At 53.0% G+C, this 68,370-nt stretch overlaps 2 protein-coding genes across 4 annotated transcripts in view; one reads left to right on the forward strand and one right to left on the reverse strand.

The window, feature by feature from the left end:
- Positions 1-788: 788 nt before the first annotated feature.
- EPHA10 (EPH receptor A10) lies at positions 789-42,711 on the forward strand. Of its 2 annotated transcripts, XM_066982517.1 has the most exons (17): positions 789-899; positions 2,098-2,162; positions 3,342-4,011; positions 19,415-19,570; positions 20,653-20,991; positions 26,002-26,126; positions 28,425-28,587; positions 29,843-29,951; positions 30,196-30,251; positions 30,877-31,002; positions 32,557-32,742; positions 34,916-34,977; positions 35,081-35,284; positions 36,623-36,772; positions 36,922-37,100; positions 37,181-37,345; positions 37,914-42,711. In XM_066982517.1, exons 1-17 carry the CDS (start codon positions 809-811, stop codon positions 38,026-38,028), a joined length of 2,961 nt encoding a protein of 986 aa, XP_066838618.1. In that variant the 5' UTR covers positions 789-808; the 3' UTR covers positions 38,029-42,711. The 2 variants fall into 2 exon arrangements, with proteins under 2 accessions (XP_066838618.1, XP_066838619.1); XM_066982518.1 differs by lacking the exon at positions 19,415-19,570.
- A 20,371-nt stretch (positions 42,712-63,082) lies between these two features.
- Positions 63,083-68,370, reverse strand: part of CDCA8 (cell division cycle associated 8) — a 5,789-nt gene continuing 501 nt past the window's right edge. The window contains exons 2-10 of one of the 2 annotated variants that reach the window (XM_048073264.2): positions 67,783-67,911; positions 67,482-67,522; positions 66,946-67,021; positions 66,477-66,613; positions 66,025-66,104; positions 65,580-65,678; positions 65,269-65,395; positions 64,747-64,833; positions 63,083-64,397 (exon numbers count right to left, since the gene is read on the reverse strand). In XM_048073264.2, the coding sequence (XP_047929221.2) occupies positions 64,353-64,397; positions 64,747-64,833; positions 65,269-65,395; positions 65,580-65,678; positions 66,025-66,104; positions 66,477-66,613; positions 66,946-67,021; positions 67,482-67,522; positions 67,783-67,911 (821 nt within the window). In that variant the 3' untranslated portion in view covers positions 63,083-64,352. Of the gene's footprint in view, positions 64,398-64,746; positions 64,834-65,268; positions 65,396-65,579; positions 65,679-66,024; positions 66,105-66,476; positions 66,617-66,945; positions 67,022-67,481; positions 67,523-67,782; positions 67,912-68,370 lie in introns of both variants that reach the window. The other variant, XM_048073263.2, reaches the window with a different exon arrangement.

A 68,370-nucleotide genomic window follows, 5' to 3' on the forward strand; every position in this document is an offset into this window, starting at 1 on the left:
CACTCCCAGGTGCAGGTGAAGGCAGTAGTGAGACCCGTGAGTGTTGGTGCAGAGCCCTGACCTTGTCAGGTGCATTTAGAAAGAGCGTAGACAGGGGTGGTGGGGCCAGGGCAGGAGCAGAGATCAGCACAGAGGGACCTGCTGGACACATTTAACTGCAGGTTGCAGCGGACAGAGGCTGAGAACCCACCGCAGCATGGTGGGGGCAGCACAGGGCCCCTGTTTGTGCCTGGAGTCTGCCCCGCTGCAGGCAGATGCGTTCATGCCAGCTGAGCCTCTCTGCCTTCTCCTGTCCCTGTGGTCATGCAGTGGCCATTGCATGGGGTCGAGCAGGGCAGACCCCCCCCCCCCTCCCGAAATGGGAACAAGGTGTTAATGGCAGCAGGAGGCAAACCTCATCCAGCGGGGGTGCCTGTAGCCCAGTTAATTAGGGCTGTGACCACGAGACCACCGCATCTCAGCTCCAGCAAGGGCTGCGCGTGCCCCAGCAGCCCTTTGGCTCCCGTGGGGGGGCCAACCCCAACCCGTGGCAGGGGGACAGGCACCCCAAAGCCCCGCTGGGGCACCTCCGGGCCCCCCAGCCCCCCTGGAGCAGCCGCCTTGCCGTCAGTAGGCTTCAGAGTGAACATCGCCTCCCCCCCCCCCCCCCCCGCCCGCTCTCGCCCCGCCCTTCTTTCCCATTGGCCGGGAGCTCCTCGAGGCCCCTCCCCCTCGTCGGTTGGCGACGGGGATTGGCGGAGAGGGCCCGGGGCGGAGCGCGGCGGCCGGAGCGCGGCGGCGGCGCGGGGCGCACGGAGTCGGCGGCGCCATGGCCAGGGCGCACGGCGGCGGCGGCTTCCCCCGGGCGCTGCCGCTGCTGCTGCTGCTGCCGGTGCTGCCCCGCGCCGCCGCCGAGCAGGGTGAGCCGGGCGGGGGGCGGGCGCGACCCCCGGTACCCCCCCGGTGTCCCCCCGGTCGCGTCCCCGTGCCCCGTACCCCGGTGGCTTGCAGCGCCCGGTGCCGCCGCGGCTCGGTGCCGGGTGTCGGTGGCGCTCCGTGCGTTTCGCTTTGGTGCCGGTGCAGCCCCCGGTGATGAGCGGGGACCCCTCGGGAGCCCTCCGGAGGAACGGGGCTGGGGGGGGGCGCGGGGCACCGCGGGGAGGGTGGAGAGCCGGGTTGGGGTGCGGGAGGCAGCGACCGGAGCGCGGAGAAACGAGGGGTTGGGGAGGCGCTGCAGGGCGCCCGGGGCCGGTGCGCATCTCCCCGGGGCTCGGGACGCATCTCCCCGGGGCTCGGGACGCATCTCCCCGGGGCCGGTGCGCATCTCCCCAGGGCTCGGGGCACATCTCCCCGGAGCCGGTGCGCATCTCCCGGAGTCGGTGCGCATCTCCCGGAGTCGGTGCGCATCTCCCCGGGGCCGGTGCGCATCTCCCCGGGGCTCGGGACGCATCTCCCAGAGCCAGTGCACATCTCCCCTAGGGCTCGGGGCGCATCTCCCGGAGCCGGTGCGCATCTCCCCGGGGCTCGGGGCGCATCTCCCCAGTGCGCATTGCCTGGGGTCGGTGCGCAGCCGGGCTGTGGTGGTCCCCGCTCTCACGGAGCTCTTGCAGGGGACTGGGGGATGCCACCGAAATCCCCCGAAGCGCAGCCCCTCGCCGCTGGCAGTGCGGGTACCGGGTGGCCCCGCTGGCGGAATGACTGTCGGAGGACACGGGTGGCACCCAGCGTGGTGGAGCTGGGGCAGGGCACAACTTGCCAGGCAGGGACTGATTCTGCTCGCTGCCTGTGGGAAGCTCCCGGGACTCTGACTTCAGGGGAAATGCATCTTCATGTCACGCAAAGGATTGGCTGTTCCGTGGAAGAAGACTTATTGAGAAGCTAGGGTGCAGGCTTTCAAGGAAATTTGGGTCTCAAAAGTGCCATCGGTACCTGCTGGGACTGGGCTCCGGGATGACCCTGCTCCAAGCTGGTTGCACATCCCCCAGCCCCGGCTCTGCCCCAGCCCCGCAGCGCCGGTACTGGGCAGCACCTTGTGGCAGGAGCTGCCCACGGGGTGGGATTTTTGCAGGGCGTCACGCGTGGGTGAGCTGGCTTGTTAACGTGTTGTCCTCCCCGCAGTTGTCCTGCTGGACTCGAAGGAATCGCAAGCAGAGCTGGGCTGGACCTCGCACCCATCCAACGGGGTAAGAGCGTGGGGCTGGCGTGGTGGGGCTGGAGAGGGGCTGCCCGTGGCTGCTTGGCAGCGGTCGGTGCTTTTTGGGTGAGCACCGGCTTGTGGAGGGGTCCGAGAGCCAGAGGCCAGGTATTGGTTGTGTTAATGGTGCAACGCCTCCCCGGAATGCATCTTAAGCTCTTGAGATAAGCGAATAAACACCAGCCAGTGAAGTCTGTGTGTTGTGGTTTGTGCCCCAGCTTGATTTCTTGGGATCTCGCTGTGTTTGGAAGCACTGGGACAGGGATGGGATCGTCGGGATCCTGCATCGCACCAGGGCTGTGTGATCTGCTCCCTTCTGTGCTGCCAGGGATGGTCCCTGGCTGCTTTTGGCAGGGAATGGCAGGAAAGCCAGAGTTGTGTTCCTCGCTGCTTCAGGTTTATTTTCCAGAAAGGAAGCAAAGCTTTTAGGGTGGATGGCAATACATCCTGGAGTCATCTGCGTTCCCCAGCTGTTAGTCTGCAGAAGAAACTCTGTTTTGGGTGCGTTTGGCAATCTGGCATAAATCTACCCCCAGAAAGAATTGCTTTGGGAAGTTGCCAGGTCATCCTTGAGGCTGTGAGGTTTGAATCATCGTTTTGCTAATCAGAATCTCTGCTGGTAACTTTGGGGAAAACCGTTGCGCTTGGCAGGCAGAGGATTTGTCCTGTTCCAGCTAAAACTTCGCGTGACAGAAGCTGCTGCTGGTGAAGGTACTTGTCCTTGGGCTGTGGCACGACTGGCCTTGCATGTCCTGGGCCATCGTTGCCTTCTCTGGGTGGCTCAACACCCAGATGAGCTGCTGCTGCATCGTGCTGAGCTGATGTGCGTCCCTGGGGACGGAAAATCTCAGGCACGTGTGGGAGATGCTGGCCTCCTGTGGGCTGTTCAGCAGCTGATGTGTCTGCTCTCGTGCTGGCCCTGGGTTCAGAAGGGCTGAGGCTGCTGCGCTCTCCCTGTCTGTGTTGGGTGGTCCCGCAGCACAGCTCCGTGCCCACAGCTCGTGCTGTTGGTGGATCGGGGACTTCAAGTGTCTGTGCTATCATGGCCGGGTAGGTGGAGAGGCTTTTGGTGGTGGTATTTATAGCGATGGCTGTGTTTCTGCTTGGGCGGCTGGTTCTCGCTGACGGCAGCCCCTGGGCTCTCACAGCCTTTGTGCTCTTTCCACAGTGGGAAGAAATCAGCGGGGTGGATGAGAACTACAAGCCGATCCGCACCTACCAGGTCTGCAACGTCATGGAGCCCAACCAGAACAACTGGCTGCAGACGGGCTGGATCGCCAGGCGCGACGGCCAGAGGATCTTCATCGAGCTGAAGTTCACCCTGAGGGACTGCAACAGCATCCCGGGCGTGATGGGCACCTGCAAGGAGACCTTCAATCTGTATTACGTCGAGTCCGACTCCGACCTGGGCCGTAGCATCCACGAGAGCAAGCACACGAAGATCGACACCATCGCTGCGGACGAGAGCTTCACGCAGGGGGACCTGGGTGAGCGTAAGATGAAGCTGAACACGGAGCTGCGGGAGATCGGCCACCTGAGCAAGCAAGGCTTCCACCTGGGCTTCCAGGACGTGGGCGCCTGCGTGGCGCTCGTCTCCGTGCGGGTCTATTACAAGAAGTGCCTCACCACCCTGCAGAACCTGGCGCTCTTCCCGGACACGGTGGCAGAGACGGCCTTCGCCACGCTGGTGGAAGTTAAGGGCGCTTGCGTGGAGCACGCCCAGGTGGACGTGGATAACCCCCCGCGGATGCACTGCAGCGCCGAGGGAGAGTGGCTGGTCCCCATCGGGAAGTGCGTGTGCGGCCCCGGCTTCGAGGAGAGGGACGGGAGGTGCAGAGGTAACGTGGCCATTCGCATCCTTTTGCAGCCGGTGGCTGTGCTGCGCTCCTCTGCCGGGTGCTGAGCACGGCTTGGAGCGGTGGCTGTGCCCTTGGTCAGTGACGTTGTTCATTTAGCTAATTGGGAGTCTGCCGCTAACAGCCAGAGCTTTGTCTGAAGGTGGCAGCTGGGGACGTGGGGTGTGTTGCTGGTGGCTGGAGCGTGGTGTTGGCCGGGCAGACGTGCCGGCACTCTGAATGCCGTCAGGCATTTCCCCGAGCTTTATTGGTAGCCGTAAAATTACTCGAGCCCGTTAATACCCCCACAGCAGTGCTTTAGACGCAGCGTAATCATTTGGTGGCTTTACAGCTCGCGAGGTCGCCTTTAATGACAGCTGTAAAACCAGATCTAACCCCGGCCTTCACGGGGGTCTCTGTAGTGGACCCGGTGCTGTGAGGGATCGGTCTGGCTTTCCAAGGCAGGCAGGAGCTGGGCGTGATTCTGGCTGTGCGCCCGTGGGATGCGGGGTGTGCGCCCGTGGGGGCGGGGGGTGCGTGCGGGGTGAGGCCTCCTCCTGCTGATGTCCTTCTAAGGAACGCGTGGGGCCTGTACGGAGGGACTGGTGAGACTGGAGCCACTTTGACTGTACTGGTGTGAATATGTTTTGGGTGGAGAAGCCCCCTTTGGTGTCTTGGGTCTGTTGGCTGGGTCTGCGGCCTCTGGAGAGGCGGCTCAGAGCCTGAAGCCTCTAAGCTCTATGGCTGGAGGTAGGTGGAAAGTAGGTAAATATGGCCCAGACAGGTACAGGGTGCTCCGGGTCTGTGGTAGGGGAGCGAGCTTTGCTGGAGGAATCCAGCTTTTACGGAGCTGGGTGAGGCTGTGGATGTGTCAGCGGTGCCGGCTGTGCCCCTTCCCCCTGACCCCGACAAGGCTTTCGCCTGCCCCACTAGTGGCTTTTCACTCAGTGCCCTCCTTTAAAAGACCTTATTAAAACTATCGAATTGAAATCTCGGCATTGTTCATTGCTTCAGTGGCTGCATGGCAGCTCGCCATGCTTTCCCCATCTGTTTGGAGTGGGAATTTACATAGTGAGTCCCAGAAGGCTTTTGCTAATGTTTCAGGTTTCTCTGTGTTGAGTTTAAATAATTCATATTCTCTAAGGAAAAATATTTGAAGTAATTTAATGGACATAATTAAGTTTTTCCCCCCTCTCACAGAAAGCAGGTCATTAGTCACTCTCTGCGGAGCAGCGTCTGATGTCTGGTCAAATATCAGAAAATAGTTTTTAAGAGTTGAAAGTTTTTATGCGTGTGTGTATGTGTCTTTATTTTTTTTTTTTAAGCTCTGCATCAGCACGGCACTAAGTGAGTAACTTGAAAAGATTCCTGATGAAAGCATCCCGGGCTGCAGAAATTCCCCAACAAGGACAGAAGCCCTTGAGCTGGAGGTGGATAAATGCAGTGGGTGTTGGAGGATGCTCGAGCAATCGGGCGACGCGCAGCAGGGCTGGCTCTTCCGCCGCGGTCCGTAAGAGGGCTGTGCTGGGAGTGAGCCCGATGCATCCTCTTGTGGTCTCTGCTGTGATTCTTGCAGCCCAAGAGCATGGTGCAGCTCACCGGGTCTGAATTCAAAGGAAATGGGATGGCAGGAGTGAATGAGGAGTCACCTCCAGGGCAGGTGCCTCTGCTCCAGGAGCACGGGTGTGCACTGATGATCTCCGTAAGGACAGGGTGATGCCACGAGGCTGTGCAGGTCGTGTTAACGGGGTAAATTCCACTCTGGGGGCCTTTGGCCAGTTTGAATCCCCGCCAAACTGGTCAATGCGGCTGAGGCATGCTGCTACAGGAGCCGTTGGTGTAACGAGGGTGATGGGGATGAACGCTGGTGAGAGGAAGGGTCACAGGCAGGGCTGGGCTGGGTTTGAGCTTTGTGGCAGAAGCAGAGCATAAAGAGGAGGCCGGGGAAGTGCAGGGCTTCTGTGTGAGGAAGCATTAGCTTTATTTCCTGCTGAACTCGGGAATCCGCATTTGAATGAAATCCCAAAGCTCCTTGTACTGGTGATTTAGGTGCTGAAATCATCCTGCTGCCGAGAGAACATTTGTATTCTCACACTGAAATTAGGGGAGATGAAAAAAGACTAATAGGATTTATGGCAGTGCTAATTACTGCTGCAATAAAGCCAAGCCTTTTTACTGTCCATCTTCCTATATAACACCATTTCTCTGAAGAAATCCCGGAGTACCTGACAGGCTTTCCTGGGTTTGCACATTTCTGATGAATCATTTCGGTGATCATTGAAATGCAGCCGTCTCTAGGGTGGAAGCGAGCAGCTTTAGCATCTGTTTAACATCTACGCTCAAATAAGAGGAGAGGTTCTGTCACTGTAAATACATTTAAACTGCTTTTCTTGTCTAATATATATCTATAGCCAGCTGCTGGCCTGTGCTCACTCTGATCTTAAACCCTATTTCCAGCAGATGCGTGGTGGGCAGGTGGAAAGTCTCGTTGCACTGTGGATGATCATCTGTCCATCCTTATTTCGTTTGCAGTTGGCTTCTCGGCGTTGATGTCTTTTACCCTTAATTTTGCCAGGCATGATCCGTGGCCCCTTCATGCCATTTGCGTTGCAGGGTATTGCAATAGCTTCTGTAAATGAAACCGTGATGCGGAGGATCTGCCTGGTGTTTGCTGTGAAGTTGTCTTTTGTGCTTCATCTCTTCCACCCGATCCCTTGTAATATCTGCAAGGAGAATTTCAACAAAGCCCAAGGTTAATATTTACCAGCCAGTTTTGTTGCAAATGAGACAACCTCAACCAGACGTTGAATTAATATGATGGAGACCGGTTTCCAAAAATAGCTGTCAGCCACTCTTCTTTGACAGAGATGTAAATTTGGGCTGTAGTTAGGTCTCCTCAATTTATTTCCCTCCGCTTTTGACGGGAGCGGTGGGAGCTGGCGCTGTGCTGCCAGGGCAGCCTGTGCCGGTGTCTCAGCCCGTAGCGGGCTGCATCCCTTCTGTGCAGGGATGATCTTACTGAAGCCAATTTTAGGGAGAAAATAGTTGCTAGTGCTTTGCTGGGATTTTTAAAATGTGGTTTCAAGTGATTTTGGTGTGGGTAGGAGGGGCAGGTTTGGTGCCTCCGGCGCAGCTTGCGATGCTTCCCCAGCATTCCGGGACCATCCTTGGTTTGTTCATCCCTGGTACGAGTGTGTGAAGGATTTTGGGGCTTTGTGAGGTGAGCAGCTGGCACTTCTGGTCTTGAAACAGACGGATGAGGTGGAAGGCACAGGGGGGCAGTTAGAAGAAAGCAGCCTTTGCTTGTGGTGATAGGAAATGTAACGCACGCTGGATGCTGCGTGGCAGGCACTGAGCAGCTGCGGTGAGCTTGGGGCGATTCATTAGAAACTGCCCGAAAAGATCCCAGGGAGCATCGCCGGGCAGAGCAGTGCCTCTGCCCCACGGCCAGATCCGTCCTCCTCGAAATTGGCTAGGGCAGGACGTTTTTCTGCAAAACCCAAGATTACAGTAAAAGTCCTTGATTTGTGTTTTCCAAAGGGATGCACTAAAATAGGGCAAGTGTTTCCTTTTTTAAAAGAGCAGTCTTTCCGCTTGGGTCCCCTTGGACCTCCCCTTCGACTCCTTGCCTTTGCGCTGCTGAGCATCACAGGCTGAAGGTGGAGAGAGCGATGGCTCTGAGGTGGGAGCCGTTTGCTTTACAGAGGTCTCCTGAGACGTCCATGAAGAGCCTTTGATACCCGGCTGCTTGTGCTGGACGGAGGCACTTGTCTCGCCCTTCTTTGGGAGCGGGGAATGAAATTGTGCAGTCCTTGTGTCCGCTGTGAGGTGGGGATGCAGAAGGAGGCAGCACCGAAGGCAGGAGCTGGGGCTGTGTCAGCAGAGGAGCTGTGCCTGCAGCTCCAGGACTGTGCCATGGCTCTGGGAGCTGCTGTGCCTTGGGGGCTGCTCCTGCTTGGGGAGCAGCCCTGCCTCGGCTGCCACCCTGCTGCTGGGCTCACTTGGTGCCTCCCAGACACATGTGTTCCTTATACTGATGAAATGCAGACATCAATTTAAAATAAAAAAAAAAAGAAAACACCGATGACCCGGCCCTGAGAGCTACAGCTACCATCTTTCTCGTGATGACAGTGCTGCGAGCAAGGCTGGTGTCCTTGCAGGTCTCGGGGACTGTGTGCTCACCTTGCACGTTGCCCCGCATGTCAGCAGCCCTGCTGCGTGGGGCTGGCGGTCAGCGATGCGACGCTCCTGCTGCAGGTGCCTGGGGAGAGCCTCGGGCTGGAATTGCAGAGCGTTGAGTGCATTAAACCAACTGCGAGTCCTTCGTGTTACTCCAGAAATCGGCCATGTGAATTTGTCTGGTGGCAGAGGATGATGACGGAAATCATCTGAAGATGTATGAGCTGGAGACTTTCTGAGCAGGGGTTGTCTGCTTCGGGAAGTTGTTTTTGGAAAGCGAGAGCTCTGCTGATAAATAAATGCTAGCTGAAAGTACTACAGGCATTCAAATGCCAAATAGGAACCAAAAATGACCCCTCCAGTGGTAGGAACAGAAGCAGCACACATGTAGGCTGTTGGGATGAAGGGAGACTATGCTGGCTACAGCTGGGGGGAACCTCTTTGTCTTCCCTCATGTACTCTTTCCCCCAAAGTATTGCCTTGCTGGGGAAGTTGGGGTGTCAGTGCCTCCTTCTTCCTGGCTGAACATGCGGACGTTTGGTGTTCTGCGTCCCCAGACGAGGTGCAGGGCTCACAGGTCCCTATGAGCCGTGAGTCCTTCAGGGCATGTGATCGATGATGCGGCCCTACTCTCGCATCTTTTTATGCACTTACTGGTGTAAAAAGGCATCCAGGCTCTGGCACAGCACAGCACGTAACGTGCGTCTGTCTTCCTCCGTTGTGTGTGTCCCATCAAAACGTTGTGTCTCTACAGTGTCTTCAGTTGGGAAATAAATAGTTTGATTGAGAATTAAAGAGATTTAGGATAAAAAATTGCAATATTCTGCCATTTAGTACAAAGATACCTCCTGAAGCCTGAGGTCTGCTTTTCCATTTAAGTACAAAAAAAAGATGGATCCAAATGCACAGCGCTTGGGGCTCTTGATTTGTTTCATCTTTTATACATTAGCTTACAAACCTGCATGTGCTCCTGGAGTTTATTTTATCCTCTGACTGATGCCAGGGTATTATGCATAATAAATTTCTTTTTTCTCCCGGGACTCCGCACCGAGCACTAGGCTTTGCTTCCATCCTGCACAGCCATGGTCTGCTCGCGGGACGGAGCTGAAGCTCAGATTTAGCGGTGCTCATCGGGGCTGAAGCTGGGTGCACCGTGGCCGTGCTGGTGGAAATGGATGTGAAACGAGGGCAGCGCATCAAGAGGGGGCTGAGGGAGTAAATCTGCTGCTGAAGGAGGAGTTAGGGAGGAAATTTATACTTCGGTTTCCTCCCTGAATTATGGTTTGGCTTTCACCTTCTGGGTCTTGGGTTGTAGCAGAGCACGGTTGGAGCGAAGTGACCATTTGTAAGGTGTGGAGAGCGTGGTGCTGAATGAGTTTGGAATATCCGCCTCCCTGCAGCCATTAGCAGCCTCCGGGGAAGCTGTGATGCCTTATGGTAGACGCCGCTTTCCATCAGTTGTGCAGATGAAACGCCCATGTAAAATATGCTTTCTCTTTTTGGAGTAATGATCAAGCTTGGAGATATTTATTATTCTGGATTGCATGTTATATTGCTGTATTATAGTGTGTCTGAAATAATTATGGCTATGGAAATTGTGGCAGAGCCAGACACAAATTACTCTATGACACTTAATTTTAGAGCAAACTACTCAGAAAATTACAAGCATCACAATTCGTTTGCGGAATTCTTGTCAGGCTTAAGGTTATAGATACCTGGCTGCTGGACGGACACCCACTATTCGGTTGAAATACAGAGGGAAACCCGTCTTGCCCACGGCGAAGGGAGCTGTGCATGGACTAAAGCCCTTGGCAGGAGCGGGGTGTGTTGGGCACGCGGGTCGGCCAGCCCTCGGCACGGGAGTAATTTGGGAGGTGCATTAGGGAACTGGGAAAGACAACAGTAAATTGCACTTGGCTCAGTGGATGTGCCTGCCTTAGCGTGTCCTTGAGGAAAATTCCTGCATAAATAGCAATGAGTTTCTCTTCAGTGCTGCTGTGGCACTGAATTCAAGCGAGTGTATTCTTGGTGCTGAATGAATTTTGATATTTCAGGCCTGCCTTGCTAAATATACTCGGGTATTTAATTTTCCTCTAGACTAAATCACTGAATTTAATTTCAGCTATTAAGAGCTCATTGTTGGAGACGCACAAAGATCTAGCCTCTGGACGTAGGTTTTCATTTCAGTACTTCTCAAATTATTTAACAAGAGCTAAAATTATAGAGTAGTGTTGTCCTAAAGGTTTCAGGGATGCTGGAAATGCGTTGGACTGAAGGCTGCTGAGCAGTATTATTGAAAAACGGTTATTAGAGAAAAAATCAGCACAAAAACTGCCTTTGAATTCTCTTTAGGCTGGCACAGCCTGGAATACCCATCCTGGTAGGTAAGGCACCAAGATGAGAGGAGCGGGGACCTGATCCGGTGCTCGTATCGATCTCTCCCTCCCGCTGACTTTGTCCCTCCTGCACAGGCACGGAGATTGGACAAGATTTCTTTCCCTTCCTCACAGTGGGGCTCTGTAACCGTATCGCTCGCCGCCTGCACAGTATTGATTACAGTTTTTGCAATAAGACGAGGCAGGATTGCAAACCCAGCATGTACGGGGAAGGCGGGAGCCTCTCTATTACCCGAGGCCGTGTGTTGACAAGGCTTTCAGCAGCTCAATATACCGCTGGAACTTCACCCCGGCGCTGTGTTTTGCACAAGGTGCCCTGTCTGCTTTGCGGCGACTTGTCCTTGTCTGCGTGCGCTCCTTGACAGGCGTCCTTCCAGGGCATCAGCACGGAGGCTGAGCTTTTTGTTGAAGGGGGGGGGGGAAAAAAAGCAATTGTGAAGCAATCGGAGAACGATGCTCGCTGCAGCGCTCAGGGAAACAAGGTCTCTGAGATGGGAAAGGCTCCGAAGTCTGTGTCTGGGGTTTAATTTAATTACATGCTGTATGAAGGGAATGTTTGTTTGTTTGTTTGTTTGAAGCCTGCTGCTTGATAATTGCATTAGCTGCACCCTCATCCTTGTGTTTTGCGAAACGCTGAATAACAGCACTCTCTTCTCCACGCTGTTAGTGATTTTATGGAGTTCAGCGCTGCATCGTCTTGGTTATCTCATCCAAGCTGAGCCACCCTGCTCTGCTAGGGCCCAGCTCCCATCTTTTGGCTTTTAGGGTCCCTTGGGTTGAGCAGATTTGCTGCCAGAGCTTACGGCAGCCGCCGTCTCCCTAGGGTGACGGTGGGCAGGGTGCAGGCTGGCATCATCTCGCATCTTGTGCCCGCCCTGGCTGCACACCCAGCTGCCGGATCACCTCATAAAGAAAGCGCGAGAAATGATGTGCTCACCTGAGCAGAAAAAACAGCTCAGCGGAGGCTGAGCGCTCGGGCTGCTGCCTGACTTTCCTTCGCCCTCCTGGAGAAGGTTCCCGGTGTCAATTCCTTGGTACTGAGAGCCCGAGGGGTGTTTCGTGGCTGCTTCCTTCCCTGCCAAAAGTTTGCAAAAGCAGTGTGGAGACCCAAAAGTCAGCCCTAGGGACGGGAACTGCTGTTGAGGCTGCTGAGATGTGGACAACTGCCTGCATGGCCAAATCCTGCTGCTGGTGGGGTGGGACGGGTGGGCACGGACCACGTGGGTGCTGCTGGGGGTTGTTGGGGCAGCTCGGTCAGCAGAGAGGGTCTGGTGGGTGCATGGGGGCACCCAGCCCCTCTGCTCCAGCCCCAGGAGGGACAAGCAGGTGCTGTGGACCCCTGTGCAGAAGCTTTTGGGTCTCCAGGAGCCCACCTCATCCCCAGCTTGCGAGCTCGCTGGCAGCAGAAGCACCCAGAGGTTCCCCCTGGGTGCTGAGCCCCAGGGTGCTTGGAGGACGCGGGCATCTTCGCACAAAGCCTCTCCCTGTCGCTCCTGCTGTGCTGACATGAAGCGCATCTCCGCCGATGCGTCGATGAAATGTTTGGAACATAACAACCAGTGACTTGCTCGGCTTGATAATGGAATTAAGACGGATGGGGGCTGGATGTGCCAGCCTGGTCCGGGGGGGGTCAGCCTGGCAATAGCTCCTGTGAGAGAAGGCAGTGAGGACAGCTTCATATTTTATATGACTGGTGATAACAGAAAGTGAGTCTGTAGAGGCAGGAGGGATTGATACGGATGCAGGCTCAGCGTGTGCCGTTTGCTGGCAGCCTGCGTCAGGAGCAGAGGGTGCTCCTTGGTGCTCGGGAAAGGCTCGTGCGTACCTTAATGTGTGTTATTCACAGGGACGGGCACATTTCTTCTTGGTCCTCCTGGAAATAATGTCTGTGTGCACCATCTGCACAGAGCTCTGCGTTTCCACACCAAGAGGAGTGGATTTTTTTAGCTTTTGCCCTCACTGCGGTGCAGAGCCGCTCTGCTGGGGTGTCCTCGTGTTTCAGCCCTGCTCGAGCTGGGGAAGCGATTCTGGGTGTGCTGTTAATGTTTCTCGTGGGACAGGGTTTGTAAAACCTCAACACAGTGTTGTAAGGAAAACCTCGGGGAAAAGCAAGCCCTGAGGGCTGAAAAGATTGTGGTGAAGGTATGAGGGGAGGTGAGAACACAGAGGGGCTGGGAGGAGATCCTCCAGAGCCTGTCTCCTTGTGATCTTTGCAAGGACTGCCAGGGTTGGAAAGGAAATCCTAGAAAAAGCAGTGACAGAGCTGTGCTGGCAGGAGGACTGGAGACCCTTATAAGTATCACACAGACTTTTGTATTATATTTTTTTCCCTTCCTATTTTGATGGTTGCAATCGGAGGTTTAACCGCTGCCAGATGCAAACCAAACGGCTCAGGAAGGGAAGGTCTTCTGAGCCGGTTGCTCCCTGGGGGGAACCCTTGGATTTTTTGGGGTGCCTCGACCTCTCCACGTCATGCAGCCCTCGGGATGTGCTGCACCCCTGTGTTGAGGCCAACCACACTGCTGTGGGATGGAGGAGCCCTGGGAGGTGCATGCCAGTGCTGCAGAGCAGCAAATATATGATGGGGATGCAGCTGTCCTTCCCCTGGGAGCCACTGGTGTTTCCGTGCAAGACCCAAAAAGCCTCAGAAGATGCTGAGCAGGTGTTGGAGGGTGCTGGGGATGTGGGGTCCTGATGCTGCGCTCCTCAGCCCCAGCTGCTCCCTTACCTGGCTGCTGCCCTTCCTCATCCGCTGCCTCCTGGATGCGTATTCCAGCAGAGGAAATTAACACGCATTAAAAGTGGATGAACTTTGTCAAATACAATTTCTTGACAAAAAAAAAAATGGAAAGGAATTGATTTTGGAAGACAACCGAGTTGTAGTGTTAATTATAAATGACTGTATAGGCGTTTTTGGGTGAAACTGCAGGCGTTATTGATTCCTGCTGGCAAGCACGCGGCTCTTCCGCTATCTGCAGGAATTCAGCAACACGAGAAAGTTCAATAGTGCTAACTCGGGCAGTGCCCTCCCTGTTTTTCCTTTGTTCTCAGATATCTGCAAGGTTTGTGGGTCAACAAGCTGGCTCGAGACAGCCTGGGTAGAAAAGCAAAGAGGCAGAGCTCATCAGAAGCATTCAGATTGAATGCTGAGAGGGCAAAACCAAGCTGCCAAAGTCTGACGTGAGGAGATGGTGTCAAGCAGCACGTGGCCATGAGCGTGGCCATGAGGGTGAGCTCCTCCTGCTGCCAAGGCGCTTCGTGCAGGGCAGCAGGAAACCATCCTGCAGGGCTGGGAGCATGTCCCGGAGCTGCTGTGTTAATGCGGTTAGGAGAAAAGCAATCGTCCTCTGGCTGCTGGTAAAGCCTCCTTCTGGACTTGGTGCATCCAAAGCTTTCCAAGAGCAAAAGAGGGGAGGAGAGGGGAGACAAACCCGGCGAGCGTTTCGTTGTGCTCCCAAGTTCCATTACAGTGTTTGTGGTTGAAGCTCTCGGAGCTGAGATGAAGCGTACTACTGAGCAGCTTTCCGCTCGGCAGAAAATGCAGTAGGTGCTTTTAACTTTGGGTAGAAACTAAAGCTTGCGATTCAAAGGGAAGCTTTCATATGATCTGGCATAGCACAGCGTGGCTGGGAAGGCGAAGACGTAAACACACGCCTGCACACACATGCACACACATTTTTCCAGCGATGGAGGCAGGCGGGAAGTGTTTGATAGGTTTTGTCTGATTTTTGTATTGACATTAACACAAAGTTGTCTGGGTTAAGTAGCTTTATTCCTAAATCCATGATACGATGCAATTTCCACCTAGTATTTAATCTTCCATCTATGCTCATTCTCTCAATATTTTATGCTAAGCTTCAGTATTTGCTTAAGTCTTGGCCCCTTCCTCTCTGCAAAATGATGAACGCTTTTTAATTAGAAGCCTGATAAGCTGCAGGAAATAGATTTTTGGTTTCTCTGGGCCCTGCTGACTTGTCTGGGGCGGTGTCAGTGACTGTCTCCTTACTGGCATTTGTCCGTTAAAGCCCGCTGCCTAGCTCACAAAACATTTTGCAGCCGATGCTGCTCCATTACGCGGAGCGGCCAGACACTCGTGCGAGCCTGGGGAAGGACGGACGGATGAACAGAAGTGACAGACGGACGTGACGGACGTCTGCAGCGAAGTCGTGTCAGAGGAGACGTGGGGGATGAGTGTGCCAGGACCGAGCTGGGGAGCGTCGGCTCTGCCTTCCTCTGGGGAGGCTCACCCAGGTCTCTGCTTGTTCAGAGGATTCCTTTTCCTAGAGGTCACTTGCTGCCAACTCAGTCAAGGCAGAGGCGTGCTGCTCGCTGCTGCTCTCCATCAGGTTGCACAGGGCAGCCGTGGCGCTTCGGGATGCTCTCTGACAGCAGCTTTGCCTTGAGCTTATCTGCTCCACAGGGTGCAGCTTGCGGGAGCCGTGCCTGCACGGTAGGCTGCTGGGGTAGGACCCCAGTCCTTTGCTCTCCCTTGGTTAAAAACCTTTTATTTTTCTCTGTGTGTATAAACCAACATTTGCAAAGGAAGACTGTGAATCCTGAAGGGTCAGCTTCTCTCTTTGGCTGTGAACAGCTGAAACTCCAGAGACCTGAGCCCCGTTCTCACTCCTGTTTTTCTTTGACTCTGTGCAAATCGTGCAGTTGTCCTGCCACAGCTTCCCTGCTCGAGTGTGGTCAGTGTTCCTGTACTTCATAAAGAAAACAAAGGTTAAATTAATTGTTGGAGGTAGTCAACTGTTGCAATGATGGGTTTCATAAGTGCACCTAATAACAGGCTACCGGCCAGCTGGTAAATACAGCTGGGGTGATTAATAACTTCATTTCACTGCTGCATGCGAAATCTTGGCCATGCTTCACTTGAACAGAAACTGCAATCAAGTCCACAGCTTGCAGAGCTGCAGTCAGTTGTCCTGCTTGATGCACTTAGTGAGTCGCTTTTAATCACTGCTCATCAATTAACAAGATAAAGCTGCTCAAACTCCAATGCCTCTCTGCCGATAAATAAGGATTTCAGCCAGGGATCTCTCTTGCTATTTTTAAAGGCGAAATTTCTACGCTCAGCTTGCTGCAGCTTAGAAAATGCCGAGGTCCTCGGTGGTGGGGGTGCCTCCTCCGTCTCTTGGGGCTGTGAGTCAGGGTCCAGGCTGCAGAGGGAGGTTTTGCCTGGGAGTCACTGCTGGGGAACTCGAGCGGGCAGGCTTCGTGGTGCTGCGGGGTGGATTTGCCTGAGTGCTGCTGCGGAGGGGGAATTAAAGCTGTCCCGTGACAGCTGGCTAGGAAACCGTGTCTTCGTCATGCCTCTCTGCGACCCTAACTGCCCCTGCTCTCCCTGTGTCCACGATTGTGCATGGGAGAGGATGCTGCTTTTGGCTTTTGATAGAGTCATCCGCTCGTGTCCGGGAGCTGCAGCAGATGCGTCTGCAAGAGAAACCCTTCCCGGGGGTGCGGCGTGCCAGCTTACCTGCCAGCCTGCAGCCCGAATCCACGCTGCTTGCGCTGCTGCTGGCTGGGCTGTGTGTGCGTGCAGTGTGGGAGCAAGGAGGGAGCGCGGTGCTCTTGGTGAAACGAATCAGGAATGCCTGGCGGACGGGCAGCATCTCGCGTGGGCAGAGATGATGGAGATGGAGAGAGGCAATTAATTTGTCTGACCCACCCAGCTGCTTCTCTTTGGCTCCTAGCTGAGGCATTATTGGATTTTATTATTTAATAATTAAGTTGTGATAGTAGCAGAGGACAAGGATAGAAAATTGTGTACAAAAAAGAATTTCATTCTATAAATGGATGGCCTGCTCTCTCGAGAGCTGTCACATACCCAGTGCAAAAATGAGCAGTGCAAAATAACAGGGATGCCTAAAACAGCTGGGGTCCGACAGAAACACTTATGAGATGAGGTGGAGGAGACAGGGAGTTTAGCTGAGAAAAGAAACTGCGATGCACGTACGATGCATCAAATGTTCCAGGGTGCTTTTGTTCTCCTTCTGGAGCATGGGAACAAAGGAACAAAATTACCAAGTGTGCAGAAAGTATCGAGATTGCAGCACTCCTTGTTACTGGCTGTGATTTCACTAAAGAATTTGGCAACTTCTAAATCGTTTGGGCATCGGTATGTGTTGCAAGAAGGTCAGGGGAGTTCTGCTTCGTCCTGATCTGGAGAAGACTGAAAAGAAGGTAAAGGCTGTGGGCTGCCAGCCTCCAGCCCTGCAGGCGGGGTGAGACCTCCCTGGGGGTGGCTGTGATCGTACCAGGGGCTGTGCAGCAGCTGGGGCTGAGCCCCACAGCGGCATGGTGCCTGGGATCCTGGGAAGTACAGACGGAGGTGTTTCATGCAGTTATTAGCTGACATGCTGTCTGGGAGAGGCTTTTGTACGCTTACTTCTCCTAGCTATTAGAAGTCAGGGAAGAACTGCCTGAAAGGTGCTTCTAATTGAAAACGTTCAATTTCCTAACGCGAGATGTCAAATTTATGTGACTGCCAGGCTCGCCGTTCACTCTGGGCTATGACGGCCGTGTATTCACTGCTTTTACTGCTCAGGTCCCATCAAGTTTGTAAACAAGATTGATTTTTCTGTTCCGCCTGACAAAGGGTACGAGCAGCAACCTGATGCTGGCGTTCAGGCTTTGATGCCGTAATGAGCAGCTTCTCCCCATGGAGCGCGATGGATGAGCAGCAGCAAAGCCTGCGGGGGCTCAGCCCAGCCTGGGGTCTGCGTGCAAACACCATGGCGTGCCTGAAGCGCTGTGGGATCCCTGGCTCATGGTATTTGTGCCCCATGTTGTGGTCAGTACAGCTGAACCAAAGGAAATGCAAGCTAAATACATTGCTACGCTTATTAGTGTAACAGTAGTTTTGCTTTGGTTTCTCAAATATTAAGAGGAAGCTGGAAGTTTTGGAAGTAATTTAAGCACCTGCTAGTTTTGTGTGTGTTATCTAGCACCCTAAGCAGGGAATGACATTTATTGCGCATTATGGCACGCCGTCTTAATATTACTCCTCGGCTGTGTTTGTCAAGCCTGTGCTTTTAAAGGTCATCTTTATCTGGTCGTGGAGGCGTGCAGCCTGCGAACTGGGAGAGGCAAGTGCAAAGCTGCAGGCTCTCCAGTCCCACGCTGGGCTGTTTTTTCATTTTTTTCCCTCCATTTTAAACAATTTTACTATTCAGTTTTACAATGGAAATGTAGCATTGAGTCCCCATCTATTGGAAAATGCTCATTTCCATTCCAGGTACCAGGAAGCCTCTCTTCATTACTTGGGCACAACTGGACTAGGCTCGAGGTGGCCAAATCTGCTGCTTTCTGGGGGCTTTGCTTGCACCGGGTGACAGAGACCTTGTGTGGCAAGATTTGAGGCTTTCAGGTGGCTCCTGAAGGGCTGCATCTGATACGTAAGAAAAGCAGAAATCTCTCCCGTGCGTTGCTGCTCGTGGCTCTGCCAAGCAGCTGGCTGTCCCAGTGCCAGCAGCCGGGGGCGAAGGGACCAGCGGGAGCCGCAGCAGCAGTGCTGGCTCCCCCCCTGTCCACGATCAGAGTGCACTGAATTTCTAAAAGCAGATGAAATAACGTCCCCCGTAAACGTTTGCTCGTTTTCAGCATCCCGTGCAAGAATCTTCTCTGCCCCAGTGCTGCCTGGTGCTTTGTCCTCAGATCACAGCCGGAGCTGCCAGTTTTATGTCACGCAGAAAGCTAATGAACCGGAGTGCACTGGAATAATCTGCTTTAAAAGGAACGGTCTCAGCAGCCAACTCCTTAAAAATGATGAGAGAGGGGACTGTGTTCAGGGAGCTGTTCGTCTAGGAACTTCACAAGCCTGAATATTCAGGGAGCTGATGAAGGGGTAGCAGGCAGCAGCCCCACACCACTGAGATGAAGCCAAGCAGAATGCATTTGTTTGCAGGCTGCTTCCTTTTCAGATGTTGTTTTAAGGTCAAACTGAAGCTATTGCAAACCGCTTTATGGGGTTTTGCAGCCTGTTTTCTGTTGGTTTTGTAAAATAACATGTTTTCCGTGCGGAACTAGCTCCTGGGTGTCCTGCTAAGGGTATTACTTGTACTCTGCGTGCTGCTTGTGGTAAAGATCAAGCAAATCCTTGACCACTGTGTGAACCACTTACTTGTATGAATATCAAAGACGCTTTTCAAAGGATAAAGGAAGCCTGTGTATGGCCTAGAAAAGCCAATTTCTGCTGCTGTCGTTTGGCTTCAGTACATACCTCACTGCCTGCAGTGACTGCTGCATAATCTGCAGTGATGAAGCCGCAGCTGCCAGCGACGTGGCCTTGTGGCTTGGGTTTCTACACAAGGCTCTGGTGACTGATGAGTTCTCCAGCTTCTCAATTTGCCGTATTCCTCCCCTTTTTGGGTTGTTGCTAAGTCTTGCTGCGTCTCCCGTGTAATTTCTGCTCTGCTTACCTGACTGTGCACACTGAGCCATGTATTTTCCGTATCCTGCCTCCTTCTGCAGCCGCCTACTCCTCCAAATCCCCCCCTAGCCTCCAGCCCCCTTCATGCATCACTCCTGCTGGTGTCCAGCCAGCGGACTTGGCTCCTCCTGTGCCTCTACAGCCCCTTGAAAGGGTCCCACAGCCCTGGAGGTCAGCATGAAGGGACCCTCAAAATGTCCATTCTGGATCAACCCAAATGAGCATCTCCCTTGGTGTCAGGATCACACAAGCACCCATAGCAAGTAGCTCAGAGGGTGATGTGTGCTGTCCAGCAGTAGGCAAAGGATGTCCCAGAGAACAGGGCAGTGCAGTCATCAGCTGTGGCCCCCTTTCAGCTTGTGCTGTTCTTTCTGTAACTTCCTCTCTCTCTTTCCAGCGTGCCTTCCCGGGTTTTACAAGCTTTCGCTCCGTTTTCCTCTCTGCTCTCCTTGCCCTGAGCACAGCTTCACGCACGAGGAAGCCTCCACGTTCTGCTCGTGCCAGAAGAACTACTCCAGGTCCCCATCAGACCCTCCATCTGCCTCCTGCACGCGTACGTCTCGCTGAAGCGCTGACTCTTTGTAAAGCAGAGGGCAGGACTGCGGGGAGTATGGAGGGGTCTCCTTCTTCCATGGGGCTCCCAAGCCGAGTCTGAGGGCTGGTGAGGAGGACACGCAGGCAGGCTTGCAGGCACTCACTGGTAAAACTAGGGTTCAGTCATGTAGTTAATATAGTTTGCAGATTTTAATTAAATGGCCTCTAGTTAATTGGACTGGACGCCAGCTCCTCCAGTGATGGATGTGATAGAAGTGCCTGCGCAGCGGTGAGGAGCTCGCTCTGCCCACGGGTGGCTGGGCTTGAGCCTGGCTGGGATGGCAGGGAGAGGTGCCCAGCGTGGCTGGATGCTGCCCACACCTTCTGTGAGCTGTGGCTGGTTGCTCAGGGCACGTTCCTTCAGTGAGGAGCCTGCTGTGGGGTTCTCCATCCTGAGAGCCCACCTGTGGCCACTGCCTGAGGACCTGGGCTTGCTCCCCCCCCACCAGTGTCCCTGCTGATGTCCCCAGACCCCAGCTGCGGGAAGCCGTAGGTTCACACTTGATCCCAGGCAGCTCATAGAATCATTAAGGTTGGAAGAGACCTTCAAGATCATCTGGTCCAACCATCACCCACTAACCCATGTCCCTAAGCACCATGTCCAACCTCTCCTTGAACACCCCCAGGGACGGTGACTCCACCACCTCCCTGGGCAACCCGTCCCAACGCCTGACCGCTCTTTCTGAGAAGAAATGTCTCCTCATTTCCAACCTGAACCTCCCCTGGCACAACCTGAGGCCATTCCCTCTGGTCCTATCCCTGGTTACCTGTGAGAAGAGGCCGACCCCAGCTCCCCACACCTCCCTTTCAGGCAGTTGCAGAGAGCAATGAGGTCTGCCCTGAGCCTCCTCTTCTCCAGACCAAACGCCCCCAGTTCCCTCGGCCGCTCCTCACAGGACTTGTGCTCCAGGCCCTTCACCAGCTTCGTAGCCCTTCTCTGGACACGCTCCAGGGCCTCGATGTCCTTCTTGTGCTGAGGGGCCCAAAACCGAACACAGCACTCGAGCTGCGGCCTCACCGTGGATGTTCCTCTCCTTCCAGGTCCTCCATCGGCCCCGAGGGACCTCGTCTACAGCCTGCGGCGTTCCTCGCTGGTCCTGCAGTGGAGTGCCCCCGCGGATGCGGGCGGCCGCAGCGACCTGACCTACAGCCTGTGGTGCGGCCGCTGCCCGGCGGCGCGGGGCGGCTGCGAGCAGTGCGGCAGCGGCGTGGGCTTCGTGCCGCAGCAGACGGGCCTGGTGGAGCGCACCGTGACGCTGGTGAACCTGCTGCCTCACGCCAACTACACCATCCGCGTGGCGGCCCTCAACGGCGTCTCGGCCGTCAGTCCCCTGGCGGGGCAGCAGTACGCCGAGGTCAACGTCTCCACCGGGCTCGCAGGTACGGTTGGGGGGGTGAGGATGTGGTGCTGGAGGAGCTCCAGGTGCTTGTCCCTGTCACCTGCTGCCCTTGGTGGCCTCGAGACGCTCAGCAGCTGGTGACGGCCTGGGCTAGGAGAGGGACGAGGCCGCTCCGAGCAGGTTCAGGATGAGTTACAGGTCACCGTCATACCTTCAAATAGACAATGTCTTCAGCCCATTCATGAAGAGTAACTCAGATATTAGTTACCCTTTGGGAACAGAAATGATTTTCTCTTTTCTATGCTGGCCTGCAGCACAATTTCTGGCAGTAAGTGTCCCACCTGAGGTTTCAAATTTTGTCCCCTTAGCACGAGGGGAAGCGAGCATCCCTTCTGCCTGTGGCCCTGGCTGGCTGCAGGGGGCTCTCTGCTCAGCTGTCAGCCGTGCCTGGGGAAAAGCAGCGTTGGTTTGTCGCATCCTTGTCTGCTCCTCTGTGGCTACGTTATTAATTTGCATGAAAACCCTTTGCCAAGCCATGGTTAATGGAGACAGATGATCCTCACATACCTCTTGGCAGGAATTGGCCAACAATTTCATCTGAAGGGATTAAACTTTGATCTTGTTATAAATAATTTTCCCACCACTTGATCAAATGGTTTTGCCTGTGTTGTTGCTTTCTCCCCTATCATCATTTCCGTGAATCTGCTTGGTGGACGCTGTGCCACAGACCGCCCTCAGCAGAGGTGTCATTCCTCATTAGGATCGTTGCTGCTCAAGGAGAGGTTTTGCTCTGGGAAGAGCTGTCCTGGAGCCCAGGTTATTCCTGAGCCAGCGTAGGGCAAGAGCTTAACGGTGTCTGGTAACGAGGGATTTCTGCAGAGGCTCCTGCGTGGGTGGCGGGGCAGAGCCTGGGACAGGAGGCAGGGTACAGGCAGCAGGTCCCTGTCCTCCAAAGGGAACAAAGCAACAAGTCCGTGACACCAGCCCGTGCCTTAGCTCTGAGGCTCTTCAGTGCAACTTGTCATCTGGGTAAGTGGGAATCTCAGCCCCTTACTCTACGCTGTATATACTCCCGAAGGAATTGAAGTATGCGTAAAGAATATGGCATAATTAATCTTGTAATCTGCTCCAAATCAATGTCGCTTGTCGAGCTGTCAAGCCTCCGGATGCAGATGGTGGCTCAGAATTAGCTGAGCAGCTGAGGTTCAGGAAGCTTCTTGAAAGCCTCGAGTGGTTTGCTGCTGAAGGTGTCCCTTCGCAGGCTGGAGCTGCTCCTTTCTCCGGCCCCGCTGGCCGGAGCCCTGGGGCTGCTCTTTGTTCAAGCCCAGCGCAGGAGTGCCGGATGGGGCTGGAGATAAGGAGAAAGCGAGACTTCAGGGATGCCTGAAGCAGAGGTGGCTTCTTTCATGGCTGCGATACGATGGTCTCAGGGATGTCATTGGCAGCAGCAGGAAGGCTCTGGCTCCAGATATGCAGATTCAGAGGAAAAATTAAACAAAGAAACAAGACCCTATTTAGCTGTCAGATCCCGGCTCCTCTAAATATAGCTCTAAGTGCAGCTTTCACACTGCCCTTCCCCTTCAGCATTCACAAGAGGGAATTAGCAGTTGTTCATTGTATTTGCAGGGGAAAAGAAAAGATGCTATTTAGCCTGCAGGAGGCAAAATTAATACCGTGTTTTTTCTAATCTGGCCCCAGCATGGGACTAAACAAAAGTGTTTGAGGAGTGAACGGAGCTGTTTACCTGCAGGAGTGGAGCAGCATTAGCTATGTAAATGTACGCTGTGGGACAATGTCATTTATATTCCCGGCAGGGATCGGCTCCTATCTTAAAGGGCTTTTAAATCCATTGCAGATTAATAATGCAGCCAGTGCAGAAAGGCGTTCTCCTCTCTGGGATGGTGGAGAAGTGGATCGTGCTGAACGGGGGGCTCTGCAGCAGGCTGCTCCGTGCACCCCAGCAGAGCCCCCAGAAGGGGCAGTGGGTGGCACTGGAGCCTTGCAGCAGCTCCAGCATGGGCTTTCTTGGAGGCTCCCTGCTTCCTTGGAGCTTGCCCTGTGCTTTGCCACGTGCTTGGGCTCTCCTGGCTTCCCGGGCACCTCTGGGATGCCGGTGTGCAGCTCGCAGCTCTCCGGTGCCAGTTCACACGAATTAACAGGTGCAAACTGCTGCTTCTGCTCCACCGTGCGACCCTGCGGTCGGTCAGGCTTTGCCTCTAAGCAATTAGTGATTGCACTAATCAGGGCCCTGGGGGGCATAATGCCATGGGGTGAAGCAGAAAAGGGGTCTGCACCAGAGCACAGTTGCTCCCTGCCAGGTCTCCCCGGGGGCTCGCAGCCCTGCCTTGGCATCTCTGCATGCCTCGAGCTCTGTCTGGGCAAAGATCTTCCACTGCCTGAGCTCTGACGTGACTTCATCTTTCCTCGCTGGCTCTTTGACCTCAGGGCATCACCTTCATCCATGCTGTAGCTGTGGGTTTGGCAGCGCTCAGCTCCTGACCCCTGCCTCCCCCGACAGAGCTGCCTAAAGCCTGCTGTTTGCAGGGAGCGATGCTCAATTACCATGTAATTAATGGACACAAAATGGACACTTAAACCAGATAATTAAAGCTCATTTCTCAGGACAAAGATGAGTCAACGGGCTGCAAGCCCACTGTCTGTCCTGGCCTTGGAGCCTCCACGTCCTCGATGGCGCTGCCGCCCGTCTCCTCCAGACTCTTGCTCGGACGCCGTGGGCTGTCCAGGCAGGACGCGGTGCCTGTGCCTGGTTTTGTGCCTTTGCTGCTGGCACAGCGGCTAACGGAGAGGAGGAAACCCAGATGCGACGGAGTGGAGTGTATAAAACCGGGCAGAGTGGTGAATAATTTAATGTTTGCTTTTTCAGAATAGAGGCGATGTTCGGGGAGCTTAAAATATTGATGGGCAACACATTTCTTTTTCTCCACAGTGTGAAATGCTTTATAGTCTGTGTGATTTTCTTTAATCCCTTTTAAGCGTGTTGGAGGCTGGTCCCTGCTTTCCTGGCATGTGCCACGAGCGCTGCTCCACGGCAAAGCACTCAGCAAGCGTGATTTTTCCTGATGGCTTTGTTAACAGCCAGGACCACTTGTTCAGGTTTTTTCAGTCCGTTTGCTGGATACAGAGATACAGGAGGGCATCTGTGTGATGTCTTATTGATGGGAATCAAATAAAACAGCAAGGAGCACTTAACTTAGTTTACAGGAGCAAAAACCAAGCAAAGTGTCAGGCTGGCTTTGGGAGCATGCTCTGCCTGGCCTGGCGGGGCTGCCAACAACCTTTTTGCCTTGCTTCGTGCTGCTGGAATGAGTTTGCTCCTCCTTCTTTACGCGTGAACAATTTGATATCCCCTTAAAGGTCAGCTCTGGGTCCAGCGTATTTATTTGGAGAATTATTTTTTTAAAATGTCAAACCATGTTTAGGCAGATCACGGTGAGGAGGGAGCAGCGTGCAGGGGCCGTGGGCACGAGCCCTGAGCTCCCTGCTCGCCCCTCAGTGTGCGGGGCTGCAGCTCAGGTCCTCGCGTTGTCAGAAGGAGCCGAGAGGACTCGGAATCAAGGAGCAAATCGCCATGAATAAAACATCAGGAGGACGTTTTTCTGCAGCAGAGATTAATGAGCTAAGTAATAAATATGAAATTTCACAGATACTTAAGTTTACTTTCCAGGGACTTGTTCCTCTCCACGGGAGTCCTGGTGGGGCAGCCAGGGTCCTGCTTTGATGGAGAAGCAGGGGGGGACTGCAAACAGCTCATTCCCCACGCAGCTTTCCCTGGGCCTGCCGTAGGGCTGTGGGTGTAAGTGGCTGAATTGGTCACTGCAGACCCTTTACTCTGGTGTTCAGACCCCTAATGTTTGAAGGATGACACAGGTGGAAGGCTTTCCTTGGCATGGGGAGGTCGTTTTTCCTAATTAATCCAGAGCACAATAGGGCTCCAACAGAAGCACCAGGCACAGATTTTATTTTCCCTGCTAAAACATGCAGTGTCTGTCTTGAGGAGCATCCTCTGCAGCAAAGACCGATGCCCTAGCATCTCCTGCATCCTCCCTGCTTTCACAGAGTGAGCAGTGGGCGTGCTGGCCACGGGCAGAGCATCGCGTCCGTGCTGCTTCTGTCTTGCTCTGGGTGAGCATCGCTTCCTTGGCAAGCTCCAGCCATGCTGCAGACGCTCTGGCAGCTCCAGCCAGCTTTTTGCTGGCCTGGAAGGCTGGGGTGTTGGGACAGGCTGCAGGCACGAGAAAGGGCTCGGGGAAGGAGCCGGCGTGGTGAAAGCAGGCAGAGTTGGCAAGTGCATCCTGCACAGGGAGACGAGCTAAATGGGAGCAGAAAGGCCAGGGAGGAGGATCCAGCGTGCAGTGTGCTAGCTAGAAACAAACAGCCGGCTTCGGGGGCACGGCTCGGGTGCTGGCAGCAGGCAGGGCAGGCAGCTCTGCCCAATTCCCAACTTTTGTGCAGGGTGGGATGGCGAGGGGGAGAGCTTGCACAGGGCACCAGGGTGGACTTGGTGTCTCCTACCAGCCCGTGGTCTGTGTTCTGCATCTCCTGGACATCGCTAGCAGCAGGTGCAGAGCACTCAACGTCAGCCGGTACCCCTGCAGCACCATGGGTGGAGGGTGCCATTAGGTGTTTTTTTTTTTTTTCCTTTGGGTAGAGCCTTACTTGCTGCCCAGTTCCTAAAGCAGTTGAGCAGTTGTATTTGGACGATCACCAGCTGGGAGTTTGCCCTATTCCAGTCCTGGTTCCGAGGGAGGGAAGTGCAGTCTGCACAAGGTGCATGCTCTTCAGCCATTCAAATTATTAAAGTTTTTACTGTGACAACAGAGGACAAAAGCAGAAAAGAAGTGGCCATGAATGTGAGGATGGTGATAAAACCGCCTCTAACCCGTGCTCTCGTTGCAGTTATTAATTTGGCTGTTCCTAACACGCAACCCGGGCTTGGCAGTGCGGTGTTCCCAGGCAGGCAGTGCTGGGGGGTGGGTGCTGGGGATGCTCTGCCTCTGCCATCACCCTTTTTTCCTCTCCACTCTTCCAGCGCCAACTCCCGTCACCGACATCCGCACGGATAAAATCGAGCAGAAGAGCGTCTCCTTGTCGTGGCAGGAGCCGGGCTTCCCAACCACCAACAGCACCGAGTACGAGGTCAAGTACTACGAGAAGGTAGGGCTCTGGGGACATGCCCAGCCTCTGTCCATGCAGCATCCCAAATGCTTCTGCGTGTGGCCGTGCTCCTGCTGCTCTCAGCACCCTGCGGCTTAAACAGTGTGCGGTGGAAAATGGGACGTACGTGCGGGGACTGCGGCACGGCGATGATTTTACTGGCACCTAAGAGTGGCAGGAGCGCTTCCAACGGGTGCCAGTAAAGGCTTTTCCTCTCCAACAGCCTTATGCAATCTGCTTATGTAAGTTTTAGGAAATTTGGGTTATTTGTAGAGTTTATTTTAATTAGTGGTTTTTTTTTTTACCCCATCTGTGCAGCAAGATTTCATCTAGTCCTAATGTTGACATCTCCCTGGGAGAAAGAGTAAAGCTAATAATTTGCGTTCATTCATTCTTCGGATGGCTTTTTTTCAAGAATATTAGAAATCCGGGGTTTGGGTTCTTGCCATTAACCAGCTAGGAAGTATAAACCATACGGTCTTTCCAGATCTGTGATGAGATGACACCTATATTCATAGCCTGTTCTCTCGGAAAGTGTTGGACCTGTGGTCTTCACTGCTTTAGGACCGAGTCCCACCAAACCCATGACTTCAGCGAGCTGTGAGTGGCCTGGCACACTGGAGGGGACACGAGCAAACATTTTTATGACAGCCTGTTAATTCAAAAAATAGCTCTTATTTGACAGACACAGTGGGATGAGAATTTTAGAAAAGATACCAGTGGGCAGAGAGCAGGGACAAAGCTCTAAATCAAAATAAATGCAGTTTATGACACAGTTCTGCAAATTACCTTATCTGCGTGTGCTCAGGCTCGTTATGAAACTGATTGCATGTCAAGCAAACCGTGCAGGTGACATGTTGGCATTCTGTATTTAGAAACAAGCTACCTTGAAGCTGATTCATATTAATGTGATTTTGAGCATCTGATAGATTTGAAAGGAGGAATCTGGGAGTGAGGGCGAGCGCCGAGCATAATACGGTAATTCCTTTGCAAATGGGCTGCAGCAACAAGATACTCAGGGTATGTGAAATGAGGAAACATCCTGCTCGGGTAGAAAATTTAAACTACAGTTTAGCAATTATTCACTGCAATGAGGCTTTTGATGCTGACAGGAAAATCAACTTCGTTCCTAATCTATGCTTTTAAAGCCATACTTGAACTACGGAGATTCGAGTGAAGGAGCACATCAAACAGAAAACCCATTTCACGGTGACATCCCCGGCCCCGGGAGCGGCAGGATGCGCCGCCGCCACCGCCGTGCCTCGTGCCAGAGCGCGGGGCTGGTCCGGAGCCCAGCCTGCTGCCAGCTGCACGAAGGCTCTGGCTGTCGCCGTCTCCCTTGGTCGAAGCAGAGACATCTCCAGGTCTCTGGGCAAGGGAATAAAAGCCCGGGGAACAGGACCGTTAGCGAATGCATCTGCCAACTGCGATTACTCAGTGTGTGCTAACGCACGCTTATTTACTCCCAAGAGAGCATCCCTGTTGCTGCTGCCAGCAGCTCCCGGAGCTCAGCACCCTGCAGCCGTGGCTGCTTCGTGCCCTCTCCAGCCGGGCTCTTCCCCGACGTGCCAGCCGAGTGCAGGGAGCTCAGAACCATCTCCCCACAGCTTCGCTCCTGTATCGAGCAGTGCAGGTCGGAGTGCTTGCACGCATTTGCTGTGGCACCTCATCCTCAGCCCTGCACCATTGCCCAGTGCGGTTGCACTCCTGCTGCGTGCGTGCGGCTCTGAGAGCATCCGAGGCTGGTCCTGGCGTGCAGGGGTGGGGGTGGAAGGGATCTCACAGAGCTCCAGGCCACCTGAGGCAAGAAATTGCTGGTACCTGTGTGTGGTTGGTAGATCAAACCCATTAGGTGGGGCAGTGACAGTGCTGAGATAAAATCACTGCAGGTGGGGCACAGGGGGTTGCTGGTGGGGCAGGAGCAGGTCTGTTTGTTCTCACTGGGGCTCAAGAAGCCGTAGCAGGGGAGTAGGAAAGGGTCTGAGGGTGCCAGCAGCTTAGCCCCCGCATTTGGGGCAGTGCAGGGTGGCCAGGAGGGATGGAAAGGAGCCGTGCAGGGAACACAGCTGCTCCCCACCGCCCCGTCCTCCTCTTGTCTTCATAGCACATCATCTGGCCCTGCCATTTCACGTGACCTACCCATGTAATTTCTATTAAGGAGCCATCTAGGAAATGCATCCTTTCTGTTAAGGGCTGTGCTGGTGGGACCTGGCGGCGAGGCGGAGGTGCGGCTGGGCTGGCGGGACCGTGGCGCAGCTGCTGGTCCCATCCAATGTCGGGCATCTCATTATTTCGCAGGATCAAAGGGATCAGAGTTACTCGACCGTGAAAACCACATCAACGGCTGTGACAGTCAATAACCTGAAGCCTGGCACCCTCTATATCTTCCAAATCCGGACGTCTTCCTCGCAGGACTACGGCAACTACAGCCCCAGTATCGAAGTGGAGACGCTGGCAGAGCGTGAGTGGGGGCGATGCTCGTGGTCCCTCGCACACACGGGATGCTCCTGCTCATGATGCTGCTGGTTTCACACTGTTGGTTTCTCTCCCCTTTGAGTGAGACTCATTTTGCCACCCTGGATCTCAGAGCAGGTGCTTTCCAGGACTTGCTTTTAATCGCATTTTCCCGTTCTGTTTTAACACGATTGCTGCGGCCGGCCTGCCTGGCCTGGAGGTTTGTGTCCTTCCCGTGCAGCATCAGCGAGGGCAGTCAGTCTGTGGCTCTTCTGCTCTGCTCTGGAGGCTGGGGACGGTCTGTTTTTCTTTGGATCACCTAAGAAAATGCCTGTGGAGTGGATTTTGCTTTCCCTTGGTGTGGCGTTAGCACCAGAACAGATCTCACTGGGGGCCAGCAAGCAGGCACCGGAGGGGAGCAGCACATCAGGAGGGGAGCACATCAGTCCCCGCCAGCGCAGTGACAGAGGGGACGATGCCAGCCCAGGCTCTGCGCAGCTGTGGCAGGCGCTGCAGAGCCGGGGTGGCTACAAAGGGGGGGACAAGAGCAGCTCGGGCAGAGATCTGGTGCAGGATGCGTGCCCCAGGCACGGGGCGGCTGCTTGCACCCGCTGCCGCGGGGCTCACCGGGCACTCAGCTTCTCGGTCCCGTGGCTGAGTAAGGGCAGCCAGCATCGGGGTTATTTGCTGGGGTTTTACTTTTCACAGTTTCCATTCATAACTATAGGCCAGAAGCATCTTATTTCACTGCCTAAAAGAGGGCTTGGAGAGATGGTAGGGTTTCAGTTTAATAACCTACCCTGGCTTGAAATGAAAGCCCTGAGATGGCTGGCTCAGTACGACTCTCACAGATTGTGTTTAACAGGGCTTTAAATTGCATCCATTTACCACACAGAAGACATTTTCAGAATGAATTGAAGCCAATAAAAACTTTATATAGAATGTAGCTTTCTAATGCCCCTGTTTGCAAAAGCAGGAAGGGGAGGGATGAGCGTGGTGAAGGAAAACCATTGGTAAACCATCGATTTTAAGTCGTTCTCCCCACCAAGCAGGAACTTTTGCTCAGTGCTGACTGGTGGCACCAGCCTGAGATTTGAGAACTGGTCCAGGGTGTGAATCCTCGTGTGGATGGGGAGAAGTAGCCTGGCACTGCTGGGGAATCGTCCCCTGCCTTGCTGGAGGCCGCAGGCTGGCACGGGGAGGTGCGGGACCGGGGACGTGCCCCGGGCGCGATGCTGATGCTTCTGCTTCCCTCCCGGCAGTGACGGTGGCCTCCAGCGAGCAGAACCCTGTCCTCATCATTGCCGTGGTGGCCATCGCGGGGCTGACGGTGCTGGTGTCCATGGTCATCGGCGTGATGGTCTGGAGGAGGTGAGCGGAGCGGCGTGACGGTGTGGAGGAGGTGGGAGGGGGACCCAAGCAGAGCCCCCGTGGTGCTGAGCCCACAGGAGATGCAAGCAGGCGGCGTGGGTAACACGGAGGGGCTGGAAGCGTGGGTTGGAGCCTGTTCGAAGCCGTGCCCAGGAGCCCTAGCGTGGGAGCTGGGTTGCTTTTGGCTTTGGTTTCCCGTGGGAGGCTGCTCCCGGCGCTGATGCCATCCCGATTCTCGTTGCAGACAGTGTGGGTACAGCAAAGCCAGCCAGGACGGGGACGAGGAGCTCTACTTCCACTGTAAGTGCCGTGCGGCTGCCGTGATCGGGATGGCTGGTGGGGTCCCCTGTATTTCTTGCTGCCACGAGCCCTTGCTGTTGAGGCGTTGTCATCCAGCCTTGTCCCAGGGCAGGGCTGAGCGCAGCGATGCTCCCTGGGGGCCGTGGGCTCAGCAGCATCCACGCCAGTGTCCGTCCTTCACGCAGGTCCCCGGCGTGCCCAGGAGGTTGGGATGCTCTCAGCAATCCCTGGGTCACACGAATTATTCTGTCAGCTTTTTCCGAACGGCTACGGGAGAATGCAGCTTTGTTTTCTGGGGCTACTCTTGGTTACTGAGCAGCAGTAATTTTACAGACAACAGTTGTCAAAGGAAATCCAAATGCCAGAACGGATGAGTTTAGCTGATGCCTGGCATATGCCCGTTAAGCACACACAGGCTCTTCTGCTCCCTGGAGTGTTTCGGAAGCAGCAGAGCCCTCGTGCTCTTGGGATGCATTTTGGCTGTTTCACCTCATCACGAAGGGTGCTGAGCTGCTCACAGGGGGGGTTTCTGCTCAGCACAGAGCCAGGGGAGCACAGCAGCCACCCCATCCCAGGCAGGCGAGCCTCTCACATGCTCTTTTTGTATTCCCCTGCTCTCCTGCAGTTAAAATACCCACCAGGCGGACGTACATCGACCCTGACACGTGCGAAGACCCCATGCAGGCCGTGCACCTCTTTGCCAAAGAGCTGGATAACGCCAGCATTAAGATCGAGAGGATCATCGGGACAGGCAGGTTCCTCCTCGCGGCCCCTCCATGTGTCCCCCCCCTTGGCAGCCTGGTGCCGCTGCTGCCACCCTCCTGCCTCCCGAGCTGCCCACCTCACCAGCACCTTCTGGGGAAGCTCCTCGCCCCCCGTCCCCACCAGTGCCATGATCCCGTGAGGAATGGGGCTGCTTTTTTGTCCAGGAGCTGGGTTTCTTGTTCCCTGTTTCTTTTTCTGTGGCACCAAGTACGGGCCATGGATTGAGGCGCGCACCAGAAAGCATCAGCAATTACCTGCATCTGGGCAGTCTGACAGCAGCACAGGAACTATTTATAAATATGGGAACTTAATGATTTATTGATTTTCATCAACCTCACTGCCTAAAACTTAAAAGCAAATTAAAATCCCCACGCCGGGCCCTAGAGCTTTAATCGCTAATGTGCGCCAGAACACGGGAAACACGATTATTCTTTGTCATTTTTTTTCCCTAAAGAGAAATTCAGCTATGGAAAAAGAAGAGGTGGAGGAAGGGCAGGGGTGAGGGTTCTCCCACCAGCTCAGAGGGCAGCAGTGAAGTGGAAGAAGTCATCTTGGTAGCTGCTGGGTGGAGCAGCTGAGGCCGCAATCCCACATAACTTTCAGAAACAAATCAGTGTTTGAAAGATCAAGAAAGAAATTAGTCAGGAAAGTGTTTAAACGCAAAGAATTTAGGGCTGTGTTTGTCTCACTGCTGACCTAACAAGTACCTGGCTTTGAAATTAGTAAAGCTTTTCAGATCTACACTTTTTTTTTTTTTTCCCCTATAAAGCCGATATTGGCCTTTTGTGTTACAAACTTGGTAGCTCCTGTTGCCGAGCGTGTGGCCGCAAGGAGCAGGGATGCTCAGCCTCAGGCGCTGCAGAAACGTTCCTGGCGCTGGTGCTTTGTTGCTGTGGAAAGCAGAGAGCTTGTGTTGGCTGAGCTTGGAGGCAGAAAGGGCCGAACCTGGGGAGCATGAACTTGGTGGCTGGGGGTTAATCTTCTTTTCTTGGAAAAAAAACCCACAGTATGCACTTGAGCAGAGCATGGAGAGAATGGCTTGGAGAGCTAGGCAGAGGAGGAATCTGCGTCCTGCTGTATGTTTTTGAGTGTTGCACGCTGGTGCTGGCCTTGTGTGCAGGGCTGTGGGGTCAGGGGAGGCAGCACAGGTAGCTCTGCAGGGGGAAACCTGTGTCCGTGCAGGGCACCAAGCGTTTCTGAGGCTAAGGACTGGCAAATCCTCTGGTTAGCAATGGGAAGTGTGCCTTTTGTACACAGCAAGGACATGGCTTGTGCTGGAGAAATGCAATCGGTGTTCCCAAAATGAAGGAGGGGGGAAAACCTGATGGAAACCCCCCTTCCCAAAAGAGGAGTGTTGCATTGCAGCAGCATCACCCTCGCACGCCGCTGCTCACAGCTTCGAGGGAGCCGTAGGGTCCGCTTCAGGCAGCTCCTTCTTTCCCGGTCTGGAAAAAGACATCGGGCTGGTGCAGGGGGCCCTTTGGGAAGGCGAGGGATTTTATGGCGCGGGTGCCGCTTAACGCGTCTCTCTGCCGTGCAGGGGAGTTCGGCGAGATCTGCCGGGGCTGCCTGAAGCTGCCCAGCAAGCGGGAGCTGCCGGTGGCCATCCAGACCCTGCGGGCTGGGTGCTCGGCGAAGCAGCAGCGCTGCTTCCTGGCCGAGGCGTGCACCATGGGCCAGTTCGACCACGCCAACGTCATCCGGCTGGAGGGGGTCATCACCAGAGGTAAAGGGGGCCTCGTGCCGCGCGGGACGGCTCGGCGTGCTGGAGGAGGGCTTCTGTATACATTTCCAGGAGAGGCGAAGCAAATCCCACCTCTGTGTTGTGTTGTTATCCTGTTAGTACCTGCTGACAAGCCCTGCCTGTTCCAGTGCATTGGAAAAGGATGAACGAGCTCTCTCTGTAGGATTTGATTTTTTTTTTTTTTTTTTTAATATCTCCAACCTAAGGTGGCACTGCTGTTTGCCCTGTCATTTCAGCCTGCTAAATTCCATTTTTCTTGCTCCCTGCTTCAGAGGGTGAGGTTGTGGGGTTGCACAGAGCTGCCCCGCCTGCAGGTATTGCTCTGGGGGGGTCCAGCAATGTCAGGGGGCATGCAGCGGCCTTCACGCAGGGTAATTAAAGCACCCCTGCAAGAGGCACGATGTCGGTGCTGTCTGATGGAGACACGGCATGCAAAATGCTCTAGAGTTTTCCCCACAGGGCATTTCTGCAGCTTTAATTTCTTTTTTCCCAGCAACTTTCCCACATGGCAGGAGCGTCTGGGCGTGCTGGCAGCCGTGCTGCCGGCACCTCGCTCTCCAAAGAGCCCTGACAGCGCGATGCCGCTGTCAGCGGGCTCCGGTACTCCATCAGCATGGAAACGGTGCAGTCGTATGCTTCATGCTCAAAAAATACCCAGCGCTGCTGGCAAAGCACAGAAATGAGTGTTGTAACCTCTTGAAGCTGTAAGGAGGCGTTTGGCTGACCTGCAGCAGCGGCTGGTGGGTGTACGGTGGGGTGTGCAGCGGGCAGAGCGCTGCTGCGTGGTGCTCGAGGAGATTTCGGTTTGATTTTCCTGGGAGAAGGCTGCAAGGATGCTGACTTTTTTAGGGATCCACCGTGGATTTCAGGCAATGCGCTGAACCTGCTGCTGCGGAGAGCGATGACCTGCTGCTGCAGGTGCCAAACTGTTGCTCTCTGGGTATCAGGTGTTTCCTCACCTATTAGCCATTTTAGCATTCCGATGATTAATAAAATGCTTACAGCTCGATTAATAAAGCCGGGGAGCGGGACTGGTTTAGCAGCAAAACAGCATGCTCTTAGTAAAAGCAAATTGCAGTGAGGTTTTGTCAGTAAAACGGATGAGGCTGCCTGCTCCCAGCCCTCGTGGGAGTGCTCGCTGAGCTGCGCTCGGTGCTGCTGGTAAATGGATGTTCGTGGAAATCCAAAGGCATGCGAGCACGTGCCTCGAACCAGCCCTTTTATTAGGTAAGGAAGTATTTCTGTCCCGAGTCTGGGGCTGAGCTGGTCACTTTTGTGTAGTTTGGTAAATTAATAACGTATTTTTTCTAATCTCAGCTTATCAAGAGGCGCAGAGTCCCTAAAAGCATCTTGTCCTGCTCTTTGATGAGTCTGTGTATGAGCTGCAGGCTATCTCTGAGCCTGTGTCTGTGTCACGATCTTTGTACCAAGCTTTCCAGAGCAGCCGTAGAAATGAGAATGAATTCTCCAGCTAATGAGAATTTCCTATTGGCGACCGTGTTTCCGTTCCTGTTAGCCGGATCTTCACTTTATCATGCTTAATTAATGCCGGCAGTGCCTGCTCTTTAACTGCAACGTCTCGTGCTCAGGCAGCCTCACGCTTTGCAGCAGGGGAGGCACTCATCCTTCCACCAAACCTCCGCTCGCACCGTGCTCAGCCCATGTGGTGGTGCTGTGCCAGACCCCTGCTCCTCCACGGGCCTTGCTGGCAGCACAGCGAGCCTGGCGCAGCTCTCAGGGTCCCGTGCTCGTGCTCCCAATAATTCTGGAAGAGAGAATCGTGTCTTTAATGTGCACCATCTTCCACTGCGAGCTCCTCTTGGGCGAGCTGTAGCAATGCTTCCAGCAGCAGCTGCAGGTTCAGCGGTGCCAAAGCATCGGTAGGGCTCAGCAGCAGGAGCTGCCATTCCCCTCTCACCCATCATAATAATAATCAGGTTAATCTCCTCTGGTTGTTGCCTCGTTGGTGGAGTTTATGATGCAGGTTGGATACATCAAAAATCCCGCAAGGAAAATCTGGCAAACATACAACGTTTATATTTGGAGGGGAGGTTTGAGGGCTGGGAGGTTCGCTCCGCGTTTCCGTTACCACCAGCACGGAGCTGCCTGCGGCAGGAGGCAGGACTCACGCGGTGCTCCTTGTCTGTCCGTGCAGGGAACACCATGATGATAGTGATGGAGTACATGGGGAACGGAGTGCTGGACTCTTTCCTCAGGGTGAGTGCTGTGGAGCTGGTGGGAACTGCCGGGCTCTGTCACCCCCCGGGCTTCAACAGGCATCGCTCAGCTCTGGCTTTTCCTCCTCTTTTTTTTTTTGCAGAAACATGAGGGACAGTTCACATCCACCCAGCTCATCAGCATGTTGCAGGGGATTGCCTCTGGCATGAAGTACCTGGCAGAGATGGGTTACATACATAAAAGCCTGGCTGCCCACAAGGTCCTTGTGAACAGCAGCCTGGCGTGCAAAATAACGGGTTTCAGGCAGCCGCAAGAAGATAAGATGGAGACCATCTTCACCACCATGGTAAGAGGCTTTTCCAAATTTAATTTTCAGTGCTTCCCAAAAGCAAAATGCTGACGGCACACCTGCGGAGATGTCCCCTGGTGTCCGTGCCTGGCCGTGGCCAGCATCCCTTGGACTGGCTCCTGGCAGCGCTGGGGAGGCTCGCAGCCTGCTCTGAGCGTTGAGGAAGGATCTGCATCGTAACAGTTTCTTTCCCCACTGGAAATTAATGCGTTTAGCTGGGGACCTGCCCCACAGCAGTGCTCTGTGCGTGTGGGGGCAAACCCTAGGCGGTGGCTGAGGGCAGCCTCAGCCTTCGTTATGTCTATTTTATCACTCATAATGAAGTTCATCGTTTTCAATTAAGGACCGAAGTCCTGCTCGCTTCACGCTCACGCCTCATCAGCTCGCCCCGTATCAGCTGAATCTGTTAGCGCGTCGCATTAACCAGGCATTAATATTTTAAAAAGCACCGATTCCGCAGTCAGACGAGCCCTTATTGTTTGCAGGGAGCGTTGCTCCAGGGAGGCAGCAGCTGGTGGGCACGGCCACAGGTACCCGGTGCTGTGTCCCAGCACCAGGCACGGCCATCCCGGGGAGAGGAGCCTGTTTGTGGGGTTTGCCCCACAATCTGTCGGGAGCTGTGGTTTTCTGTCAGCTCTGAGCAGGCTGATGACAGGAAGAGTCTTGCGATATGATTTTTTTAGCCTTTATCGTGAGCTCCAGGGAGACACCTCGGGGAAAGCATCCCTATCTTGTAGACTCCCTGGCGAAGCACGACCAAGTGCTGAGCATCCCGCAGCGCTGCGGCTCAGAGCTTGGCTGCCGTGCCCGCAGGGATGGGAGAAACCTTCCCTCGGTGCCAGCGTGGGCACGGAGCAGCCTGCTGGGTGCAGGGAGCCCGAGCTGTGGCTTTGGGGTTGAGGTCTCCCTCCTGTTAATTGCAATTAGCTGCAGTGTCTGTCACCTGCGTTGCCCAGTGCATCTAGAGGGATCTGCAGAGGTGGAGGACAGGATGGCTAATTACAGGAGAGCAAGCTGGGGTGCAGGGACTGTGTGTTTGTGCAGCTCTGAGACGGGTTTTGTTAAATATTAATGTGTAAAATGCCATCAGCTCTTCCCAGAGCCATTCTCTCTCCCATTAATATTTCAGGACTCACATTCCCATGTAGCATACTGTTGCATGCCCATTTTAAAACAAATCGAGGCACAAGTTTTCTCTTAGTATGAAACCCGTGCATGCTACACTGGCTGTGAAACAGGGAGAGGGTGCACCAGAGGGCCACCACGTGTGTCGGCCTCTCCCTCCTTCTGTCCTACGTGACAATGCTGTTTTACCCCCATTTTCTGCCCGGCCAGCGTGGGAAGAGCCTGGTGCTGTGGTCAGCCCCCGAAGCCATCCAGTATCACCACTTTAGCCCGGCCAGCGACGTGTGGAGCTTCGGCATCGTCATGTGGGAAGTCATGTCCTACGGCGAGAGACCCTACTGGGACATGTCCCACCAGGATGTGAGTCCCCCGCTGCGTGCCCGACGGCGACGTTGCTGTGGCTGGTGGCGGGCGGTGGGGAGGGAAGGTCTCCCAGGTGCTGGGTTTGGGTGCAGTCTGTATTTTGGCATTTCAGAGCTGTCCCCTCACCTCTCCGCCCCGCTCTGCAGGTGATGAAGGCGGTGGAGGACGGCTTTCGCCTGCCGGCCCCGGCAAACTGCCAGCCTCCCCTGCACCAGCTCATGCTCGACTGCTGGCAGAAGGACCGCAGCCAGCGCCCCAAGTTCTCGCACATCCACGACGTCCTCAGCAAGATGGTGCAGAGCCCACAGCCCCCGCCGTGCACCAGGTGCCCGCTTGTCCCTTCCCCTGCGGATCCCTGCCGCCGTGCACCATCCCCGCTCCCCTTCACCCCCCGTCTGTCCTCAGGTCCCGCGCTGCCGCCGTGCCCCTGGCTGAGCGCTCCTTCGCAGCCTTCCCGGCCTTCAGCTCGGTGGGAGAGTGGCTGGAAGCGATAGAAATGGGCAGGTACCGGGATAACTTCACCGCTGCGGGCTACTGCTACCTGGAGTCCGTGGCCAGGATGACGGCGCAGTAAGTGAAAGGGGCTGGCCGCAGCCTGGCGTCGTCGGGTGCAGGGGGAGCGAGTTGCGCTTTTAAATAACAGCCACTTGGTGCTGAATGGAAGGGCAAATCTTCCAGAATACATCTGCAAGAGCAAGAGAACACGTCCCAGCGATGGTGTGGGTCGGGCTGCATGTGCTGTGCAGCTCAGCTGCTGGGTTTTGGAGCCGATTGAAAGCTGTGCTTTGGATTTTAACTTGTAATTTCTGGCAGGCACAGAGTGTTACCTGTCCCAGACGGAGAGCAGGGTCAAATCGAGGAGCGATTTGCCAACAGCCGGCTCTGCAGGCAGCACGGGGCCTCCAGCTCCAGCAGCCGGGGTGGGAGCTCTTGTGTACTGTGGGCTTGTGTCACCCCAAGCTCCCTGCCAAGGTCCGTGCTGTTCAGCTGGGACAGCAGCTTGGGGATTTCTTACTCCTGCATGTCCGCAGGAGCCCGATGGTGTGAAATCCTCACTGCTCTGTCCTGGAGAGCAGTCAGCACAGGACGCCGCAGTTAGGGCTTGTTCCTTGTGGCCGATGCAGGGTATGTTTTTCAGAGATGTCCTGAGCCTGGGGATCACGCTGGCGGAGCACCAGAAGACCATCCTGAGCGGCATCCAGACCCTGCGGGCCCAGGTGATCCAGATGCACGGCCGGGGCGTGCAGGTGTGACAGAGCACGGAGCACCGGAGCGGGAGGAGGCGCCGGCCACGTGCTGGCCCCAAACCGGACCAAATCTCTGAAACCTCACAGTTTCAGGTGGGATGTAGGAGTCACTGGGCTGCTGCCCAGCGAGTCATTCCATGTGGCAAGAGGGCAGGGCGTCCCAACCCCTGTGCCAGGGAAGCCGAGCATCCCTGGGACACCAGGCACGGTGTGCCTGGGCGGCTGTGGTTCTCCCGATCGCTGCTCTGTAAGACGAGTCAAATGTAACGATGCCATTTCACATGGTAATTAGGTCAACAGGGTGGATGGACATTTGTGCACTGTCTTAATCCAGAGCTGACAGCGTTTTCCTATCTAGCATCCTACTGGTGAAATCCATGGGTATTTTTATACAGGCTGACATCTTCTACCGACCCCACCAGGAGCTTTTATTGCTTTTATTTTTAGAGACTGGAGCAGAGCTCACACCCAGCGCCCTGCTTTGGGAAGGTGACTTTGCCCATCTGGCATGCTGAAAGGAAGCTTTCTTTCCCAGCCACATCCCTTCCGCTCCAAGAGTCACCTCGCTGAGTCTTGACACCACTGTTGGTGAACAAAAACAAATGTTCTCCACCGAAGCGCAGAGCAAACGGTGCTGAACGTTTCTTGTCCTGGCAAGGCAGTTGCAGCGGAGGAAATGGAGGCCACAGCCAAGAGAGGGTGAGCACTGGCGCCCTTGGGCTGCCCTGCTGATGCTCTCAGCCTTCAAGCTTTCTGCCTTGCAAAGTCTCTTGGGCAGAGCATCCTGCATCCTTCGCTGGCTTGGTGGGGAAGCGCGGTGGCTCCGACTGCTCTGGGCTGCGGCACAAGGAGGGATGCGAGGCAGTAGGGCGGTGGGGAAGGTGTGCAAGTTGTGTCCGTGGTGGCGAGCTGCTGCTTGCTGGGCAGGAGGATGTCTGTAGGAGCCTGGAAAAGAGGGGTCTGCTCACCCTCGGCGCTAACCCAGACCCCTGTAAGGTTTGGCAGCGATGGTGCTCACTTTGCAGTCCTAATGCTGTACCGAACCGCCGGGCACAGACACTGTGGCTCAGGGCAGCAGCGGAGAAATAACCACAGCAAGGTGAACGCTGAGAAAGAGGGGGCTTCAGGTGGATGCAGCCAGTGATGGGGGGGCGAAGTGGGCAGAGCATCGCTGTGCAGCCGTGGGCTGAGCCACCTGGGTGAAGCTGGAGCCTGGGGATGAGCATCCCTCCGGGCAGGTCGGCACATCAGCACTTTATTTCGTAGCAGCCAGAGGCTCAGCACTGTGTGCCTCACGCACTGGCGGTTCCCACTGCTACAGGCCTGATCCGTGACGGAAGACTTTAATTGCATCTGCTTAACGCTACAAGTTTCCTTGAAGTTGGTTAATTAAATGGGTCTTTGCAGCCTTGTTCGGAGCTTTGTAGGCCTTTTATTATCATCTCTAAGTATTGCAAGTGAATTATTAATGATGAAAGGCAAAGATTTACAAAGGGAAAGAATGCTGTAGAGGATGTTCACGATGCGGTTGGAAGTGTGTTTGCATTGGGTTCGGATGCTCTGCAGGTAGTCTGCACCGAGGGGATGCAATCTAAATGGCAATTAGCTGAAGGATGCTAATGCAGCCTGCTTGCGGGGCCGGCATCGCACCCACCCCACCCAGACACATGGTCGCATCGTTCCAGGGATCCAGCTTTTGTTCAGTAAAGCCTCAATCCTGGTGGTTTTCTTCGAACCAGCACACGTGTCCCAGGGGAATGCTGTGCCCTCGGAGTCTTCTGGCTTGGCTGCTGCTGCTGGCTGAAGGTCAGGAGTGCTCAAGACTACAAGATTTCGCTTTTTTCAACTATTCAATATGATTGAATTGGAGATCAGAGCTGAACTTCACCAACACGTGGTATCAAGAAGGTGCCAGCTAATGTTTACTTCTCGTTTTTCTGCCTTGTGTTGCCATTTCCAGGTAATGTCAGTGAGCTGCCACCAGCTCTCGGTGCTCTCCTTCTGAAGTTTAAGCAGCATTCCCCAGTGTCACTCGGTCAGTTTTTTATGGAAATAACTCACCTTTAAGTTTCACCTTTGTCCGGTCCGGGTAGTTGCTCAGCATCCTGATGTTTCACACCCAGAAGAGTAATAATTGTGAACTGAAACCTTCATTTGGTAGAAATGCCAGATCCCAAGGATCAAGTGCAATTTGTATGCTCGTTATGTTTACATTTTATCTATAGAGAAAGTATATTCTAGTTCTCGAGGCAGCGAGCTGAACCAACGTGATTCCTGATCCTCTCCCACATCTCCTGCTCTTGTCCCTTTCGTGGGAGCTCCCCGGAGCCTCCTGCAGGCCAGGCTGTGTCCAGGCTGCTGTGCTTGCTCTCCGGAGCTCTGGGCAAAGCCAGGACTTGGTGACAAGGTGACACCATGCCCTCGGTCTGGAAAATGGAGCTGGCTATGAGCACACAGCCTGCCTGGTGCAGAAGACCCCTCTGTGACATGCAGGAAGGTGCTGAGGGCACTCTGAGCATCTCGAGCCCAAGGGTAGGGAAGTGAAGGCAGCAAAAAGGAAATTCTGGAAATGGTGACAGCAGTCAACAGCTACAGAGACCTCAGGGGAAGTGTCCCAATCACTGTAAATAAACCCTGTAACCTGTTGAGGGAGGCTGAGGTGATTTTGAGGACAGCTCCGTGAACCAGCTGGAAGGCAGCTGCTGGTAGCAGGATGCTCTTGGGCAAGGTGTTCCTTGTGTTTGGGCGGTGGTTGAGGCCGTGCAGGTTTCTCGTGTGCCTAGCGAGGGAGATCAGGTGGAGTGAGAGCGTGCACAGCTCTGCAGAAGTGCCCGAGAATAATGAATTCTCAGCAAAAGTTCGAAGAGAGTGTGGCGTTCCCTTTCCAGCAGATTAAATGTTATTCCTTGGGAACGCTCCTGGGTTTTATTTGTCATTTAAGAGCCTTACAACCAAAGGCAACGTTGACAAAAGTGGCAGACCTGGCAAGCTTGGATGCATTTTCTGCATTCCCTGCAGAGGCAGTGTGGGACATTAGGGTGAGGAAGAAGTCCTTGTCCTTGTCCTTTCCCAGCAGCTGAGCCCTGCAGCAAAGCCCTGGGGCCTCTTAATCCACGTGGCTGGGCACTTGTACAGTGCTCTCTCTGTGCTAGAGTGCTCCAATTAAAAATGAGACCATTTCTCAATCATTTAAGAGTTCCCCCTGCTGAATTGGGCTCCTGTACTGCATTCTCCAGCACAATCAGAACTGGAAGTGACATTTCTTCATCTGAGTCTCTCTAGCTGGTCCCAAAAGAAATTCCGTGTTTAATTACTTTCCTGATTTACTACAGTGAGGGACTTGGGCTCGGTGTTTCAGCGAGCTCTTTTTCTTCCAGACAGCAGCATTCTGTGGCTGGGACCGTGCTGTAAGGTGGCAGAAGCACGGCGTGTTGGCTCTCCTGGTCTCTGCTGGAAGGGAGAGGAGAGCACGTAACCGAAGCGTGCTTCCTAGCCTAGCTCGTGGCAACAACAAACACCTCTAACTGAGCTCCTCATCAGCCCTGGAACTAATCAGATCAGCAGATTAAGTTATAAATTGTTACTGCGATTTTAAAATTAACTTGTGCCCTCTCAGCACCTCCTCTTTGGGGAAGTATTCAATGCCTGATAATTAAATTAATTAGCAATGCTGTTTTGCAGCTGCTCGACCAAGGGAAATGCCTCAGAACGAGTTCAGCCTCTTATTCCAGGCTGTCTCTGACACAGGGCAGGGTTCCTACTGAAGCTGATAAATGGGTTGGGGTCGCATGTTTGGGTTCCTGCTGTGCTTTTGGAAGAGGTTGCTGGAGCTCGTGTCCTGGACCTGGGGCTAGCCCCCAGGGCATCACGAGGAGCATCAGCCCCATGCAGGCACGCTCAAGGGCTTTGCTCTTCTGGGCTTTGCTCTTTGGGGCTTTGCTTTCCTCAGACCGTGGTGCATTTGACCCAATGCATTCTGTTCTCCGGCTGCCGCCCTCTCCAGCAGCAGGCAACTGCCTGTTTGTGGGCTTTTCTTTGTATTCCTAACGAGGATGTCTCCACTAGATGTTCCTCTTGGCCAGCGAGAAACGGCGCAGTACAGCCTCTCCTGGGGGTCTGGCTCTGCCTGTGCTGGAGGAATTCCTCTTTGGGAATCCTCCCCTTCTGGGCTGGGTCTTGTTTTCCTTGAGGGCGGCAGGACAGGTCCCAGCCGTGCCCCTGGTCAGGAACAATTTTCTGGAGCCAGAATTAGGACAGTGCTGGACACAGCCCCAGGCAGCATCACAGGCAGGGCACGCGGCTCCTCGAGAGCTGGTGCACGTAACCTTCCCCCCCCCAGCATAAAACCAAAACTGGGGTCACATTGGTTCATCTCTAGCTGCTTTTTGATATTCATTAACCACATGTTATATACTGTAAATACATACTTGAGAAGTCAATATATATTTTTATAAGCTTGGAACAAATGTAATATAAGATTGTAAGGGACACTGTGTACATTTCATGATTGAGCTATAGTCAGACATCTCCAGGGAATCACCATTGATTTGGAAGAACAATAATAATAATAATAGATGGTAATAAAGATCTATTGACATTTTTGTTAATTTTGTATTTATTGAACTATGTTTGAAGATTGCAATAATGAGATACCTAAATATAACTAAGTAAAAACAACCACTAATTCTGCCCTGGCTTGCACGTGTGGGTTATTTCTGGCATTGTGATGAAAAGCACCGCTTCAGCGAGGATAGCAGGTATCAAGTAATGAACAGTTGAAGTGGCAGCAAGGTGTGAAATGACGCCTTGTTTTATTAAATAGCATGTGAGCTAAAACAAGAGCCTTTGCTCCTTTTTGCAGAGTGTGCAGGAACAGTGCAGCGGTTGTTTCTTGCTACTGATGTTTCCGTAGTGAAAAAAAAAAAAACATTGTTTAACTGGTACAGCTCGTGTGTTTTGAAGAGGGAGAGGCCAAGCCCTTGACCGGTGGGGCCAGCTGTGGTCAGGCAGGCAGAAGCCCCCTGTTCTCCTGGGAGCCCCCAACCTTGGACGTGATCAGAGCGGAGCTGCTGGCGCGATCGTCACCCTGAGTGCAGGATGCTGCTGAGCAAAGGGAAAACACTGCCGAGCTCCTGTGCTCAAGGCGTGCAATTAATTGTTTAACTGAGTAAACGAAAGCAGGGTACGGCCAGCATGTTAAATGCAAGCGCTGCACAAACAATAATATTTAGAAATAATGCAGCGCGACTCTTTCAGCGGTTCCCGTTTCTTCTCTTTTTCTTGGGCTGCTTAATGCCAAAGAGCGTGTACAAAAGCCTCGTTTCAGTGTGCTGACAACAGTGACAGCTGCTACGAAAAAGGAACTGAATGGGTGCTTAAAACGGGTGAAGTCTATTTGCCTTCTGTCGATCAATTAATTCAGCCAGTCTTCACTAGGAGCCTGGCCAGGGCTATATTGGCACTATAAAAAAATAATTAGAGCTCTGAAGCAGGGTTATGAATAGCGGATCGCAAGCCCCAGCCAAGCAGAGGTATTTCTTTGCCCAGCCTTACCTGCGCTGCTGCCTCCTGTGCCCCATGGGTGATGTTTTCACCCCTGTTTTTGTGATCTTCCTGGTAGGGACAGGGGCTTGGGCATCCCTGTGCTGCTGGGGTGGGGGCTGGATGCTTCCAGCATGGGTTGGGGGGCACAGGAGGGGACAGGGAGGGATGCTGGGGGTGGTGAAGGTCTCCATCAACCCCCCTGGGGCTGGCAGGAGCATGGCAAAAGCCCCTTCCCCTCTCTGCCACCAAGGAAACGGCGTTCCCCAGCCCTCCCAGGGCAGGCCCACGCTCGAGGAGCTCGCTGCCTTTCTAAAATGGAGGCCGATTTTCCGGCTTCCTGGGTCAAGCGGTTGTGCCGCGCGGTGTCAGCGTGTCCCTGCTCCGAGCTGGAAGCTTTATCTTCATAACTTATTGCTCACTGCTCTGCGACTGCCCTGTTGCAGTGATGGATTGCACGGGCTGACATTGAAGCTCCTGCTCCCTTCTTCCCCCCCCCCATTCTCTGCTGTTGGAGCTGACTGGACTGTGAATATTTTCTGCACAACAGACCTGAGCAAACCTCTCATGATCTAATTTTAGTCCTCTGATACAGAGGTTTGAGGGGGAAATTACAGCCTGGGCTGCAACTGCGCGTGTTGTACAGCCAGCAATGGATGTATCAGCTTCTGACACAAGCAATGGCTTTGAGGGAGAAAACTAGCTCTGGAAAACATCTGGAAAATCATGTCACCGCTCTCCGAGGACAGCAGCATCTGTCACCTTGATGTTTGCATTTTGTCCCGTGGCCCTTTGGGCACGCCGTTGCCTTCTGCTCCCCTCCGTGCACATCCGAGGTGTCTCCGGGTGCCAGCTGTGGCCAGGCTGGGAGCAAAGGAGCCTGAGAAAGGGGCAGGTGCCGGTGTGGCAAGGGCATACACGGTGCTGGCACAGCTGTGGATCATGTTGGGGCTCTGTGTGTGCTGCCTTGCCCTGGGACGAGCCACAGGTGCCGTGGCAGAGGCAAGGACCAGCCCAGCTCTGCCTCTCGTCCTCCATCCTCCCTGCTTTAGGGTGAACATGGGAAGGGGGAGAGCAATTCCCGGGGGACATTAAAAGGAGCCTGGCTCCGGAGGGAGAGTTACATTTAAATATGAACACCCGCTAATTATCGGGAAGACCCGGTGCTATCTATCATCATAATCAGTGATCTGTCACCTCAAGTGTGGTGTGAACGGGTGCATCGGCCCTCCTTTGGTTAGTGTCCCACCATCCCTGTGCCTCTGCCCTCCCCAGGGACAAGCGCACCCAAGGGTGCTGTGTGAGGGTGGGGGCCACGTCCTGGGGCCTGCAAACGGCCACCAGCGGTGGAGGGAGCCCTGGGGATGGCAGCAGCAGGCCCAGCAGCAGGAACAGAGGCTGCATGGCAGCTTTTGGCATCTCCTGGGAGCGGCTCTTGGGCTTCCATTTAGCAGCCAGTGCGTGTGGCAAAGCAAAAGCTCCCTGTGTCTGCCTGTTTCCACCTCTTGCACTCTCTAGCTCCCCCGGAAAGCCTCCCAGTGACCTCCAGTTTCCTCTAGGATGCCCAAGAGGCCTCCAAGGGCACTCTAGGGTGCCCTATGAGCCTCCTCTTGTACCCTAGAGGCAAAATAAGGACTCTTCCAGGAATCTCTGGAGGCCTCGCAGTGCTCTCTAGTGAACTCTCATGCACACTGCAGGCCTCCTGTTGTCTTCTGCACTCTAGATCCTCCACAGGACCACCAGGGCCACCCAGTGCCCCCCAGCTCCCCCAGTAAGCCTCCCAGTGACCCACAGTGTCCTCTAGGATGCCCTAGAGGCCTCCCAGGGCACACCGGGATGCCCTACAAGCCTCCTCTTGTACCCCAGAGGCAAAATAAAGACTCTTCCTGGAATCTAGAGGCCTCACAGGGCTCTCTAGCATTGAAGTTAATGGATTAACCTGGTGGTCAGCAGAGTCACGATAGGGAAGTTTAAGAGACAGAGCTTTTTCGGGATGGGTTCACCTATCCAGCTCTGGCTTTTCTCTTCGCTTTTTCCCAGCAACACCTGCTCAAAACACTCTGAACGAAACCAGGGGATGCAGGAACATCATTTCAGTGCAGAGAACAGCCTGCAGGGACTTGTGCCTTCTCCTCCCCGTGCTGGGGATGAGACAGGGATGTGGCCACCCCTGATGGGCAGAGCGGTGCCTGCTGGGGGCACATCCAGCAGGAGCAGAGTGGGGGGGACCCACGAGGTACCCCCAGGCTCGGCCGCACGTCCCGGTCTGGGTGCCACCACCCCCACGGTGACCTCAGCTGCCTCTGCACTTCTTCCAGGCTGCTGGCATTAAAGCCATCTGCCCAGCTGCACGAGATGCCTGGAAGGCACCGGAGCCATTTAATTACACAATTATAAATGTGTTTGGCCTTTTTATCTTGCTGAGGTTGACAAGCACCTTCGGAATCAGACAAAGCAAAGCCCTTATCGCTTGGCACAGGGGCTGCTGTCCTGGGCTGCTGCCCACGTCTGACAGGCGTGAACAAAAGCAGAGAAACGGAGTCAGGGGGGTGCGGATCAGTCCCGGAGCTGCCTGCTCTGCCCAGGCTCTGCTGCTGCACGGCCACATCTCGGGGATCGGGGCTGGCCCTTCTCCTGCCTTGGTTTTTGTCGCATTCCAGCAGCCTGCCACAAACCGAGCCCTGACAGCAGGAATCCGCGGGCTGACGGGAGCTGTGCCCCCGGCGCGGCCTTTTCAGCTTTGTGTGGTGTTTGGAAGCAAAATGCACCTGCGGCAGGGCTGGCACGGCTGGCTGGGGACGTGTGTCCTCCTCCAGCTGCTTGCTTCAGGCTGGGAACGGTCCTCTGGTGGCAAAGGGAGAAAGAAAAGGTACAGAGAGGGGTTTGGGTGTTCCTGTGGCGATGAAGAGCCACCACAGTGGGGTGTCTCCAGGGCTGGGTGTCCCCAGGTGCTCTGCCTGGGCTCAGGGTTGTTCCTGGCACCCCCTGCAGTGCCTGGGAGCACCGCTGCAGCTTTCTCCCTGTGCTGGTGTCACAGCGCTGCTGGCTCTTTGGGCACTGTGGAAGGATGCTGGTGGGATGCTGGAGCAAGCAGGCAGCTTTGGCACTCTCAGGAGAAGCAGATGTCCTCTGCTGAGGGACCAGCTGGCACCCCACGGCCATACACAGGGCACCAGCACTGGCACCTTCCTCTGACAGCCCCGGGGGGGGGTCCTGTCCCCAGCGGCGCACCCGGAGCTGCAAGAGGCGGTGAGACAGAAGGGGTCCAGCAGTTGCGTGCACACATCTGTATTGCACCTCATCAGACCTTCATTAGAGGAGAGAAACTCCACGAAGTGCTGGCAGTTGGCACCAGCTGAGCGAAGGCAGTCATTAGCAAAGCATCCACACCGGGCTGGGGGACATCACCCGAACACGGCTCTTCGTTAAGTCGCTCTTTACAAACAGGCAATTAAAATATTTCCCTGCCAGCGCTGGGCACAGATGAACAGCGTGGGGCTGCACCGGGAACAAAGCCCAGCTCCCTGCAGGGCAGCCGGACACAGGCTCTGCAACCCGAGGGGCAGGATCCGGCCCCCACCGGGACCCTGGGGTGCTGTGGGTGGCACCGCCTCCCCCCGAGCCCTGGCAGCGGCAGCAGGGAGCGAGCGGCTCCAGCTCGCGGCACAGCGGGACGGGAGCACAGCTCTCTGCTTTATGTGCAGCCATAAACATCTCCATTAACTTGCCCAGTATTTAAATTCCATAATGGAACCGAAATAAAGCAGCAGCAGCTTATCCCCGCTAGAGCCCTAGATCATCTGTTACAAAGAGCTTCTTTGGGAGAAACCGTGTGCGTTTGGGTAAGAATTTCAAACCGAGCAATTCAGGTTTTTCTTGAGCAATTCAGGTTTTTCTTGCGAGTCTTTTCTCTGCCGTGAAGCCTGTGCTCCCAGGGGGAATACAGCACCTCTTAGCTGGGTGCTGAGCAGGGCGCTCAGGCACAAGGGGCAGCAGCAGGGCAGCAGTGGGGTTTTTGCATTTGCCGATGCCAGAAGCAAAGGTCAGGATGGGTTCTCGCTGGCCAAATCAGCACCAGAGGGAGGGCACCACGAAAGCAGCCCAAGGCAGCGACACAGGGCAAGGTGCTCATGTGTTTGTGCGTCCCCTGCACCCTCCTTGTGGCTGTGGCCGGTGAGCTGTCCTCGTCACCGCTGCACGGGGGTCAGAGGCAGCAGGGACACCGCTGACCTGGGACACGTCTTCTGCTTTTGAAAGCAAAAACGTAAAGCCAGGAGTCACGGCAGAGCCGGGAATGTTCATGTGAAAGTCCTGCCTCCCGTCGGACCGGTGCCCATCCTCCGCCTTCCATGCTAGAAATACATCATTGTGGCACCCACAGGATGCCTGGGAAGGGAGGCTGTGATGGGCTGTGTTGAAATTAGGGAGGCGCATCTGGTGCATGGGAAATTTCCCCTAAAAGCACCCCGCTCCTGGTGTCCCCAACACACAGGCAACAGACGGAGCAGTACCTCAAGGCAGCCAGAGGAATGGCACTCAGCCGTGGGGGGCTTAGGCTGTTAAATATTTTTAAGTGAATTCTATTAAACAACGGGAGAGGGAGAGATTAATAGGGCAATAAAAATGCTTTTTGTGAGATTTAGGTGCTCTGGGGTGACGGCAATTGGCGTGCCGGATAAATAGCGGTTTGTGACTGTAAATACAAGCTCCCGGGGTAAGAGGTATGTAAATGGGAGATGTTTTACATCTCTGGGGAGGAACAAGCTCGGGGACCCAGGCTGCTTTCACTGTGGCTGCTTCTGGGCAAAGTTAAATTAAGTGACGATGTAATGCAGCTTTGCAGGAGAAGCAGAATTATTACAGCAGTTGGTGTGAGACACAGCGACGGGGTTATTCCCTCTCCATCATCTCCTAACCAGGATTCCTGAAGCAATTACTCTGTGCTTGTTCTCTTCAGGGTCACACGTCTTGCAGCTCTCCTCCCCAGATGGCAGCTGAACTGGCACCAGGCGTGCAGGAGAGGCTCCGTGGTCACCCCACAGACGTCCCCGTGTCCTTTCCAGCCGCAGCACAGGCGGCGGTGGGGTTACTGGGGCAGCTGGCTGTGCTGAGCTGGGCAGGAGGACATTTGCATCAGCTCTGCAGCATCTTTGATTTCCTAATCCTCGTTAAGCGCAGAGTGGGGTGCACAACGCCTGCAGCTGGGGCAGGTCCCGGTTCCCGCTTGAATTATTTTATAAGGAAGCTTCTGACTGTAACATTTGCCTACAAAAGGCTGAGTTTCCCTGCATCTGTTAAAATTATTGTCAGCAGAGCATTGTCTTGCCCAAGAAGAAGAGCAGGGTGGCTCTCAGAAGCTGACGCATTGTCTCGCAACACAAAGCAAAGTATAAATCTCTGCTTTGTCTTGCAGGGAAATGCGACGTGTCAGGTAGCACATCGCGCCACATCCGAGTGTGACGTGGCACAATGAATCAAACTGCCAAAAATAAAACTTTCCTCTAGAAATAAACTTGTCGCTGTCAATTTAAACTCCTGCCAGAGAATCGTGATTTGATATGAGTTACTTTTGCCAGCAATTTGCAGAAGTGGGTGGTTTTAATTACTATTTATAATGTGGGTAGGAGTACAGAGAGAGGAAGGTGTCTCTGTCTAAACGTGTGTTAGCGGTACAACAGAAAAACCCACATCCTTGACGTAGCTCCAATATAGCAGAGCTTGAGAGAGAGCAGAGCACAATCTTTGTTGAATAATAAAGGGAAGGAACATTTCCTCCCTTCCCATTTGCCCAAACAAGCGGGGAGGTAACAGCGGCATCTCCTGCAGGTACCCCCTACGAGCATCGCCCCCTGCACAGGGGGCTCCGTGGCCCCGAAGCCCCCAAACCCCAAAGCCCCAGCAGCAGGGGGGCTGCAGCAGGCAGCGGGCAGGGTGCCGGATGGCGGGATTAGGAGGTGGGAGCAGATGGCCCGGCCCTAATCTGCTCCTGCAGAAACCCTGGAATCCTCTTTGTGGAAGTGCAGCAAAACCTGGCAGTCTCTGTTCCTGCTCTTTGCCCATTTATTGCCCAAAGCAGCACCCAGGTGATGGGGTAAAGAGGGGGAAAGATAGAAAGTGAAGGAATGTGGGGCAGGACCATCGATGTGACCAACCCCACAAGTCACCCTCTGAGGCTTCCCCGACCTGCAGGCGTGCGGCCAGCTCATGCTCAGCAGCCTGGGGAGCCTGAAAAGGGATTTTTACATTTTATTTAATTTCAGTTGAGAGTTGTGACTTACTGAGCCATTTTGGTTAGTGACGATGCAGCTGGAACACGACTTGTCCCAGGTTACAGCCTCGTCCCCCCCAGAAGCAGAGGCAGTAACCCCAGCCCTCCTGTAGCAAGGTCCCAGCAGAGGAGGTCCCGTCGGCCAGACCTTCCCCAGCAGCCAGCAGGGACGAGGCCATGGGGAAGCCTGCAGCAGCTGCCCGTGGGTTTTTACACCACTGCGGAGACGAAAAGAGCGAGCGAGATGGATGGGCTGGAGTCAAAATGTTGTCAGGGTTCCCTTGTCAGCGAGGAGCTGGGACTAAGAGGAAATCGGTCAGAGAAAGGCTGAGATCCTAAAAGACAAGGCACAGCAAGATGTTGCTGCTGCTGCTGGAACCTGAAACTTGGCTCCATGCACCTTCAGGTAACTGCGCTGGAGGATGGCTGTGGCTCCTCTTTGATTTAGTCTTTCAGAAGGGCAAGAGGAGACTTCAGTTCAGCAGTCTGGGGTATTTTAACGGGATGGAGGTTATTTAGAGACAAAAACTACACGGTTCTGAAGGGAGAGAACCGTTCATGTCCTGTCCACTGCCACCTCCGCCCTGCTCGTCGCATTTCGAAGGGCTCGATGCGGGACCTCAGCCCTGCCGGGCACAGCTCCCCTGCACAGGTGGGGAAAAAACAGGCTTTCCTAACAGCAAAACTCAGGTGAGAGGAGAGGGCAGAGCAGGGGAACAGGGTGGCAGGGACAGCCCGCAGCCCATCCTCGCCGCCGTCCCCAGGCTGCCCTCCGCCCAGGACAGACGTCACCGGGGGCAGCGAGCAGGGACCGGGGTGACAGCGCCGGGAGCCGAGGCGGAGCAGCGGTGCCTCGGACTCCGTTATTGATTTGAGGAATGCTTCAAACAGATCATTTATTTTCATTAGACTTCTGCCGACGTCTTCATATCAGTGTCCCCTACGTAGGTCGACATCTGTCCTCAGGAATGCTTTAATTGCATTTTCTTCGCTTTACGCAGCTCTTAGCTAATGCATTCTGGCTTCATTAGATTAGACACCTATTGTCCCGAGGATGTTGTCATGTTTTCAAATGGCTTCAATCAGCACCTCCCAGGCACTGGCTATTTCAGGAGATAATAAAACCGAAACCTCATTCAGCCTGGGTGAGTAATGGAGGTGCATTTCCCACCCCCATCCAGCCTGGCTTTAAATTCGGCTGGCTGACATCCCCCTGGATACCGACAGAACACAATTAAGTCTCTTGTCTTGCAGGCATCGTCTGCGTGGTTACACACTGCTTGGGAGGAAGAGCTCTGCAACATTAACTCGGTTTCTAATGATCTTGTCATAGTGAACACCACAGCGAGATTAAATGAAAGACCGGGGGAACGCTCAAGAGCAAAACTCAGCTCCTCGGATGGCCGGAGCCATGGGCCAGTGCCACCAAGTGTCTGCAGGAAAGTCCTGGCCCCAGGAACCCGACTGGAGGGCCGGGAACCCCGTGGGGAAATGCAAAGGGAAGCAAGGGAAAACCCATAGCTGCGGGGCAGGCACAGGACAGCGCCAGGACTTCCGGACCCGCTCAGCTGTTGGTAGAGAAATGCCCATGGCAACACGTGTGTTGGAACATTTCGTAGCTTGTCACCTGCCACAAAACCTTTCCATTTATATATATATATATATAAATGTAAATGCATTGCAGGCATCTCATGCATTTGGTACCTGCACAGTAGCCCCAGTAGCCCCCAGTGGGGATTTGGCTGCCGCAAAGCTCACCAAGACAGGCAACAGGCAAGTCTGGCCAAGCACGACATCGAGTGCTGGAGAGAAAGTGTTAAGGTTCTTTGTACAGCAATGGCTTTTTCCTCCTGTCCCCTGCGTATCAGCTAATGCTGCCATACATTAGTGTTCTCGGCAATGGATGGCCTATATGCCACCCCGCTTTTGTATGCTTGCTTCTCTCAAGCCTTCCCAGCCGTGTGTGCATGGGTGCTCTGGACTTTTCTGCCGAGGGATGCCCCGCTGGGAAGCCCCAGCACAGCCCCAGCCCCACGGGTCGGGGTCCTGGGGTGCCCGCAGGCCCCGTTATCCACCCGTCATCAGCAGGGCTGGGGCTCCTCTCCCTGCCACCTCCAGCAGAGGTGGCACGCACTTAGCCCTTGCTTTGCAGAAGCTGCTTCCCCCTAAGGGAACAAAGCTTGGAAATTCTCCGTTTTTCTCTGCTCAGCCCCAAAACAGTCAAAGATTTAGGAAAGGAACCAAGGTAAGAAAGAAACACCAGGGACACTGAGCACGGGGACAGATGCATGTTGCTGGCAGAAGTGTGATTCTCTGCTCAGCCCCAGGGGAGTCGGTCCCTGCGTGCAGCACCAAGACCCCAGACAAGCTCTAATCCCCCCTCCAGCCGCTCCCCTCCGGACCAGCTCAGCCCTGTCCCCTTATCAGAGGCTGCCACAATGCCCACATCTATCCTTTTCACCCCACAGGCTGCAGTTCCACTTCCTACCTACCAAGGGACTCTAGATATATCCCAGACAATTTCCTCTCCTCATTTTTAATAATCTCGTTCAGCCTTAAATTAGTTTTTGAAAATATGTATTGGGGATGATAGGCTTTTTATCACAGCTGATAGACAATATTCATCACACCCGTGTCCTAATCCTCACAACACGTGTACATTCATTACAGCAGCCCCACATCAATTTCACCAACGTTTAATTCATTATGTCTCTATCACTGGGTGTGCATATTTCCCGCGACACCTTCACGTGCCATTTGTCACCCGCCCCGGCCGGTGCTGCAGCAAACCCTGGCTGGACCTAACCAGGAGAGATGGAGAGCAGCCTGGAGAAGATGTGGGAGCATTCCCCGTGCCCCTCGGCTCAAGGATCCCAGATCCCAGCGGAGATGAGAGTGCCGGCAGAGCCCACTGCATCAGTGCCTCCTCCAGCACAACCAGCCCGGCAAACCCCAGTCCTGCGGGAAACCTCTCTGTGAGATAAGGAGGTAACCAGATAAGGAGCCACGATGCTCTTTTTGGGCCAGAGCCGAGAGCAAGGAGAGGAAGCTGCCTCGCCAGGAGAATGGTGACAAAGTGGAAAATCACCAAAGCCCAGAAGCTCAGCAAGTTGCGTCGAAATGAGCAGCGCAGGGAGGGTGAAGCTGCAGCATCTGTCGCGTCCTGGGAGCGCGGAGTTGTCTGCTTGGCAAAAAATAAATGCAGCCAGGCTAGCTGGGAGATACCAAGGACACGGAGACACAGTGCCCCGGCTCCCCGTATCACTCGTCTGAGTCCACACATTGCCCCTATCATTAGCCAGCACATAAAAGAGCTGGAGCAGGATTTACGCTCTGCAGCCTACGTGCCGGGAGGTTTATGGCACCGTAAAATGGCTGGGCTCTAAACAAACAAAGCTGAACACTTCTGCACGGCTCTGTGGTTTTCAAAGCTGTTTTACGATTCTCCTTTAACATGACTGATTTCCTTTTACTGCCCAGGCTGATTAAAAACATCACGAGCAGCTTCACTGCTGCTTCTTGCTCGGAGAGCTCCTGCGGCGGGGCAGAGACGGATGGCAGGGCTGGGGCCGGCCCTGCAGTTTGCCTTCACCTCCCTTCCCTTCTGCATGTGGCCTTGTCCCAAGCCCCAGTGGTTCTTCGCCGAGCATCTTATTGCTGCTGAACTGCAGAGAAGGAGCTTTAAGCATTGCTTTAAGCTGTGGGTGCCCGGAGCACTCTCCTGCCACAGCCAGCCCGTGGTCACGCAGGAGTTAGCCCCGAATGGATTATACCCGCTCCGTCAGGAAGGGAAATACCTCGCAGCTCTGTTGAAACCTCCTCTATGGCCAGAAGAGCATCGCTATTGAATACCCACAGAGAAATATTCAAAAGTAATCTTTGGAGCTGAAAGGAAATTATGACTGTAGCAAATAGTTTCAGCCTCCAAAGAGGAAGAGGATATTGTCTGCAGGAGGTGATTCTGGGAAGCAAGAAAAGCAATGCAGCGGTTCTGCATTAAAATAGTATTTCTACTTCTACCCGAAAGAAAATAGATTTTTTTTTTTTTTTAGGACAATAATAAATACAAAGAGCAGAAACTGACTGCGGCATCAAGCCAGAAAAAGAGGTGAGAAGGTAAAGCCAGGTCATTAGCAAATGGAGGTAGAGGAGAAAAGCTGAGCAGAGCCCTTCCCCGCAGCCTGCAAGCCCCCGCCCGCACCAATTACTTAATGAAATCCTCAGCTCGTTCCTGCATTGCCTGGGCTGCCCCTGCCCTTCCCGGGGCTCCGGCGCTCGGCACAGAGCAAATTCCTACAGCAGCCCTCCGGTAAGGCGGGGAGCGTGGTGCAGAGCAGATGGCAAGTGCCAGATGGGTGAGAGCGAAGGAGGGAGATGTCAGGACGTGGAGCGAGCTGTAGGCTCCACTAAGCCCGGCTCCCAACAATTGGCAATTAACTTGGGCTATTAGCATCAAACTTTGCCTCCGAAGTTTCCTCCCGTTGCCATCGGGCCTCCTTGTTTCCAGGTGAGCTGGGTATTGGAAGAGAAAGTGAACCCGTAACTGATTTGCAGCGAGGTGCCTTGTTCCTCAAACACGCAAAAAAAAACCAACACACCTGCCAGGAGTCTTATTTGCCAAAAAGAATGGGATTACTCTCAGTCGGCACTGTCCCAAGGGGAAAGGGAAATTGGTTCTACCTTGCAAGGGCTTTTATTCATAGCAAGCAAGCAGAGCCTTGTCGCTGTTTTATACCGTGCTGGCACGGGACGGGGACGCGTCCTTCCAGGGGCAGGAGGTGGCACCAGCTGGAGCATCCTCTGTCCTCTGTCCTCCATCCTCGATCTTCCTCGCTGCCTCCTGCTCTTGTCCAGGGCTGCACAAACACAGGATGGAGCAGCCCCGTGCTGGCTGCTGCTGGGTTCCCGTTAATCACCCTATTTCCTAACCAGGCCGTTTAACAGCTGTGATTACCACACAGCAGAGCCCCTCTTGCTGCTTCCCAGCATTAATCCCATCAGACGAGGTGGTTGCTGCTGGAGAGGGACCCCTGGGACTGCCAGCACTGCCCTGCACGGGCTCAGCTGCCTCTGCCTAACGGACCAAGCCAATCTGCGTGCTGGGAAATGACATTTATCTACTGCAAATAAAATTTACGGCTTCTGTCTGAGCTCCCCTGCTGCTGAAATGCTGAGCTGGGAGATCCCAGCTGCAGCAGAAGGGCCCCACGGAAAAATGGGCAACCCTTCTGCAGCCCCATTCTGCCTCCTCTTCGTGGCTGCTCAGCACTGCCCGGCTTTCCCTTCGTTTTATGCTCTTCTGTCAGGGCTGAGCCGTGCAGGAGAGGATGCACTCCCATTATCCCAAAGGTTTTTTTTATTCTTTGAAGGCTCCTCACAGCTCTGCCTTGCAAAGTGCTCTCCATCACTGGTGATGGATCTGCGTGGCTGGAGAAACCCCGCTCCTGACAGCCCCAGCTTCCGTCCCACCGGGTGCCTCTAATGCATTTCATGGCACCGGCGCTCTCTGATGGCCTTTTCCATCAGCAGAGCTCCAGGAGCTAATGCGTTTGAATGTGCCCGAGGCAATTCCCTATAACAAACTAATGCAGGCCTTTAATTTTAACAAGTGTTTCAAATGCAGCGCTCGAATAGCATCACTTACGGCACTATTTTTCTGCTGACATATGCTATGCCCCAGTCTCTGTCAGTTAAAGTTAAAATCGCTAAATTCCTCTTTAAAAATGCCCTGGTTTCCCTAGGAAATACGGCTTTCCCGAGGGTTTTCTCCCATGTCTGCAGCCCTGGCCACAGAAAGCAGCAGGTTCCTGCACCATGCGTGGGTGATGCTCAGCTGCGAGGGGCTGCACCGAAAGCCTCGCTGCTGCCCAGCTCCCTGGGGACGCTCAGGTGGTTTCAGAGCAGCTCCGCTCCCCAGGAGCTCTCACAGCTGCCCGGTTCCTTCTCTCTGCTCTGTGCTGTGCAAAGTGCGAAGCTATCGCTCTCACAAAATGCGAAGCTATTGCTTTCCAGAGCCGTGCCCCTTGCCGGCTGGCGGGATGACGGCGTCGCCTCTCTTATCTGCGAGAGCTGCTCGGAGCTGGCAGGACCCGGAGCTGGCAGCTCTTGGCGAGTGCTTTCCTCCTTCAGCAGGTTCCTATGGAGATGCAGCTCCTGTCATCTTTGTGTGCGATAATTGAACAGCAGAAAGGGAAAGCGAGAGCGTTCGTGAGCCTGCACGAGCCGGGCTCCGCGCTGCCCAGCCGAGCTCTCCTCCCGGGCCGCACAGCCCAGACTGAAGCGTTTCCAATTGCACTTTCCATCTGGCATTGATTACTCTCCAATTTCTTGTGCCTTCATTTGCAGTCAGCGGAGGCGAGCTGACTGACATTGAGGGAGAACGACTCCTCGCATGCCATCAATCAAGTGCCATCAGGCCTCAGCTTCCCAGGCTCGCGGGCCACAAGGTCACCCTCGGTGGGAAATGAGCTTTCCGTCCGACGCTGCGCCCGCCTCGCGCCCCTCTCCCACCGCATCCCAGCTGCGCGGCGGCGGCGAGAGGGCCACCAGTACACGAGCTGCCATTAGTCACTGTCCCCCCCGCCTCCCAGTGCTGGACCCCCAGAAGGACCATTTTGTGGATAACCAGGAGGAAAATTCACCATTTACTGGCAGGAAATTGTGGGGCTATGTGGAGGAACGTCCAGCGCTTGTGGCCCCTGCCTCTAGGGATAAATTTTGCCCATCGCTTGCTTTGGGTGGGATTTAAAGCTCCCCGTTGCATGCATTTATCTCATGGGGGGGGGTGCACAGCATCCCTGCTCCCCCCAGAAGTGCAGAGCCGAGCTCCCCAGTGCTGGGAGCGAAGTCCAGCCGTGGCGCTTTGCTTTCTTTTTGCTCCTCCAAAACTGCTTCTTCTGCCTACAGCCCTTTCAAACAAACCACGTGTCTGCTCGGAAAGTCACAGCACTTGGGAAACACGAACCCTGCCAGCGATCCGGATCTGACCTTCTCCGCACAGATGAGTCAAAGCCACCTGAGAGTGGGGAGAGGCAGAAGAGGGACGGTGCGAGCCAGCTCTCCCCTGACCATTTGCACATTTAGGAGGGCCGAGCTGCATGAGGTACGCCTCCAGCCCCAACGCAGGGCTGCAGCGACGGGAGGAAACCCAGTGCTGCTCCTTGAGGGCACCGTTTGCTGGCGTGCATCGCACCGAACTGCTCCGCAATGGGCGCTCTTTCACCAAGGTGAACGGAGGCCCCTCGCAGAAGGCTGAGCGCCGCAGGAGCTGGATGTGCAGGCGAGGGCTGGCAGGGGTGACAGCAGGACAGGGGGCACACCTTGGGCTCTGGGGATGGAAGCAAGGGTGAGCATAAGCCCAGAAACCCAGAAGCCCAGCTCGCTGTTTGCTTGCCTGGAGGAAGCACCCAGCCGTGCTCCTGTATTCCCCCTTCCCCAAGTGTCTGCCTGCCTGCCTCCCCAGGAGGAGCGATGCTTACCGATGTGCTGGCTCTTTATAAAACCCTGCAATTCCCCCAGCTGCCGAGACCCTTGAGGAGCTCCCCGGCTGCCCATCCTCTCTCTGGGTGAGCCCTCCAGCAGATGCTGCCTGTAACCTGCTAAGCTGGCCACAATAAGCTGCAATTAGCACACAAACCCCCTCGATGCTATTCATACAAGGGATGCAGACAAGGATAAATCGTCCTTTTCTTTTCCACCAGCTTTGCGCCCCAACCCCGAGGATGTACCATCGCTTCCCCCACCCCATCTCTTCCCTGGAGCAGGGACCTGCTGGTGTTTGAGGAAGCCAAGCCCACAACAGCAGCTACATTTTATTAACATTTCCACTCCCTGCTTTGCAGCGAAGGAATTAAGTTCAAATTGTGTATGAAACGCGTCAGCTTCCCGGCTCAGCGCGGCTCCGAACTGCGCGAAATCAGCAGGCTTTGTACTTTAGAAGGAAAATTGACCCATAACTAGTAAATATCGATTTTTTCCCTTGAAAGCTGCTCTCAGGCAGTTGCTGCAAGGCTGCGCAACGCGAGCAGCGCGGCCGACGACAGCACCGTGAGAACATCGTGCTGCAAGAGCATCTTTTCCTCCCCGAAGATAACCACAGCTCTCCCCTGGCTGCACTCCTGGGCACAGCTGGGCTGAGAGGCGGCACCCAGCTTTGAGGACATGACTTTCCTATTAACTGGCTCACCCTTATTAAGGGAAATTAGATTAATTACACTGTAGCAGGCAATAAATCTTTCCCTGGAGAGACAGGGAGAGCGCTTGGGATTTTGGTCTCTGTGTGTGATGTTCAAATTAGCGATTCTGTCTAATCCCATTTTTCAGCGTAATAACACTGCTGGACGAGGGGTGGGTAAAGTTCCATGGCTTATGGGCATTAATTTTCTGGGAAAAAGAGAGAATTTCATCCCCACTCCCATCAGAGCCAGGGATGAAATCGCTCTGAAGTCTGCACCCTGTAAGCTCTGGTTCCCACCGCAGTATTTTAAGAGGACATTTATGCTTTCCCCCAGCTCAGATGTGACAGCAGGGCAGTGGCACCCTGCAATCCCACAGCGAGGCCCAGCCACACCAGTTTTCATATTATTTTGCTGTAAATGAGATTCACTGGACAATATGGATCTGATTTGCACCACAGCTGTGGAAGAAAGCCTGCCTTTGAGAAAGCTGCCATCTATGAATAAATTGGATATACTCATTTTGGGCTCCTGACAGCTCAAACTTCCCGTGGCTCCTGTTCCTGGTGCGAGGAAAGGACCCATCCTGCCTCGTGATCACCTCTCACAGAAGGAAATATCAGATTTATATTTTAAGAAAGGGCTTGCAATACAGCAACACAAGTATTTGTCTTGCTGGAGGAGGCTCAGCACAGCCGGCTTCATCGTCAGCTCTCTGCCTGCCCCTGCAGGACAGTTTTGCAGCTGGACAGAAGCTGTGCTCATCCCCTCCTTTTCAGAGAACTTGGCTATTTGGGCAAGGGACTTCTCCCTCGATCCTTTGAAGTGTTCTGGCACTTAGAGGCAGGCAGCACAGGGAGGGCAAAGCCCTTCTTGTTCTGCCAGGCGACTGCTGGCAGCCCGTAGAGATTGGCCATGACCACGTGCCATCCCCCTCATGGTGGCCAGCATGGGACCAGCAGCGATGCACCAGGGTGCTGTGCACCTACAGAGCTCACAGAGCAAGGCAGCTTCCCAGGAATTCACCTGTCAGCCCTTCCTGCCTAGAAACTAAGCTGCAGCCCCTCTGGCTTCTTACACAGCTCCCTCAAACCGGAGTCTTGCAAATAAAATTCACAGCAATGCTGAACTGCTCTTGCCTTGATGGAAGCCACAAAGCAGCACGGGACAGAGACGACACCCACCTTGCAAATAAAGGGAAAATCCAACACCGCACCTACTGCCTTCGCTTCTATCTCAGCAGCTCCCCTGCCAGGGACCCTTCCCACCAAGCACCCCCAGCACCCACCCTGGCTTTGTCCTTGCAGCACCGCTCCCTGTACCCCCAGAGACCAAGCTGTCAACCAAAATGAGCCACGGGGCGAGCTGTGCCCCTTGTGAGGCTTTTGGCATCCTTAGCCCCGGGCGGGCAGCAGCTCCCACGGCAGGAACGTGGCTTTTCCTTGAGGAAAGGTGGATGAAGGCATCTCTCCTAAACCATGTGCCCCTGCAAAGCCATGGGGTGTGCACCAGAAGAGAGCACCTGCCCTGCTCCTGAGCACGCACACACGGAGAAGGAGATGAGCAAGCATCACAGCAAGGCTCACCAGGCAGCTCCAGCATTCCTCCAGAGCCCCGCAGTACAATCAATTAGAGGAGAAGCAGCTGCAGCTAAATCCATAGCAAACACCGCTGTTTGATTTGTTTTCTGAAGTCCCCGCTGCCTGTGACATGCGATATAGGACATGCGATACAGGACGGGATGAAAGGCTGCAAGGTCCCGGTGGACTGTCGTGGTATGGTGCCTGGCTGCACAGCCCCTCCGAGGCACCGCTCAGCCTCCGTGCGGCAAGACGCCAGCTCAGGAAAGCCACCACCAGTCGCATCTCCTAATTAATATATGTTACCTAATTGCATGCCCAACTGCTAAATGATGTCAGGTTAATTAAATGTTAAATCTTTCTCAGTTAGGAGGGGGGAAAAAAAAGAGAAAGAAAAAAGCAAAGTTACAGAAGCTTAAATTGCAAAACCCTTACAAGCCTGTTAATTTGAGTAATTGTTTTCACCTCCCACCCTCCACCACCCACACATTAAAAGCCAAACTTAAGGCTCAGCATTCAGGCCCCTTAGCAAGCCACAACATCTGGGTTAATGCTCCATCCTTGGACTACCCCGGCTTTGCACTGTAAAGCAATCAAACGCAAGACCTGGGCTGAATTTAATATTTAAGCATCTCAGCAGTCACAACAAGCTGCTGGAAGCTGCCCCTGGCCCCCAGCCGAGTGCTTCCAGCGGGACTTTGCCCAGAATGAAGAGAGCCTGGTGGGAAGCAGGCAGGGGCTGAACACAATGAGCATACGAGGGATGCCGGCTGGAGCCTGCTGCAGCAGGGTTACTGCAGAGAGCCTGGGATCCAGATAAAAACCCACTGTCAGTACAACCCACAGCCTCATCTCCTTAATGGAGATGATCTTTTGCCTCATTAAAAGCTGCTCGTTGCTCAGCTGTGAACACTGCTGGAAGGATTTAAGTTGGATCAGAGCTGGGGTGACATCACTGCTGCAGACTGGAGTTCAGCTGGAGTGGAAAAAACACTGGGGTGGGAATGGAACGCACCCACTGAGTCACTCCAGGGACACCCTGATGAGGACAAGCTATCCTTTTGATTATATTGATTAAAGGAGTGCCTTTTTTTGAAAATACATTTTTCTTGTTATTCCCCTGATCCCTGAGGTTGTGATCTGTGTGCTCATTTTCCCCAAACGACTCAAATTCCATAAACGAGTGAATTTTTGATCCGCAGAGTATCTGAACTGCAAGCTGCAGATGCTGCCATTGAATATAAAGCTCAGAGAGGCTGAACTGTCTGTTCAACCCAAGTCACCAAAACAGCAGGTGTTTCCAGACAGGCATTTCACCCTTTAATTTGCAGTTCTCACACTCACTTATTTAAGAAAGGAAGAATTTAGAAAATAGAAGAAAACGAGCTCTTCCATGCCTCTTTTAGTGATGCAAAGGAATTTTTCCACTTCTGATGGCTTCAGCTGGCCCAGGGAACATGGGGTTTAGGTGGAATTATACAGGTCAGCTGGAGGAGCTGCTGTCCTGCACCTTCAAATCAAAAACTCCTCTATGAAAAAAATGCCTAGAGACAGCTCTAATTTGTTCTAAACTATCGTCCCTTCCATCAGCGAGCAGGGAATTGTTATCTATTTATTTCTTACAATGTCACCGAATCAGTGACCACCTGCAAGGTGTCCATGATGATAAACGCTTGCTTTGTATACGGAGCTATTTCTGACAATGCTTGATAGTGCACATCTATCAAATTGCCTGGAGGAGCCACCTATTAGGATCATTATCTAACACAGTCCCTTTGAGGGAGTTCAATGTCAGCACATCCTGGGGAAGGCACCTCACCGGGTACCTATTCTGCTCATTATTTCTCTAGATTAATAGGCTCACATTTTCATTATGAATTTGGGCTGAACTTTGGAGTTGGCGTGCCCAGAGTAAAGCTGCAGTGAAAGAGGAGACTTGCGGGAAGCCTCCCAGTACAACTTACTGCTTGGGGCACGCAGGAGCTCCTGTCCGGAGGGAGACGTCTCAGCCAGCCAGGGAAGGCACAAATGTTATTCCCCCCTGCAAGACTGTAGCTGTTCACCAGACACTCCCTGCTGCTTGTTTGCTCCCTGCTGGAAGCTCCACAAGCTCTCCTTTTTCAGCTTGCTTTGTCACAAAGGAGACTTTGAAAGAGCACTAGTTCAGGTCTGTGGTTTTGATCTAAAAAACATCAGAGTTCAGCAATCTTTTATCAAACCTCAGCCATAACTCCCCAAACCACCCTTCCTAAAAGAAAGCCATTATGAATACTACACAGGGCTGAGATCTATAATGAAAATTACAACCAGGGAAACTATTTCTTACAGAACCAGACGCAAAACACAGGGACCTTAATTCCTTCTACAGAGCCTCACCTATTAACAAAAGACACAAACACTTCATCACAGCTTGGTTCTTGGGAGGAAGATACAAAAAAATTATATCCTGAGAAGGCCTCAGTGTCCTCTAGCTCTCCCTTCAAGACTGGCTCTATTTTGAGGGCAGTCTCTGAAGCCATGCCCATAACACCAGACCTAGCAGCAGCTCGGATGACAAGCTAATGCCAGTCTCTTTCTGTAGGCTGAACTGCTCCTGCCAGTGAGGGATGCAGCCTCTTCCAACCTGGCAGTGTTTTGCTGCATTGCTTTTTGTTTCCCACCACTCGATTCAGAGTACAGCTAGGCTAGCACACAAGTAATATACAAATAAAACAAAACCTCCCCCCAGTACACACAGAAAAAGTCAACCAGGTTCCCTGTATTGCCCCAGGAATCCTTGAATTGAATAGAAGGAGGTTCTGGTTTTGTTGAACAAAATGCAACTGCTCAAGTAATTTTTAAATGAATAGTAGCAGAATTCAAAAACAGTAGATGAAATATACTTGTAACCTAGTAGTTTACAATATTGCCACCTGCAGTTAAGACTTGGAAGCTGCCAAAACCTGATAAACAGTGATTTCCAAATGCCTAGTGTGTAACTGAGGCTTGCATTACAGTGACATGGTTGCTTTTTAAATTAAATTCATATACAAATGCTGTTCTATAAATTTTTTCCCCTAGCTCCTTGGCTATAAAAGATTTACACCAACACACTAAGTTGCCTCCAATAGCAGCATTTCCCAGTCTTTTTTTAAATCATGCTGCAGGCTTGGCTTTGGCAAAAGCAGAACTTCTCCAAACCTAGAAAAAAATCCCCAAAGTCACAACAAATATCCATGTTTAACTCCATAGTCCCTCCAAAGTGGCTTGAATCAAAGGTGAAAAGGTATCTTTGTAAAGAGCCAGCTAAGGAAGAAATAGGCTTATTTTTAGAAATACAGTTCTTAGACAAAGTTAGCAAAGCTAAATTCTTTACCATGAACACCCTTCTTATCTTTGTGTTAACTCCCTCAGCTGAAACAGAGGGAGGACTATCAGGCTGTCCCTTGCAGATGCCATTTTACACATCTGACTTTGATTAGTAGAGAACACTTCGGGAATTGAAGCTAATGATGCTGTTAAGGAATTACATATTTTTATTTCATAGACAAGACATGTGTCCTCTCCCACAAAGATTCACAATGAAAATGAAACCCTGGGTTTTGAGAGACATCTTTTGCACTATAAGACATCATGCCATCTTGCCATAGATAGCTAGTGCTTCATAATGAAGCTCTGCCTTTCTAAGCTGTCAGGAAAATAAGACCATTGTTACAGGAAAGCAAATACAAGACTCCTCTCTCCAGCCTCATTTCACAAAGCATTAAGCCAGATAAGAGTTCCTGTTACATTTTAATATAAATACATTAAATCTAGCTTCTTGGGGAAGTGTTAAAGTGAGTTTTCCTAAATTTGGAATGAAGCAAGATTTCTCTATTTCCTATAAGCAATGACGAAAAAATACCATTATTAACGACTGAAGTTATTTTATTCAGTTTAAATAGTATTTGTTGTATTTATCTCTTTGTTAAGAAAACGCAGCGAATCAATTCAATTTAAATGAGTAGACAGGAAAAACAATGTTTGACTAGTCTTAACTTCCTTCTTGCCTGTCTACATTCAATTTCAGGAGAATGTCTTCTCCTAAAGCTTTTAAAAAGTATATAGGAAAAGCAAAGTTCTCTCACATTAGAGACATCACCAAATAACCTTACAGCTACTGGAATCTGATTAGCCAGAAGGCTAGCTGATGGATTTTGTTAAACCACCGGTGATTTTTATTTCTTTTAAACCAATAAAATGAATACTTCCACTATAAAACCTCAAAACCAAAATGTTTAAAATTCATGGCAGTACCATGAACCATAAGAAACTTTCCATTTAATCCTGGGCACCTGTAACGTGCCTTGAGGTGTCTCAGATACTATACTGAGATAGTCATCACTTTTAAAGCCATCAGCAGAGAAAGGCTGTGCCTGGAAGGAAGTGCAACAAACATGATCTGTTGGTTTCTTTTCCCAGTCAGAAGTGAACTCCAGTCACTTGCATCCACTGCTTGTCTTTTGCAAGATATCACACTAGCCTTTCTATTCAGCTTGCTGGTCTACAAGCCCAAGGTAAGTGTGCCTTGGTCTCCACCTTAGAGTAAACAGGAAATAATAAAAAACAACCCGAATACTTTAAGTAAAAAAATGCATTTTAAACCCAGCACATATTATAGGTAAAAATAAGAATTCCTAACTTCCATTCTGTAAGCTAATAGAAGGATGACAGATTAGAAGAACTAAAGATAGTAGTCCTAAGTGTAAAGTTGCATATTTACAGAGCGATGTCAACATTCATCACTTTTCACCTATGCGTTTTTGCACCACTGCAAGCTTGTGCGAGACGAACCTAGAAAGAGAAAAATTCATCAGCAGTCTTAAGAGATACTATTATATCCCACAGACACTTAGAACTTCTGCCTGAAGTGGAAGACACTTTGTTTTTCAAAACATCAATAATAGTTTTCCAACAACTGCATGGTTTAATCTATTGTTTAGGATAAGCCAGATGTGAGGTAAAGGTATTCCCATCCTTCCCTTCTCAGGTCATGTTTTCTCTTGGTCAGTAACATGAGCCAAGATACAAGACAAGGGGGAAAAAGAAATAAGGAGCTATTACAGATCAATAGTCCAGTGACTAATGACAGAGACAGTGCTGCATTATAACTTCAGGACTTGATTAAAAGAAGTAGACTTACTGATAGCTTCTTCATAATTCCTTGTGCCTCCGGATTCAGATGAAGAAGATTCTTCTTGGTCAAATCACTTGCTGTTAAACGAATACTCTGTAAAAAACACCAAAAACAAACCTTAGGTTTCCTGTTTGGGTAGCTGTAGTAGCTAGAAGATGAAAAAATAAAGAAATCCATGCACACTAACTAGAAGACCATGTACAGGCAAAGATCTACATCCAGTTTGACCAGAAGCTCACCTCATACCTGCATTTCAGTGTTACCAACATAACTGCCAGCAGAAGCTAATTTAGTTATACGTAAATGCACAGCAAAACATCACACTATATTCTGCTTAGGCCAGCTCCCACTTCTGACTGAGTTTTTAAGGGTCTTTTTAACCTACAAGTATTCCCTGATAACCTGTAGTGGCACAAGTAAACAGACAAGAATGGATGACCAGGAGTCAGTAGAAACTGATAAGATGCCCAAGAATTTACAAGCTATCCTTTCAGCACGGATTGGACAGATTAAAGTTCCTGACTTTACCTCCCCTCCTCCGACAGGTACTGTAATGAAGACATCATTGCCCTCAGCAAGGGGGCTGCCGTTGGCAGAGACTGTGTAAACACGTTCATTTAATGCAGGCGTGCGCAAACCCGGGGTCTTGAAAATTCTGAAATAAAAGTTATAGGTAAAAAGTTTTACTGCAATTGCTTAAAACACTTTGTCAAAGTCTTATTTCAGGTTCAAAGAGACACTGGAGAATATTCTGCGTAAAGATGACTGATACATAAAGCGAACAGCAAGGCACTCATCTATATAACAGGTTTTACAGAGTTATTTAATAGAACACAGACCTGGAATCAAACCTGGGTGTGACAATGGAAGTACCTCCCTGAACACAGGAATCAACAATTCGACCAGTAGCTGGAGTGATAAAGTTGTTTTTGCTTGACCTGTTTAAAAGAAAAATAAGTAAGTAAAGCCCTACTGCTCAGAAAAGAATCATTTTAACAGATGTACAAATGGCATCTCCCCAAAATTTTAGGTGAGATGATCAGAGATTCTTACTAATCCAGGGCAAACCCAAAGCTAGGGATAGCTGGTTGTTACAAGAGAAGTTGACGACCACTTTCCATCACTGTCACATCATTTGGACTGCCTCCCCACCCTGTCCCCAGCATGGCATGCCTACATCAGCCAGCCTACTCAGCCACATTCCATTACATGTAAGAGATACATTTGCAATCTACACTTGGTCTCCATTTTTGAAATCCTGTAATAAGGGATACCTTTTCTTACCTTTTACTCATGCGTTTCACTCTTGCTGAAGGAGCTTTTCTGCTCCTGGACACTGGTGCTTTTTTAATAGATGCCCTCACCTGAAACACATTACTTCCCAAATCAGTTAACGCCCTCTCATGTGGCAGCTGAGTTCCAAATATGGAACAAATGCTTCCATACAAAACATTTGACTTTTTAAATCACAAGAGTCCAAATCAAACCCCATATAAACTTCTGAGACCATCCCCATCCAAGTATTAGTTTTACATTCTCTCTCTTAAGTTCAGCTGTAGAACTTAAGGAGGATACGTGAACTTTTGATCTGACTCAGTCCTGTTCATTCACATATTATTGCCCAGAGCAAAATGAATACATTAAAAAATTACATGCTACTATTGGTAAAGGCATCATCATCTGAGTAAGTAGCTTATATCTTGGGAATAAAGTAACAACAAAGAGTAGCTATTTACCTTTCCCGTTCTTGAAAGAGTGTTTTCAACTTCTGGCGTTGGACAAATTTGGCTATCGTGTTTTGCTTTCTTTGCTACAGGAAGCAAAGGAGACTCTGCTTCTTCTTCAATGGCTTCAATAACCTGTTTAGATTTTTCTACTAGAAGGAGAAAGCATTATCCAAGTTGAGAACACACAGTAATTTTACATTATTGACTACCACCTAAGGTAAAAATTAAGCTAGTGCATGCATTTTTGGCAACAATCTGCTTCTAAAATCTGAATTCCAATGAAAGTGGTGGACAGAACACTATTTTGAACATTTTGATAGAAGTAAAGCTACTTCAGATAACAAGTATAAAGGTAAAACTACTTCCACATCTTTAAACATATTGAAAGCTTTAAGAACTGAATTATTATTCACAGTATGCTAACCACAACATGCTTTCCTCTTACTGAGCTCATCGCAATGCTTAGAAACAAACTGACCTTTCTTGATGACTTTTAAAGGAGTCTGGATAACTTCTGCTGTTAACTTGTTTATTTCTGTTATTTCCAAGTCCGCCTAAAATTAAAAAGTCAACATACTGTTAGGATTATCAACAGGATAGATCACTAATAAATAAGAATTGTTAACTAAATCATTAAGGATGTTATAGCAAAAACACCTTCATATTCTTCTGCTGAGCTCAAATGGGGACCATCCCTATTATTAGGGATGTCACAACGTATTAGAACTTCCCGCTGCTCAACCAGTTTAGAAATGCTTTGGTGTATTGAATACTGTGTTCCTCTAGGTACACAAGACTGAAGTCAAGCAGGCCAGGCAAGGAGCAGTACAAGCAGGCAAATCTTATACTGGATACAAGAAGAATCTCTTACTGATAAGTCTTAAAGCAGCATTTACAAAGTTCTTAGTGTAACCTGTATTACTGCAGCACTCCTACAGATTCAAGAACCCCTTTGTTTCCTACAGGGCTGTACGACACTATCAAGCAAGTTTAATATTTATGTTGAATACTTACCGTCGCTGCCGCTTCCAAGGCCTTTTTACTCCCGCCTTTAGCTAGAAAGAAAACATTTTTTTTTAAAAGTGATCCACAACAGCTCCTACAATAAGCACAGCTGTATTTTAACACTGCACTAGAACAAAAAGCAGCACAAAGTGGTTTTCCTAGTAGTGAGCAAGCAGCCTCAGATGGATACCAGCACTCTGAGACACCCACAGGCTTTCTGCTTGTGCAAGTCCACTCGCCTCGACTTTTTGCTGCCCTTTCAGCACCGTTTAAAGGGAGGAACACCCCCACCAGCCCAGCACCCCCATACCGAAGTACTCGAGCCAGTTCATCTCACGGAGGGCCACGGGCAGCCGGAGGATCTCGATGTCGTACAGGTTCTCTACCTCCTTGACCAGGCGCTGCCCGTTTGCCTGAATCTGCTCGACCCGGCTCCTCACTGTGGGGACAGGGGCATAGGGTCGTGCTCGGCTCTGGGCCCAAGACACCCCCTCCCCCCAGAAAACCGGTCCCAGGACCCCCCCCCAAAAAATCCGAGAAAAAACCGGTCCCGAGACCCCCATCACCCCCCTTCCCCCAAAACCAGGCTCAACCACCACCCCCCTCGCCCCCCCTCTCAACCAGGCCAGCCCTCCTCTTATCCCCCCCCACCCCAAACCGGGTCCCACCATTGACACCCTGCCCCCTCTAATACCGGGTCCGGCCGCACCCCAAAAATGGACCCAGGCCCCCGCCCCCAAACTGGACCTGGCTGACACCCCCCACCCAAAACCGGGCCTGGGGCCACCCCCTCAAAAAAAAAAAAACGGTTCCAGTACCACCCCGCCCCCCCAAACCGGGCCTGGGGTCGCTCCCTCCTAAAAGCCGGTCCCGGTACCGCCGCCCCCCCTTCCAAGAA

Source organism: Anser cygnoides, chromosome 24 (genome assembly GCF_040182565.1).
Source record: "Anser cygnoides isolate HZ-2024a breed goose chromosome 24, Taihu_goose_T2T_genome, whole genome shotgun sequence".
NCBI classification, from domain to species: Eukaryota; Metazoa; Chordata; class Aves; order Anseriformes; family Anatidae; genus Anser; species Anser cygnoides.

Excerpts from the sequence above, each read along its gene's own strand:
- EPHA10 (XM_066982517.1), top strand. The coding sequence starts at position 809 with ATGGCCAGGGCGCACGGCGGCGGCGGCTTCCCCCGGGCGCTGCCGCTG. Across the intron at positions 29,952-30,195 it reads GGCGTGATGGTCTGGAGGAG|ACAGTGTGGGTACAGCAAAG; the intron begins GTGAGCGGAGCG and ends TTCTCGTTGCAG. Across the intron at positions 36,773-36,921 it reads GGGACATGTCCCACCAGGAT|GTGATGAAGGCGGTGGAGGA; the intron begins GTGAGTCCCCCG and ends CCCGCTCTGCAG.